This window comes from Paroedura picta, unplaced genomic scaffold, assembly GCF_049243985.1.
Source record: "Paroedura picta isolate Pp20150507F unplaced genomic scaffold, Ppicta_v3.0 Ppicta_v3_sca21, whole genome shotgun sequence".
NCBI classification, from domain to species: domain Eukaryota; kingdom Metazoa; phylum Chordata; class Lepidosauria; order Squamata; family Gekkonidae; genus Paroedura; species Paroedura picta.
In genome coordinates this window covers 4,420,935-4,490,799 of record NW_027518618.1, presented here as the reverse complement: position 1 = coordinate 4,490,799, position 69,865 = coordinate 4,420,935, and the positions used below count along the sequence as shown (strand labels likewise).

At 54.6% G+C, this 69,865-nt stretch overlaps 1 protein-coding gene across 3 annotated transcripts; it reads left to right on the top strand.

The window, feature by feature from the left end:
* The first annotated feature begins 23,003 nt into the window (after positions 1–23,003).
* Positions 23,004–69,541, top strand: LOC143828288 (leucine-rich repeat and fibronectin type III domain-containing protein 1-like protein). Of its 3 annotated transcripts, none has more exons than XM_077318604.1 (4): positions 23,004–23,123; positions 53,185–53,340; positions 58,504–59,901; positions 68,832–69,541. In XM_077318604.1, the coding sequence occupies exons 1-4, from the start codon at positions 23,119–23,121 to the stop codon at positions 69,331–69,333; spliced, it is 2,061 nt and encodes a 686-aa protein (XP_077174719.1). In that variant the 5' UTR covers positions 23,004–23,118; the 3' UTR covers positions 69,334–69,541. The 3 variants fall into 3 exon arrangements, with proteins under 3 accessions (XP_077174719.1, XP_077174720.1, XP_077174721.1); XM_077318605.1 differs by lacking the exon at positions 23,004–23,123 and adding an exon at positions 24,412–24,577; XM_077318606.1 differs by lacking the exon at positions 23,004–23,123 and adding an exon at positions 27,720–27,940.
* The last annotated feature ends 324 nt before the right edge of the window (positions 69,542–69,865 follow it).

Below are 69,865 nucleotides of genomic sequence, written 5' to 3'. Positions count from 1 at the left end.
TTGTTGTTATGGAAAACTTACTTCCATCTACTCTTTTCTGTGTTTCATGTGCCCTGCCCTGAGCCTCAGGGGAGGGCGGTATATAAATATAACAAACAAGCAAATAAATACAATAAATAAATAAAACATAGTAAACAAAAAAACAAGCCCCAGCTAGGGCCCCAGGCGCCATGCAGGGGGTGGTGATGGGGCGGGATGGATGCTGGCACAGGACAGGGATATATTTCGGCCCAAGGAACTATTGGGTTCCAACCGTTCTGATACTGGGAGAGTAAGGAATGGGGGGATGGTTCTTCAAGGGGAAGGAATAGGCCATGCAATTGGCAAAGGGTGAGTCCTATAAGGAGGGATGCCCGGGACGGTCAGCTTTCTAGCCTCACTCTAAAGCGCCAGTCCCAATGAAGCGGAGGTCTAATGCTCCAGCGGACTCCCCCCATGTTGTTGACCCAGAGGAGAATGCTTTTATTTCTGATCCACAGGCATAGGCTCCCGTGGAGGAGGAGGAGGAGGAGGCTCCGCAGAGAGAGGAAGAACTTCCAGAACTAAATAGGAGTGAAACTGAAGACGTGGTACCTCCAGAATCAAGTTCGTTACCTGTAGAAAAATCATGGCCAGGTGTGCCTCCAGACGCAATAGATGAAGATGTCCCTTACCCACCTCACAAGCTTTATGTCCTCGCAGGATGGTCTGGTGGGATCCCATCGAGGGTAATGCTACTTGGCAAGAAGGCCAGGAAGGGGAGGAATGCAAGGTACAGCGAGGGTTAATTGGGCCGAGGTCTACCTTGAGAGGAGGTGGGTGGCATCCTGAGTTTCAGACATTGGCCACGTTTTGCATACCGTGCCCATCACTGGGGTTCAGCATGTGCTGCTGATGTGGTAACTCCAGACTGTTGCTTGCTCTATTATTTTGGGAAGAAGAAGAAAACAAGGAAATGGATTGCTAAATACGTTTGCATTCAAGAGGAAATCAGCTGTGCAGTTTTGAAACTTAATGCTCTTGCATACATCCCGGCAGGAAACATACCTGTGTTTACGCTCGTGGGTTTCAGTGCAAGTTTTCTGGCTGATGAATGGGAAGCTCAGAATGGCACACTATGAACACCCTCTGGTCTTGGGTTTGGGAGAGGGAGGCCTGGATGCTGGAAGCTGATCAAATTGTGGGATTCAGCCCATCTGAATGGATCATGCAGCTGGACGGTAGTTGGTGTGCTCTTCAGTTACATGATGTGCTTTTTCCAGGGCCAAGGTCATCGTGAATTCCCACTGGTGCCTTCCGAAGAGGGGTGGTATCAGACTCACCAGCCCAGGACCTCATTCCAGTTTGTGGTGCTGGCCGGAGAAAATGTCTTGCTGAAGCCTCGGAAGCACCCTTTGGTTGGTCCGCAGGTGGTGAAGCCCGACCAGAGAGAACAAGCGATGTTGACTCCCATTAAATCCTTGAAAGAAGTGAGGCTGGACTTAGCCGGTCTGAACATCTCTCAAGGGTTCCTGGAGTGTGCTTCCTATGAGACTGCTAGCCATGAGGGATTGTGGTAGGAAACACAGCTGGTAAAAGTGCGCACAACTAGGAGTTGGGAGGCAATCCCGGGAGCATCAGGTTTGGTTACTGGATTTTATGAGGCAGTTTCTGAAGAAACTAACACAAACAAGGATATTTGGAAAATGGGAGCTCCACTTACCTCATCCTTAGCTCAGTTGGGGGGAGAAAGAAACTGGTTGCACAGATTTTGCTCTGTTGGCAAAAACTGGAAAAGGAAAGTGACTCATCCTTATTGGAGGGGTTAGGCATGCTCCAGAGAAACACCTCATTGGCTCTAGCTCAGTGGTTCTCAGCCTGGGGGTCGGGACCCCTTTGGGGGTCGAATGACCCTTTGATAGGAGTCACGGCAGGGCGAGCAGCCCTTCTCCCCAAGGGGGTCCCGAAGTGGCTGATATCGCTCCTCTTCCATCTCATCCACACAACAGCCTTGCGGGGTAGACCGAGAGAGACCGTTTGTCTGTCTGGAGCAGCGGAAAAGAGCGAGATTGGCATAGTGGGACAAGAAGCAGAACTGAACTGAGAAACCCCAGGAGAAAAAAAACAATTTATATACAATCATGAACCCTGGGCCTTCACGCCACTGGTCAGTTTCTGTGAAATTGGTTAATTTCTGTGAAAGAGCACTGGCATAGTGGGGGTCACCACAACATGAGGAACTGGATTAAAGGGTCGGGGCATTCGGAAGGTTGCGAACCACTGATCTTGTTCGTATTCAAACTCAGGACCTCAGTCAACAAATTGTGATGCAAAAACAAATTGTGATTCTAGAGGGATTGTTGGGAAATTTGCCTCTGGAGATCAAGCATTTGATTTGGGAAAGGGTGACATCGGAGGAAAGTGAATTTATGGATTTGTGGAAGGTGGTGATTTTTTCTTATAACCCGCTGGAGTCTAGAATGGCTGCTTTTGTATTGACTATGTCTCAAACGGTTAAGTTCTATATGCATTCCACTGTTTCCCTCGGGGTTGCAGCTGTCTGCAGGATTGCTATCGTACTCCAAGGATCATCATTCCTGGTCATAAAAGCCCCAGGCTAGATGGGAAAGGATTAGTGTGGCAGGATGCACATCATGCGGAGCTATGGGGTTTGTGTGCGAGGACTGCAATTTTCAGCAACAAGGTGAACGCTTCCATGAAGAGGAGAACGGTACGCAGAGATGCTCTTTTGAAATCGTGTCAGGAAAAGGAGGTTCTGTGGTTTATGCAGGGAAAGGATGCATTTGTGTGAGAACGCATTGCCCTTTGGCTCATGTGGGTGATTTAAGGATATATGACATACATACCCACACGGGTAAACAGGTGTTGTTGTCACAAACCAAGGACCAGACTGCGCCTGACTCTGACCACCAGATCAAATCCTTGAGACTCAGGAGCAGGGGTAGTCAAACTGTGGCCCTCCAGATGTCCATGGACTACAATTCCCAGGAGCCCCTGCCAGCGAATGCTGGCAGGGGCTCCTGGGAACTGTAGTCCATGGACATCTGGAGGGCCGCAGTTTGACTACCCCTGCTCAGGAGAGACTGGAGGCAGCGTATCTTTTAGCGGAGATATTCACTAGGCAGGTACAGAAAACACACAGCAAGGTATAGAACAGGAATCTTGACAGAGACGGGGGACAAAAGGGGTTGAGGCCTTATATGGGTTCGGGGAGCGTGTCACATGACCAGGTATAGCCTAACAGAGTTTCTCTACCACGGAGCTTTCTTTCCCAATGGATATTGAGCATTAAAAGCACTCTAAGATATCGCACAATAAAGGTAGGGTCAGTCCGGAGCAATCCTTCTTGCTGCAGAAGGAAAATTAAAATCGCCCCAAATCCAAACGGAAATCGCATTCTGTGTAGAGGGCAGGGACTGAATCGATCTGGGGTTGGAATAAAAGCTCCGTGCAGTTTACACCAAAGGCCCAGCTTCTCTCCCAGTCTGAAGAGGAAGTGGGCCGTCCTACTTGGCACAAAGGCCCCGCTCAGAGGCTTGTTGTTAGGTTGTTGCTAGGTGTGAAGTTGTGTCCGACCCATCGCGACCCCATGGACAATGATCCTCCAGGCCTTCCTGTCCTCTCCCATTCCCCGGAGTCCTTTTAAATTTGCACCGACTGCTTCAGTGACTCCATCCAGCCACCTCATTCTCTGTCGTCCCCTTCTTCTTTGGCCCTCGATCACTCCTAGCATTAGGCTCTTCTCCAGGGAGTCCTTCCTTCTCATGAGGCTACACCGGTGTAAACTGGCTTTTTGGTAGGGCCTGCAATTCCTGAGCTGCAGCCAGGCCTCTCTCTTGAGCATATGACCAGGATCTTGCAGTGAAGAAAGACCAGCCCTTCCGGGTAGGCCTGGACCCAACAACTTGCTCATTGCATTCCAGCCCTGAGGTTCTTTAACCACAGCCCTCTCTGGCTCCGTGGAACGTCCGCATGGCTGTAGACTCCCAGCAAGGGAGGGAAGCTGTGTGTGGTGTCTACATGAGGGGGGAACCCTCATGGTTATGGAGCGCCACCATGACCCTGCTTGATGGTCCCCAAGGAATCCTGCAGGCCCTCCTGTTCTTCCTTCGGCATTCTGGTTTCTTGAGACTCTGACCGGTGCCAGATGCAGACGGTGGCTTCGCCTCTTGCAGAAAAGCCCCCCAGATCCAGAATCAGACCCCCTCATCTTGCTTCGGGAATCCCAATCCTTACCCCACCTGGGAGAGGTGCAGGGGAGCCTCTGGCCCCCTCTCCCACAGGACCTTGGCACAGCTGAGCTGAAACGCTGGCTCAATTCCTTGCCAGGAGAGAGAGAGAGAGAGAGAGAGAGAGAGATTTCCTGACCAGCAGTGAATATGCCCCCCCCCACTCCAGCTGAGAGAAGGAATGTTGCAGTGATAGCTTTTGGCTGGTCCCAGGAGGTGACGGGGACCAGAATCTATCTGCACCTCTTCCAGGTGCCCAGAGGTGGTTGTTTAAACACCGTGGAGTTCTGCAGGCAGAGGGGCTTGGGGTCCAAGACCTGCCTTTCACCCCAGTCTGACCGGAGCCCCTCGCCTGCCCTCCCTGTGGCTCTGTGCTTGTTCCCTGCATGCAGAAGAGCTGGGAGAGGCCCTCCAGCTGCTCCCCAGATTCTGCACCTGCCTGCAGTGGAGGGCAAGGAGGCGGCATGTGACAGGCTCAGACTGATCAAGCAGGAGAGGCCAGCAGGAGAGACAGGCAAAGAGGGAGCGGCAGAACGCTGCACTTGTGCTCTCCTCCTTTCATCTGAGATCTGTCAAGTCGTGTCTCTCTTTATGGCAGAGCAGAGAGTCTCCCATTCATCTCCTGACAGGCTCAGAATCGGCTGGGGCGGCCGGGGCTGGGGAGGAGGCGCTGGGTGGGGGAGGGAAGCCGGCTCTGCAGGGAAGGAGCACCTGCCTTATGGAAAGGGCTCTTCACTCAGCTCTTGTGGATGCAGCAGACTAGCACACACACACACACACACACACTCACACACATGCAGACTTAGCTTGGCTGCAGGGAGGTGCCTACAACTCTGAACAGTCAACCCCCCCCCCCCAGGCTGTGTCGCTGGGACCCTTCTGGGTTGCCCTCCCAGCTTCCTTGGGGGGGGGGTAGAGGGCAGCCTGGACAGAAAGTGGCAGATGCCCTGTGGGTTGGAGCTTTTTGAAGGCGGTCCTGCACACTGCAGCAGACGCGGGGGGGGGGGGGGGCTCCCCACCCCCATCATCACCAGTGCTGGCCCAAATGACTAGCCGTTCCATAAGGAGTGCGGGACTAGCCGAGTCCAGGAGGGAGCGGGAGAAGCCAAAGGGTTTCCTCCCCACACATGCAGACAATGGGGTGGGGGACAAGTGGGACTTGGTAGCTCCCCAGAGCCCCCCAAGTGATGCTATTCAAGCAGTGGTGTGTGCTGGGGGGGGGGAGGAAGGCAAGGAGACCACCTGCCAAAGTCTCCATGGATTGGATCCGCTTTACCCGTCTGGAAGGAGATGGTGTGTGTGTGTGTGTGTGTGTGTGTGTGTGTGTGTGTGTGTGTGCGCGCGTGCCTCAGCTGCTGGGAGGCCCTGGGCCCGGATCCCGCCCTGCCCCCTTGAAATGCACAAGTCTGTGTGGGGTTCTAGAGGAGGAAGATGCAAGCTGTGGTCCCCCCCCCCCAAAGAGCAGGGGCCCAGTTTCTTCCAAGGCCGCGTGGCAGATCGTGCAGCCTGGCGGCATCTGGTTTATTTCTCAACACGCCCCAGACCGACGTTTGGCTTTGCTGCCGTCACCTTGGACTGCCAAGTGTCAGGAAGGAGCGAGGACGGACGGACGGAATGTTCACACCCGCAGGGAGGTCTGGAGCGGGGGGGGGGGGCAAAGGCGGCCCATTTACAGCAGACGGCACCCGGGGGGGGGGGTAATGCAGAGGGTCTCTGAGGCGCTTTGCTGGCAGCTTAGAAACATCACACCTGCCTCAGCTGCGACTGCCCTTCTGAGAAACAGCAAAGAAGGAGCAGGAATTGGGGACCGGGGGCCCACCTTGCAAAAGGGCAGACGTGCAGGGCAGCCCGGTGGGTCTCCCTGTGAAGAGGGCGGTGGGGGAGCCCCAAGGATTGTTGCAGCCGCTGGAGGTCCCAACTGTGCCATGAATTCTATCACGGACCTGCCTCCCAGCCATGGGAAGACTGCAACATGGGTGGGGGAGGATTTGTTCCCCAAACAGGCACATCTTGCCCCACGTCCGGCATCTCCCTCCAGACCCAAAATCCAGCACTTTTATCGGTCCCTTGGACTGTGGGGGTTCCTGACCCAAAAGCAATACGGGGCCTGAGCTGAGGGCCCCTCCTCAGTTCAAGCAAAGACTTCAATGCTTCCTAATAAAGAAGTCTGATTTTACAATCAGGAGGCTTGTTAGAAGAAGAGGAGTTGGTTCTTATATGCCGCTTTTCCCTACCCAAAGGAGGCTCAAAGCGGCTTCCAATAGCTTCCCTTTCCTTTCCCCACAACAGACACCCTGTGAGGTGGGTAAGGCTGAGAGAGCCCTGATATCACTGCTCGGTCAGAACAGTTTTATCAGTGCTGTGATGAGCCCAAGGTCACCCAGCTGGCTGCATGTGGGGGAGTGCAGAATAGAACCCGGCTCACCAGATTAGAAGTCCACACTCCTAACCACCACACCAAACTGGCTCTCCATGGGGGGCATGGAGCACCCATGGGACATGGAGCACCCCTGGGGGGCAATCCTCACAGGCCGGAAGGTGCCTGGGGAGAGCGGCTGGCCCACGTCTGGCCACCAGCTCTCTGGAGGAGGGAGGGAGGCAGGGAGGGTGCTGCTCCTGCTGGCGCTCCTGTAGGCTGGATGCCGGAGGAGACCCTGCAGAAGCTGCAAGCAGCCCCTTCCTGCTCATGCGTTCGGCCCTGGGGACGAGGGCCCGCCTGCCCTGCACGTTGTTGTGCCGCTCCTGAATGGCACTGCTGAAGGTCAGAGGAGCGGGAGATATGGGAGGAATGGAAGCCACGTCCACCCCCTCAATAGCCTTGAGGAAAGTGGGCTGTCTTCTCTGAATAAATAAACCTGGCTCAGGAATTGTCCCTGTCACAAAGAGCCTCTTTTCTAAGGCATTTCTCTCAGTCGCTCTCCTGTGGCAGCTGCTGAGCGGAGGGAGGGAGGGAGGAGGGAGGGAGGAGAGGCAGCCGTATTCCGATCCAGACGGGGAAGCCGGAAATCCTCTACACTCAGCATCACGGGGGCAGAGGGATGGTGGCACAGCACTGGGCAGCAGCGGGGGTGGGGGTGGGGGCGGAGCACTTGGGTGCCCCCCAGCCTGGGATCAACGAGGGTGCAACTTCCAGGAAGGACCATTTGGCTGCAGGGCCAGGGAGGGACTGGGCTTCTGCTGGAGGGAGAGTCCACACAGTGGCCTGCAGGGCTCCTGGTGCCTACAAGGCAGGGATGTGCCCACAAACGGAAGCTGCTGAAGCCAGACATTGCTCTCCTCAAGCAACCCCTGCCTGTGGGCAAGGCACGGAGGCACTGAGCTCTGAGCGGTGCATCGTCGGTTGGATCCGTCCACCGAGTCCCCAGGCGGCGGAAGCAAAGATGCCCCGGAGAGCCAGAATCCCCTGGGATGTGGCCAATGCACAAACCACCTTCACAGCCCTCTGCTTTCGCCCTCATGCTGAGGGGCCCTTGGCAAGGAGCATGATGCGGCTGAGTGACGGTGGAGCCAGCCACAAGCCTTCCTGTCGCCAGGGACTCTGTGGCTCCACAACTCTATCCACTGGGAGAACATGAGAGAAGCCGTGCTGGATCAGGCCGGCGGCCCGCCAGGTCCAACCTTCAGTGTCGCAGAGTGGTCTAAGTGGCCCAGGGACCCTCCGGACTCCAGGAGCCCCCCCCTGTGGCTCCCCAGAGGGGCTGCAGGATCGGGGGTCATTGGCTGCCCCTCTCTCTCCGGACAATGCTGTGTTTGTGGCGGAGAATGGGCATTTTGTTTTCATTTCCGGCGTTCCCTCCACCCCCTTCTTCTAAAAAATGCACCTAATTCTCCCAGGAGTGTCAGAGATCAGTGACGGGAAGACACCTTCTGTCACCAGGCTGTGGGTTGGATTTTGGTTGGATTTTGGGCTGGGGGTGGGGCACCAACTGTGACACAAGGTGGCAAAGGGGAGAAATTCCAGGCCGGCCAGGACCAGAATTTGCCTTAATGGTCTTCCTTGGGGTGGAAGAGAGCTTCCATCTTGCTGGGCCATGTGTGTGAGAGAGAGACGGGAGGGGCGGGGGTGGGTGGGTCAGGCTCCACTCTCCCTTACAAGGACCCCCCCCCCAGCTCTTGTGCAGACAACGGCCTTAACTGGTGCAGGGCTGGACGCAGGTGGGGGGCAGACCCAGGCCCCTCCCTGGCAGCTCCCTCTGCTGCTGGGTTGGGCTAAAAGGTGGGCACAGGGCCAACCAGCCTAGCTGTCTCCAGTCCCTCCTGAACACGGACGTGCCAAGCCAGGGCAGAGCCCAGCGGCCTGCCAGCTCTGTAAGTGTTCCAGGTGGAGGCAGACAGCACATCTTCTGTTTTCGGTGACCTTCATGAAATATTCAGGGGCACGAGTGGTGACACGATTTCTTAGCAACGCAATTACTCCATAGATTATTCCTCGCCAAAAGGCCAGGCAGAGACAGGGGCTGGGAGCAGAGGAGGCTGGGCGGGAGCAGAGCTGGAGGCCTAGAAGGGCAAGTGAGGCTGCCCACTCTCCTGCCCCCTCCGCCGTGGCCTGCCTGCACTCCTCTCGGCTGGGACATTTGGCCCCACATGGGAAAGGCTGGGAGAAAACAGACTGTTTTGATAAACATGGAAGAGCATCTGATAGTTACCTCCTTTGAGGCTTACCTGGTTTGGGCCCAAGGGAGCCAATGGGAGATGTTCTTCCAGATTTCTCTTTCGAGGCTTGGGGAGTGATCATAGAATCATAGAATCCTAGAGTTGGAAGGGCCCTCCTGGGTCATCTAGTCCAGCCCCCTGCTCTATGCAGGACACTCACGTCCCAATTGCTCATCTACTGTCACCCGCCACCCCCTTGAGCCTTCACAGCAAGCATACCTGGCGGAAGAACCTGCTGAGCACTTTCCTTCCCAGTTTTTTATGCCAATAAAGGTCACCTGACTCTGACTCTTCTCATTTAAGTTCTGGCTGCTCTTGCTGACCCCGCCCACCAGGGGTGGAGAGCAAAGCTACCCTGGCCCCAGCCTGGCCCAGTCAAGGGACCTCACATAAGCCTCATGCGTCACAGAAACCACTCGCCCCCTACACAGGAGGGGCAAATACGATTTGTGGAAGGCACAGCCAACAATGAGGCCGGCCGGGACCGGGAGACCCAGGATCAATTCCCCACTACTCTGTGCAGGCATGCTGGGAAACCTAGACACAGGGTTGTTGTGTTGATAAAATGAAAAAGGGAAGAACGAAGCAGCCAAGGGCCCAGTATAAAATGTGGACGCTGCTAACAAAGAATGGCAGAGACACCTTTAAAAGTTCAATTCATAGAGAAGAGAGAGATTTATCAGTGGCTAATATCCATGGTGTCTTAAAGAGAACCTCCACATCCAAAGGCAGTCAACCTCTTAATCCCAGAGCCAGGAGGCAATATCAGGGAAAGGCCTCAGCTTCTCTGTCCTGTTGTTTGCTCTGCAGAGAACTGTCTGGCCCCTGGGTGAGACAGGAGGCTGGACTGGATGGGCCCTCCCTGGCCTGACCCAGCAGGGCTCCCCTGATGTCCTTAGGAAGGCCTCGGCCTCCCTGTCCTGTGGCTGGCCCTGCAGAGGAACTGGCTGGCCCCTGGGTGAGACGGGAGGCTGGACTGGATGGGCCCTCCCTGGTCTCACCCAGCAGGGATCCCCTGATGTCCTTAGGAAGACCTTGGCCTCCCTGCCCTGTGGCTGGCCCTGCAGAGGAACTGGCTGCCCCCTGGGTGAGACAGGAGGCTGGACTGGATGGGCCCTCCCTGGTCTGACCCAGCAGGGCTCCCCTGATGTCCTTAGGAAGGCCTCGGCCTCCCTGCCCTGTGGCTGGCCCTCCAGAGGAACTGGCTGCCCCCTGGGTGAGACGGGAGGCTGGACTGGATGGGCCCTCCCTGGTCTGACCCAGCAGGGCTCCCCTGATGTCCTTAGGAAGGCCTTGGCCTCTCTGCCCTGTGGCTGGCCCTGCAGAGGAACTGGCTGGCCCCTGGGTGAGACAGGAGGCTGGACTGGATGGGCCCTCCCTGGTCTCACCCAGCAGGGCTCCCCTGATGTCCTTAAGAAGGCCTCGGCCTCCCTGCCCTGTGGCTGGCCCTCCAGAGGAACTGGCTGCCCCCTGGGTGAGACGAGAGGCTGGACTGGATGGGCCCTCCCTGGCCTGACCCAGCAGGGCTCCCCTGATGTCCTTAGGAGGGCCTCGGCCTCCCTGTCCTGTGGCTGGCCCTGCAGAGGAACTGGCTGGCCCCTGGGTGAGACAGGAGGCTGGACTGGATGGGCCCTCCCTGGTCTCACCCAGCAGGGCTCCCCTGATGTCCTTAGGAAGACCTTGGCCTCCCTGCCCTGTGGCTGGCCCTGCAGAGGAACTGGCTGCCCCCTGGGTGAGACAGGAGGCTGGACTGGATGGGCCCTCCCTGGTCTGACCCAGCAGGGCTCCCCTGATGTCCTTAGGAAGGCCTCGGCCTCCCTGCCCTGTGGCTGGCCCTGCAGAGGAACTGGCTGGCCCCTGGGTGAGACAGGAGGATGGACTGGATGGGCCCTCCCTGGTCTGACCCAGCAGGGCTCTTCTGAGGGTCTTCTCAGGGGAAGGCCTCGGCCTCTCTGCCCTGTGGCTGGCTCTGCAGAGGAACCGGCTGGCCCCTGGGTGAGACAGGAGGCTGGACTGGATGGGCCCTCCCTGGTCTGACCCAGCAGGGCTCCCCTGATGTCCTTAAGAAGGCCTCGGCCTCCCTGCCCTGTGGCTGGCCCTCCAGAGGAACTGGCTGCCCCCTGGGTGAGACGGGAGGCTGGACTGGATGGGCCCTCCCTGGTCTGACCCAGCAGGGCTCCCCTGATGTCCTTAGGAAGGCCTTGGCCTCTCTGCCCTGTGGCTGGCCCTGCAGAGGAACTGGCTGCCCCCTGGGTGAGACGGGAGGCTGGACTGGATGGGCCCTCCCTGGTCTGACCCAGCACGGCTCCCCTGATGTCCTTAGGAAGGCCTTGGCCTCTCTGCCCTGTGGCTGGCCCTGCAGAGGAACTGGCTGGCCCCTGGGTGAGACAGGAGGCTGGACTGGATGGGCCCTCCCTGGTCTCACCCAGCAGGGCTCTCCTGATGTCCTTAGGAAGGCCTCAGCCTCTCTGCCCTGTGGCTGTCCCTCCAGAGGAACTGGCTGGCCCTTGGGTGAGACAGGAGGCTGGACTGGAGGGACCCTCCCTGGTCTGACCCAGCAGGCCTCCCCCGATGTCCTTAGGATGGCCTCGGCCACTTTGCCCTGTGGCTGGCCCCCCAGAGCAACTGGCTGGCCCCTGGGTGAGACGGGAGGCTGGATTGGATGGGCCCTCCCTGGTCTGACCCAGCAGGGCTCTCCTGATGTCCTTATGAAGGCCTCGGCCTCCCTGCCCTGTGGCTGGCCCTGCAGAGGAACTGGCTGGCCCCTGGGTGAGACGAGAGGCTGGACTGGATGGGCCCTCCCTGGTCTGACCCAGCAGGGCTCTCCTGATGTCCTTAGGAAGGCCTCAGCCTCCCTGCCCTGTGGCTGGCCCTGCAGAGGAACTGGCTGGCCCCTGGGTGAGACGGGAGGCTGGACTGGATGGACCCTCCCTGGTCTTACCCAGCAGGGCTCTTCTAAGGGTCTTCTCAGGGGAAGGCCTCGGCCTCTCTGCCCTGTGGCTGGCCCTGCAGAGGAACTGGCTGGCCCCTGGGTGAGACGGGAGGCTTGACTGGATGGACCCTCCCTGGTCTGACCCAGCAGGGCTCTTCTAAGGGTCTTCTCAGGGGAAGGCCTTGGCCTCTCTGCCCTGTGGCTGGCCCTGCAGAGGAACTGGCTGGCCCCTGGGTGAGACGGGAGGCTGGACTGGATGGGCCCTCCCAGCAGGGCTCTCCTGATGTCCTTAGGAAGGCCTCGGCCTCCCTGCCCTGTGGCTGGCCCTGCAGAGAAACTGGCTGGCCCCTGGGTGAGACGGGAGGCTGGACTGGATGGACCCTCCCTGGTTTGACCCAGCAGGGCTCTTCTAAGGGTCTTCTCAGGGGAAGGCCTCGGCCTCCCTGCCCTGTGGCTGGCCCTGCAGAGGAACTGGCTGGCCCCTGGGTGAGACAGGAGGCTTGACTGGATGGACCCTCCCTGGTCTGACCCAGCAGGACTCTCCTGATGTCCTTAGGAAGGCCTCGGCCTCTCTGCCCTGTGGCTGGCCCTCCAGAGGAACTGGCTGGCCCCTGGGTGAGACAGGAGGCTGGACTGGATGAGCCCTCGCTGGTCTGACCCAGCAGGGCTCCCCTGATGTCCTTAGGAAGGCCTCGGCCTCCCTGCACTGTGGCTGGCCCTGCAGAGGAACTGGCTGGCCCCTGGGTGAGACGGGAGGCTGGACTGGATGGGCCCTCGCTGGTCTGACCCAGCAGGGCTCCCCTGATGTCCTTAGGAAGGCCTCGGCCTCCCTGCCCTGTGGCTGGCCCTGCAGAGGAACTGGCTGGCCCCTGGGTGAGACGGGAGGCTGGACTGGATGGGCCCTCGCTGGTCTGACCCAGCAGGGCTCCCCTGATGTCCTTAGGAAGGCCTCGGCCTCCCTGCCCTGTGGCTGGCCCTCCAGGGGAACTGGCTGGCCCCTGGGTGAGACAGGAGGCTGGACTGGATGGGCCCTCCCTGGTCTGACCCAGCAGGGCTCTTCTAAGGGTCTTCTCAGGGGAAGGCCTCGGCCTCTCTGCCCTGTGGCTGCCCCTCCAGAAGAACTGGCTGGCCCCTGGGTGAGACGGGAGGCTGGACTGGATGGGCCCTCCCTGGCCTGACCCAGCAGGGCTCCCCTGATGTCCTTAGGAAGGCCTCGGCCTCTCTGCCCTCTGGCTGGCCCTGCAGAGGAACTGGCTGGCCCCTGGGGGAGACGGGAGGCTGGACTGGAGGGACCCTCCCTGGCCTGACTCAGCAGGGCTCTTCTAAGGGTCTTCTCAGGGGAAGGCCTCGGCCTCCCTGCCCTGTGGCTGCCCCTCCAGAAGAACTGGCTGGCCCCTGGGTGACATAAGAGGCTCGACTAGATGGGTCCTCAGTGGTCTGAATCTGACTGGGTTCTTCTTAGGTTCCCATGTAAAGAGCACAAAAGTCTAGACTGGCTCTGAGACAGAATGACCATTTAGGAAGAATGACTGAAATACGCTGGGAACTCAGGAGTTACTTGGAGCAGAGAGCACTGCCTTCTCCACAAGCAGGGAGTTGGCCAGGACTTCGCCAAGGGCTGACTCCTGGGTGTGTAAGTGCTGGTTGGAACCCATCTGCTTCACCCACTGCGTCATTTCTGCCAGAGAGCTTGTTGTGTCACACTCGTGCCTGCACAGATCCATTGACATGGCTTCCTGCCAGACTGGACCAGGTTATGCTGTGTCCTTCACCTGGACTGGTGTCTCAAAGAGCCAGAAAGACCATCAATCAGGCCAATGGTATTAATCCTACAGACAGCAGCTCCAGGGCTGTTGGCAAGCATCAGGCAGAACCCGGTGCCTAGAAGGACATCTCATAACAGAGAGCAGAGAGAGTTTAAATGCTATTTTTGCGATCAGGTTGGGGACTAAGCATTTCTATGTAAACAGAAAAGGAAAGCCAATAATATTAATCTGAAGCCAGAACTTCACAGAGTTTACTGTGTCAGTTTGAATCAGACAAATAATAAATATATTATTGACTCTAGATCTCCAACACTGAATAATTTTGTGATGAACTGTGTGATGAACTGAATAATTTTGTGATGAGACATATGTGTTTATTCGAAATGGACTTTGTCTTAAAGCATCAAAGAAAGAGAATATTATTTTGCCTTGTTTGTTACCAGATGGGCGTACATATGACCTGTACTGAAGAAGTATGCTGCTAATTTGAGAATTTACATCTTGTCTTCTGTCAATATCTCAACTGTACAAAAAGGGATATCAAGTCACCTTTGAAAATGGTGAATATTGTGTGTATAGAAATAATCAGCTCTGTCTCACCGGATTTGAATGCAAAGCTCTGTTCCAAGTATATGAAGTGAACCAAGGCTCTGATGAAAGTGATGGGAAAGCAAATGCTGTAATAAACAATCAAAACAAGGTGAATTGAGCATAAATCTGTGCTCATACTATGTGTAATCAGGTGTGGCACTAAAGATTGGCACATTGCTGTTTTGAATCTATTCAGATTTTTTTTAAATCAACTTCCAACTCTGTTATTCTGTAATTCTATGATTCTATGGTTGAAGGTTTTGATTTCGTGACATGTATTGATTACACTAACACTGAATCTTGCTGAATTCCCAAAGCAAAGAGAGCTTGCTTACCAAAGAGAAGTGAAGGGAGAGGAGCCAAACTGTTTCAGCTCATCCACACGGATATATATCCAGTCAATTACCAAACACTATAGGCAAAAATCATAAAATACAATTGATGATTTATCTAGCTATTGTGTTGTGTATCTATTAAGGCACAAATCACAGCTGCTTCTGATCCTTAAAGACTTTGTGGTCATGGGGAAGAACAAATTTTCCAAGACATCACAAGTGTTGCTCTCAAACAATTGAGGAGAGATGATGTCCAAAATATGAGGATCTTCAGTTACCCAGAAAATCAAACTCTTGATTTGAAGCAAAAGATTTCATTTATTGAGTAAGAAAGCACTCTCAACAAGGGATTGTCAAAACTGAAGCAAGAAATATGGGTCATCACATAGAACCCTGATCCCACTCTGATCCCACTCCCCTCCCCCAGAGAAATTGGGAGAACATCAACATGAATTGGGCAGGTGTGAGGAGGACCAGGGAGGGGAAGAACGCAGGAAGGAGCATCGGGGAAATGAAGAGAACGTAAGGCAATAAAACATGAAGAAGATAAACTCCAGTCCTTACAGGGCTAACACTTTACATGGCTAGCTACATAAAGTTATGTAGAATCCCATGGTCAGAAAAACTAAGGGAGGTGGAAGTACAAAAAGGTTGGGAGTTTCTCAAAACTGAAATACGAGCCCTGAGATTCCTGCTCAGTCAGAACCGCTTTATCAGTGCTGTGGTGAGCGCAAGGTCACCCAGCTGGCCACATGTCAGGGAGTGGGGAATCAAACTCGGCTCACCAGATTAGAAGTCTGTGCTCCTAACCACTACACCAGGCTGGATGTCTTATGTGCAGCATCCGGCAAAAACATGCAAGTTGACCACCTAGAGTCAAGACTGCTTTCTTGCATTGTAACCTGAAAGAAGAAATTTACATGCAGCAACAAAGTCGATGTTGTTTGTAAACTGCAGAAGAATATTTATGGGCTCAAAAAATCAGCCAGAGCCTGGAACATGAAACTCAATGACATCTTGCTCCAAGCAGACGTCAAAAGAAGTGAAGCTGACCCATGTCTCTACTCCAAGAACACTAATGGCAAATGGAGCTATATGCTAATTTATGATAACTATTTGATTTTGGCTTATCAAAATGCAGATGACAGACAGCAGATTGTGCATCATCTAAGCAAGAAGGCTGGGAGATAAAGAATCTTGGATCAGTAAGCCACTACTTAGGAATTCAAGTACAAAGAGACGAAAATGGAAGTTTCCTCATCCACCAAGAACAGAAAATTAAAGACTTAGTGAGCAGACCTGATGACGAAGCCAATTCCACAATCCAGATGCAGACAACTTAGAAGTCAAATGAACCTTTGGAGTCATTGAGAGGGGATGTTGGAAATAGCTCTGTTTAAACCAGGGGTAGTCAAACTGCGGCCCTCCAGATGTCCATGGACTACAATTCCCAGGAGCCCCTGCCAGCGAATGCTGGCAGGGGCTCCTGGGAATTGTAGTCCATGGACATCTGGAGGGCCACAGTTTGACTACCCCTGGTTTAAACTCTCTTCACCATATATTGAAATAGATAGGAACATTGACGACTCACTTTGGATCTCACTGACCTGTCCCGAGAGGGCAATTCCCTGTTTTCTGAGTCTTCTCTCTTCGCCTCCCTGCAACATGATGGACACAGAGATGCCTCACGCCCCTCTCTCCATCCAGCAATTTAGATAAGAATAGGATCCTTCTCTTTACCTCTAAGTATGTAGAATTAAGTTCACTAATAAATAGTTACTGTATTAGTTTGCACCCTTGGAGAATGTGCTTTTCTTTGTTTGTCGTTTTCTCACCGTGCGCACTCAGTCTGCTGCGCTGACCAGCCATACCAGGCCCTCTGCTAATTTTCAGGATATTAAGGCTTTGCCACAAGTCAACCAATATTTAATATCCTTCACATGACCTGGCTTCCTGGTGGACTGTACCAGCTCGTGCTGTGTCCTCTGCCTGGACTGGCGTCTCAGAGGGCCAGAAAGACGATCAATCAGGCCAATGGCATTAATCCTGCCTGCTCAGCAGCCCTAGAGACGTGTCCCTGGGAGGAGGCCCCTTCATGCCACACAGAGCAGGCAGCTGGGAGGGAAGGCACCCAAGGGGCTAGCCTCGGCTGGGGGGTGGGGGGATGTGAAGGGGAGAAGGAGGGGGGAAGACTCCCAGGCTGAGGTGGGTGGGCCTCCCTCCTGCCCCCTGTCCATCCTTCAGTGTGTGCCTCCATGGATGGTGCAGCTGTACAGATTGTGCTAGGGGCACAGCAAGCAGATCCGCTCTCCGCCTTTGTGAGGCTGAGTGCCACCCTCGGGTGTATTTCCTGAAGCCAGGCACTCTCATTGTGTGTGAGAGAGGCTGCAGGCAGAGCCCCATGCCTCATCCTCTGAGTAAGGGGGCATCCTGGATGGGGTTTCTGCAGCGGGCTGTGGTTGGCGGCCACTGTAGTTGACAGTACTCTGCTGGGGCTGGGGCTGGGGAGTGGGGACACAGCTCTGGAGTGGGGGCTATACCTGGTTTTTAGCTCCCCACCAGTCCTGGGGCACATTCCCAGGCTGGAGGAGGCTAGGGAGGGATGCCTCTTCCGGCACTGGGGCAACGGGGCCAACTTCTCCATTAGGCACAAGAGACGCATGGTGCGCAAGGCCCACAATACCTTCAGGGGCCCACACACCAATGTGTTTCCCCCCCTCACATGAAAAGAAAAGAGGGGCCATGAAAAGCTATTCTATTTTGCCTAAAACAAAAAGAAAGTTGGAAGTATTTAAAGTTACATCATAAATAATTTTTAATATTGATATTATTGTGGGAGGGGCCCACAAAGGGTTAAGTACTTTGTGCTCACAATACTTTGGGAGGCCACAAAAAAGTTTTATTTTCTCTTAAATACAAACAAAATTAAAATGTAGTAGTAATAATTCGTTTTCATGCCTTTGATATCTGGGCTATTGTTTTGTCCTACTTGTGACTGGGAACTGCCTCAACCCCACAGGCCAACTGAGCAGGGGCAGAAGGGGGGCCACGCGGCCACAGCCCGGTCTAACTCATATGCTGGTATTTGGGCAAAAGCTCTGGGAGGAGGAGGAGGAGGAGGAGGAGGAGGAGGAGGGTTGTTCTATGCCCCTCTTCTCTACCCGAAGGAGTCTCAAAGTGGCTTACAATTCCCCTCCCTTTCCTTTCCTCTCCCCACCACAGACACCCTGTGAGGGAGGGGAGGCTGAGAGAGCCCTGAGATTACTGAAGAAGAAGAAGAGTTGGTTCTTAGATGCCGCTTTTCTCTACCCGAAGGAGGCTCAAAGCGGCTTACAGTCGCCTTCCCTTTCCTCTCCCCACCACAGACACCCTGTGAGGGAGGGGAGGCTGAGAGAGCCCTGAGATTACTGAAGAAGAAGAAGAGTTGGTTCTTATATGCCGCTTTTCTCTACCCGAAGGAGTCTCAAAGCGGCTTCCATTCGCCTTCCCTTTCCTCTCCCCACCACAGACACCCTGTGGGGTGGGTGAGGCTGAGAGAGCCCTGAGATTACGGAAGAAGAAGAAGAAGAAGAAGAAGAGTTGGTTCTTACATGCCGCTTTTCTCTACCCGAAGGAGTCTCAAAGTGGCTTACAGTCGCCTTCCCTTTCCTCTCCCCACAACAGACGCCCTGTGAGGGAGGGGAGGGGGGGCAAGGAGCCCCTTACTGGCCAGCTGATTGGCAGCAGGGTGGTGCCATGGGGGGACCCCCACTCTCTCCTGGGATCTGGCAGCCTAATACAGAGTTTGACTACAGATTCGGGTGGCTTGATGAGTTGGTGTAAACAAACAAAGTGTGAGTCCAGGGGCTCTTTAAAGCCCAACCAAATTTAATCTGAAGTTTTATGTTATAACGTGTATGTGCAGATGAAAATGTATACCATTTATAAATTTTTGGCCTTAAAGGTGCCCCTGGTCTCAGTCTAGATTATATTCAACTTTCTGCTAACACAACTCAAAATTGGATTTAAAATATTTTTTATGGATGAAGGGGGCAGGGCCACCAGGGCAAAAGTGCCTAGGGCCCACGAATGTCACCCTGTGGCCCTGCGGTGTAGGCCGGTCTGCCACCATGTCTACAGAGGCTAGTAGCTGCCCCTTTGGGGTTGGCTGGAATAACTCTGGGACCCAGCAGCATCCACCATAGGCCTGTCTGCCCCCGAGGGCTCTCTGCTCCTGCCCCCCAGATTGGGCTGAAAGAGGTGTTTAACGGCAGCCGGATTCTGCTGGCCCCGGGAACAAGGGCTGGACAAGGACACTCCCTTTCTGCCACCTGGCCTCCAACATCTGTTCAAGGGCAAATCCCATCTAAGAAGAGTGCAGGATTTCACCCTGTGACTGGATCAGAAGGGCTTCAGACCATCTGTCTTGGCTGCTTGCCCCTCTTTGTACCTTACAGCAGTGGTCCCCAACCCCCGGTCTGGGGACAAGGACCGGTCTGTGGATCATTTGGTACCAGGCCACAGCTCCTCCTCCTCCTCCTCCTCCCCCCCGGCTGCTGCCTCGGGGGCTGCCCTGCCACTCTGCCGCTGGCTCACCTTGGGTGCTCTCCAGCAGCCACCATGGCTGGGGCTCCCCCTCGGCATGGCACTGCGCAGTTACTGTTGGCAGTGTCCCCCAGTGGGCAGTGGGAAGTCAGGGGTGCCGGCGGGAAAGCAAGCGGAGCAGGGGCTCAGGCAGCGGCAGCAACGTCTCTCGGCAAGACTACCCCCCCCCGGGCCTCAGTAAAATTGGCAAGCATTGACCAGTCCCCGGTGATAAAAAGATTGGGGACCGCTGCCCTCCAGAATGTGCCCCATACCAGCCTTGTGGAGGGGAGCTCAGCCCTCACACCCTGAACAGGCAGAGCAGGAAGCTGCCAAGGAGAAGCTGCCACTTCTCCCTCATCTTCCGCCCGGTCTTCTCCCAGGGGACCAGCCCCCTTCTTCGCCACTAGCAGCCAGGCGGCCTGTCCTCGTAGAGCCCCGGAACTCCCTGGGCATGGCTGCTTTCCTCCAGTTGGGCAGTGCTGCAGTGCCAGGCTAGGCTCCCTTTGCCCCCCCCCCCCCGCCAAGCCTTGGCCCAGATGGCTGCTGCAAAGCTTCTGACGGGAAACAAGTGTGACCAGCACCGTTCGTGTGACTAACAGCAAGCCTCTCTGATCCACGAGGGGCTGGCGGCAGATGGTGTGTTGCTGGCTCCGACGGGAGCAGAAGGGGATTCGCAGTTCCCGTCCACGGAGCATCAAGCAAACATCGCTGGCAGGGTGGCCTGCCTGCCTGCCTGCCTCTCGCCTGGACTGGTTCTGTCCTTTGGGATCAAAACATGGAGGAGCCTCTTGGACCAGCCAGCGGCCGGCCTCCTTGGAGCGCGCTGAGCCCCGGTCTGTTCCAGCTTTGGAAACCAGACAACACAACCTGGTGCTTGGGGGGGGGGGGGGCTGGCAGGTGCCACAAAGCAGCAACCTGATGTGACTGTGGGCCCCCCCGGCTCAAATCACTTTGTCAGGGAAGGTGTGGAGCAGCATTTGAGCCCATCTGAAACTGGCATTCTGCATGCGGGAGGACACCAGCACCGACAGCAGAAGCAGAGCCAGCCTGATCGGTATGCTGAGCAGCCCTTTCAGGACCCCTCCCGGTGGCCTGTGGGGAATTCAGGCAGACCTTGGAGAAAGGCTGGACACTGGAACTGCAAATCTGGATTAGGGCCTGCTTTAGAAACAGAAGAGGCCTCAAAGAATTTTGTCTGGCCTTCTGGTCCTCAGGATCCATTAAGGTCTTTAGCGTCGTACATAGTTAACATATTTAATCACCGTACGTAAAGGAACCAACTTTGCATAGTTATTTTTGTATTTTGCGTCTGCTGCTTTATTTATTTACGCCTGACCACTGATCAAGGCAGAGATTCCAAAACACGGCTGGTCAGTGGAGACATGGGCCTGAATGGATATTTGGATTTTAACGAGGCCTTGGGTTTTTAATTTAATTTAATAAATATTAATAGTTAATGTTACATGTTGTACCCTACAGAGGCTTGAACATACTTTCCCTGTTTTGAACCTCTTTTTTTGGGGGGGGGGAGTTCAGGCATGGCCAGGGATCCCCACAATAAGATCAGAGTCCAGGAGCACCTTTAAGACCAACAAAGATTTATTCAAGGTTTATTTATTCACCTTGAATAAATCTTTGTTGGTCTTCAAGGTGCTCCTGGACTCTGATTTTATTGTGCTACAACATGGCGAGCCCTTTGAATCATTCCCACAGCAAAGGGAGCTGCAGCCAAAAGGCTTCCAGCCGAGCGTGGAAACCAGGAGATTTCCCACACGTGTGCAGCAGATACGTGTGCCCTGCCCTGCCCTGGCAGAACTGAAGCGGCTGGCAGAGAGAGGCAGCAGGCTCTGACCAAATGTCATAGGAGCTCAGAGGGATTGGGGTTCCTCTGGAGTCCTCATTTCCGCCGCTGTTTGAGTGACTCACTCACTCTCTGCCTCCAGCCCTTTGGGGGCCCCACAGGGGTGTTGCGTATGCAGGGCCTGGATGAATCCTGAGTTGTCTCCTGGGCCAGACCCCACAGGAGTCTGCGGGTTGTCCCAGCTGCTGGAGCCACAGACGCAGTCAAGAAAATATACAGTGAAAGTGAGGCAATGGAAAAGCTGCAACCCAGCTAATGTCTTCTGTGGGTACTTCTGAATACCCCGATTTGCTAAGAAGCATCAGCTCGTGAAACATGAAAGTTTTGGGAGGCACGTCTATGCAAAAAAGGATGGACATATTCCTCTGCCTTCATTAAGAAATTGCATTGCATGAGATTTAAAGGAGAATCGTTTGATGCATGTGTGCTAGCCATAAAAGGATTGTTTCACGAATTAGAGCTCTCGGTGAGCTAAAGGGGATGCAACAAAGCTAACAATATTGTTATCATTAATACCGTATTCATTTCTTCCCACAGATAGTCATATCTGCAAGGAAAATGATGCTGGTTTTGATAAAGCTGTGGAAATGCTGTCGGATGAAATTGCAGTCAAAAATATGCTGAAAGCAAGTAATGCAGCATTTGTTAATTTGCGAGGTCCTGGGTGAGCTCTGAAACGCTCCACGGGAAAAACATACCAGGCGTTCCAAAGAACCGTCATTTGCATGCCAGTGTTGATAGCTCTGTTCCAGGGAGAGCCAATGGCAAGGTCACATGACAACTGGCAGTGGCCGGGAATCAAATGTCAATGCAGGTGGCTGCACTGGCCACTAGGGGAAGCAGGGAGCAGCTCCAGGCCAGCCGGCCAGGGCCCAGCCGCCAGAGAGAGCTTAAATGCTGCTTTTGCTACCAGGTTGGGCACGAGGCATTTCAATGTGAACAGAGAAGGGAAGCCAACAATATTAATCAGAAGCCAGAACCTCACAGAGTTTACTGTGTCAGTTTGCATCAGACAGTAAATATATTATTGGCTCTGGATGCACAAAACACTGCAGAATTTTTGATTAACAGTTTAATATCCCTGAGACACCTGTGTTTATCCGACATGGACTTTGCCTTGAAGAATCAAAGGAAGGGAATGCCATTTTGCCTTGCTTGTCATCAGCTGGGTGCACGTATGATCTGAATGGCTAAGTGTGCTGCTAATTCCAGAATAGACGCCTTGTCTTCTGTCAATATCTCAACTGCACAAAGAGGGATACAAAGTCATCTTCAAAAACGGTGAATGTTATGTATGTAGAAATGATCAGCAAAAACCTATCCCTAGTATATGTAGTGAACTAAGACTCTGATGAAAATGATGGGAAACCAAGTGCTGTAATGAACAATCAAAACAAGTTGAATTGAGCAGAAACCTCGTTGTTCACACTATGTGTGATCAGGTGTGGCACTAAAGACTGCCACACTTCTGAATACGTTCCGGTTATGAAGAGAAACCAATGGGTTGAAGATTTTGATTTCGTGACTTGAACTGATGATAAAATTGTGAATCTTGCTTAATTTCCAAAGCAGTGAGAGCATCCTTGCCAAAGAAAAGTGAAGGGGAAACAACTGAACCGCATCAAGCTGATCCTCACTGACATATGCACGCCATTGCCAGAGATTATAGGTAAAGATAGGTTAAAAATAAAATAAAATAAATTATTACTGTAATTGATGATTTCTAATGCTATTATGTTGTGTATCTGGTAAGGCACAAGTCAGAGATGCTCATGCATGTAAAGGACGTTGTTGTTGTTGTTGTTATTATTATTATTATTATTATTATTATTTAGATTTATTACTTGCCTCTTCTTGGAGGCTCGAGGTGAGTTACAATATATAACCCCCCCCAATAAAACCGTACAATAAAACCATAAAACAAAATATATCAAAGTATACAGTAAAACAGGTGCGGCCAGAAGCTCCAGCCTTATCTAAATTACCCCACGATAACCCATTCTGGAGGGGGTGGGAGACAGAAGGTTGCAGCCAAGGGAAAGAACAAATTCTCTGGGGCACCACAAGTACTGCTCTCAGATAACGTGGGAGAGATGCTGTCCAAAGAAGCACAACTGCACCTGAGAAGTGAAGGGATCAAGCATCAGACTATGTTTTCCTGCAATCCAGAATAGAGTGGCTGAAAGAAAGGACAGAACACTGCTAGATGTGGTAAGATCTGTGCTAACATAAGCCATAGTAGGGTGGTGGTGGCCATTCTTGTCCGGGAGGCTTCCTCCTACAGGGTTCTCCCGGCAGAGGTGATTTTGAGTGGGGTGTGTCGGAACTGGGTGGGATGCAGTGGAAGGCTTGGCCATCTGGTTGGTGTACCACCCTCCCAAGACCCCACCGGATGCCCTGTTGAGCCTCATGGAGGCAGTGGCCACCTGGACGCTGCAGTTTCCCGGCCTTATACTCCTGGGGGACTTCCATGTCAATGAGGACACACCATCCCCAGGTCATGGCTCAGACCTGGTGTTGACCCTGGGGACCCCGGGGCTCTCACAGTTTGTTAAGGGCCCTCCCCATCAGGCTGGCCACACCCTTGATTTGGCCTTCAGTGCTGGGATCTGATAGCGACGTTTGTTGTCCCATGGTCAGGCCACTTTGCCCTGTGGGCCTGGCTCAAGATTCCACCCCTTCCCTGTTTGGGTGACGGGCGCATTTAACCCACCCATGGAGACTTAAGGATCCAGTTGGATTCCGGAATGCTGTGTGGGACCCAGGGCCTCCTGGTGACTCCTTGACGGCCTTGGTGGGGGACTGGCAGCCCCACCTGAGACGAAATGTTTAAGGTTCTTTGATCTTATTCCTCGGGGAGGGGCACCTGTCCCCGGAGCACTTGGCCAGGGTGATCCATGTGATGGTGACCTCCGGAATTAGAAATTTCTGTAACTCGCTCTACGCTGGCCTGCCCTTGTCTCTGACCCGGAAATTGCAGCTGGTGCAGAATGCAGGAACACCTTGGAGGGCCCACATCCAGCCTGTGCTCAGGCAGCTGGTTGCCAGTTGCAGCCCGGATCAGGTTCAGGGTTCAGGTTTTGACCTTTTAGGCCCCCCACTGCCTGTGACCCACATATGTGAGGGACCTCAGATGCCCCTGGGCAGGGTCTTACATTCTGCGGGCACTCACTGGCTGGTGGTGGCCTTCCCCACAGAGCACCCAAAGACACTCCCAGCAACCTGCCCCGGGAGCGGCTGGCACCCATCTCCAGGCCTCGGCTGCAGGTCGGCAGTCCTAACCGCGGCGGCAGGAGAGGCGCTGGGCCCTCGGCGCTGGTGCTGGAGGCCGGGTCGATCCGGGGCGGCGGGGGCGGGGGGGTCTGTTGGGAGGGGGTCGCTTGTCTTCCGGAGCGAGGCGGCGGCGGCTCCGGCCAGAGCGCCAGGCGGGCTCCCCCAGTGGGCGAGTGCGGGGCCGGCGGGTGGGCGGATCGGCGGGGGGGGGGGGGCGTCGGCGGCATCTACGGCGCCTGCTCGGCTGTGGCAGCCACGGGAAGGGCAGGGAGGCGCCGTCGCGGCCGCCGCCGCCGCGCTCCGCCCGTGGCCGCATGGAGAAGCCGGCTGGCCCGGCACCTGCCGCCCGCCTCAGCAGCCGCCGGGAGAGCCGCGTCCCGGAGCGCGACCAGGTGAGCCGCCGTCGCCGCCGCCATCCCGCAGCATCAGCAGCCGCAGCAGCCGCCGCAGCAGCGGGCGCCTGCCTGCCTTCCTGCCTGCCTTCCCTGGCCCGCTGCGGCTCCGGCTCAGCACCTCCTGCACAGACAGAGGCCGCCTGGAGGGAGGGGGCGAGCGGGGGCGGCTCCCCGGGGCGCTGACTCGCTGGCGGGCCCGGCAGGTAGGAGGCTCGGGGGAAGGCGGGGGGAGGGGGCCGGTGCCGCAGGGAACCTCCCGGTCCAGAGCCAGGCCAGCTCTGCCCGGCAGCCGCCACCGGCGCCGCAGGGGAGGCCCTGCCGGGCTCCCGAGGGGAGGAGCGAGGAGCGCGCCCGGCCGCCCCGTCCAGGGTCCCCGGGCCGATGGCGGCGCTTCCCTCGGCGCCCGTCCGGCCGCTCCTTGCCCGGGAGGCCTCCCTGGAGTCCGGCCGGGCCAGGAGGGGCCTCGGGGGCGGCCGCTGGGCTCCGGACCTCCTGGCTGAGCCGCGGGGGTTGGGGCGGGAGGGGGGAGCCCTTTCAGTAAGGCTCAGCAAGCCTTTCGGGGCCGGGAGGGAGCGGGCGGCGGCGGGGAAGGTGGTGGTGGGGGGGGGGGGAGCCCTCGAGGAAGTCACGCGTGCGCCGGAGCCTCTTCTGCCTGTCGGACCCGCCGCGGAAGGGGATGCGAGAGGCCGGGCTTTGCGCCGATGCGCTTTGCTGACCTGCCACCGGGGGGCGGCAGCGAGCCGGATGAGGCGCGCCTTGAGGAGGGCGCTGAACAGCCCCTCGACGGGCCGGCCCCTCCCCTCGAAGGCAGCCCTGGGGTGGCTGGACCGGTGTGGCTTGGCCGGGCCTGTCCACTGCGGGCCTGTGCGCGGTTTGGCCTGAGCCCCGGGAGGCTCGGACGATGGCGGGCCAAGGGCTGGGGGGCCAAGGACAGAGCCGGTGGAGAACTGTTATTCAGGGCTGCGTTTGAACTTCCGCCTGGCCGCTGGCCGCAGTGCCCCTCGTCCCGGCACAAGATTCCTGCGGGTGCTTCCTTCTCGGGGCCAGCTGGCTTTTCAGAAGGCGAGGGAGGGCCTTGCGGCCTACAAGAATGTTCCAGAAGAGCTTTCCCGGCTCTCTCTAGCTTTAAGGAAAGGCGTTGGGGGCTTTTTACTGCAAGGAAGAGCGTCTGAGTTGCCTGCCCAAGAATCCCTACCAGTTCCCTGCCCACCCTTGTCCCGTGTCCGATGCGGTTCCCCCTGGAGCAGGCTGACTCCAAGGGGCCTCCTCTCACCCGCTGTAGACCTATTGCCAGAGCAGGGGCTGGCAAAAGCAGCAGAGGCCCAAGGGGCGCTTGGGGCTGCAGGAGGGGTCTGGAGGTGGAGGGGAAATGGCCAGCCGGCTCCCTTCCCAAAAGGAATTGATATTTTCATGCCCCTGTCTGGCCCTAGGGTGTATTGCCCATTTATTCAATAGCTGAAAACATAGTTAAATGGTACTAAAAATGCAAAGAAGAGAAATCTTCAATGGAACAAAAACAATATCAACTCACAAATGCCAGTTGTTTATCACCTTCAAAACCTCCAAGAGACTATGGCCACATCGACCCCAAATGCCCAATAGGTGACTGCCGTCCAGGGCTGCCGGGAGCCGGAAGGGACCTGCCCCCTTCGAAAGGACTTGGGCACAGATTGGGCCCATTCCGCTGGCCGAAGACCACAGAAGCTGTCCAGGTGAGGAGGAAGGCACCGGACACACGGATGGGAACCTTGGCTCCTCACGTGTCTGAAGAAACTTCTCTGGTTCTCGGGGGCTTCCCTGGCCACTCTCCGCTCCGGAGTCCTTGATGAGGAGCTTTAGCACAGGGTCTCCACGCAGGAGCAGGAAATGGCAAACGGTCCCTGCTGCTTCTCACTGGCCTGGCAAGCCCAGCAAGGGAGCTGGGACAGGAGAGCAAGCAGGAGCTCACAGGGCTGTCCAGCAGGGCGGGGGACGACCCAGGACGGCAGAGCTCCCTTGCTTGGCCCTGCTGTTCCTGCAGCTCCCCCTCCATGGAAACTCCCTCCAATTCCCCTCCAGGCTGGCTCAAGAGGAAGCCATTCCCTGGACATGGTCTGCCCTGCAGGGCTGGTGGTCTTTGTTTTGTACCAAGCACCACAAGAACTCTGGCTGAGGGGATCAACGGGATCTACATAAGGGAAGTTTCCCCAAAACAGATGGGATTGCAGGGGCTCATCCCCACAGCCTCAGAATTAAAGCAGAGCACCCAAAGACAGTGAGGGTCACTCACTCCAGCCCCGCCCTGTGCAGAACACCCCAAGGGCAACCAAAGCAGTGGGTGGGGGTGGCACATCGGGGTGCCCCCTGCAGCCTTCTGTGACCCCCCTCCCCGTGGGAAGGGAGGGGTGGCCTGTGAAATGGTGTGCAAAATGCAGGCGGTGCGGTTCTCCCACTCCCAGAGGGACCTTTGGAAAGAGGCTGCAAAGCTGTGTGTTTCCTTTTCTCCCCCCCCCAACGCCATGGTTGGGGGTTCAGTCCCCCCACTGAACAATGGAACCTTGGAGCCCTGGCAAGGCCAGACCAGAGGAAGCCCCATGGGGCAGGGCAGTCTTCCCTAGCAAGGAAGGCCAGGGGTTCCGCTGTCCACATGCCACAGAGAAATCCCGAGGCTCTGGGGACACCCCTGCTCGCCCCCCCCCCATCCACGTCTCCCCCCATTGCCCGGGTAAGGCCTCTCTCTTGCCCACACTGCTGTGTTACCTCCCGGCTCCAAAGAGAAACCCGCCCTGTTCTCCGGCCCCTGCCAGCAACCTGCCCCGGGAGCGGCTGGCACCCATCGCGGCTGGGGGTGGGTGGGCAGAAGGTGATCGCCCGCCCGCCCGCCAGGGGACTGGAGAGGCGCTCCCGGGTGATCTCCAGGCCTCGGCTGGAGGTCGGCAGTCCTAACCGCGGCGGCAGGAGAGGCGCTGGGCCCTCGGCGCTGGTGCTGGAGGCCGGCTGGATCCGGGGCGGTGATCGGTTGGGAGGGGGTCGCTTGTCTTCCGGAGCGAGGCGGCGGCGGCTCCGGCCAGAGCGCCAGGCGGGCTCCCCCAGTGGGCGAGTGCGGGGCCGGCGGGTGGGCGGACCGGCGGGGGGGGGGGGCGTCGGCGGCATCTACGGCGCCTGCTCGGCTGTGGCAGCCGCGGGAAGGGCAGGGAGGCGCCGTCGCGGCCGCCGCCGCGCTCCGGCTGCAGGAGGGAGCCGCCCGTGGCCGCATGGAGAAGCCGCCATCCCGCAGCATCAGCAGGCGCAGCAGCAACCGGGCGGGCGGGCGAGCGCCTGCCTGCCTGCCTTCCCCGGCCCGCTGCGGCTCCGCCTCGGAGCCTCCTGCACAGACAGCGGGTAGGGGCGGCGTTCACGCCAAAGTGGGGCGGGGGCGCGACGGAGGCCGCCTGGAGGGAGGGGGCGAGCGGGGGCGGCTCCCCGGGGCCCTGACTCGCTGGCGGGCCCGGCAGGTAGGAGGCTCGGGCGGAGGCGGGGGGAGGGGGCCGGTGCCGCCGGGAACCTCCCGGTCCAGAGCCAGGCCAGCTCCGCCGCCACCGCCGCAGGGGAGGCCCGGGTCCCGCAGCCGCGTCCAGGGTCCCCAGGCCGATGGTGGCGCTTCCCTCGGCGCCTCTCCGGCTGCACCTTGCCCGGGAGGCCAGGAGGGGCCTCGGGGGCGGCCGCTGGGCTCCGGACCTCCTGGCTGAGCCGCGGGGGTTGGGGCGGGAGGGGGGAGCCCTTTCAGTAAGGCTCAGCAAGCCTTTCGGGGCCGGGAGGGAGCGGGCGGCGGCGGGGAAGGTGGGGCGGGGGAGCCCTCGAGGAAGTCACGCGTGCGCCGGAGCCTCGTCTGCCCATCGGACCCGCCGCGGAAGGGGATGCGAGAGGCCGGGCTTTGCGCCCCTGCGCTTTGCTGACCTGCCACCGGGGGGCGGCAGCGAGCCGGATCATGCGCGCCTTGAGGAGAGCGCTGAACAGCCCCTCGACGGGCGGCCTTGCCTGTGGGATGCAGGCCCCTTCCCTCGAGGGCAGCCCTGGGGCGGTTGGGCCGGCGTTGCTTGGCTCGGACGATGGCGGGCCAAGGGGGGGGAGTGCGGGGGGCGCACGGAGGAGGGCTCTGCATGCGGGTCTTGCTGGGCACGACCTTGGGGGCCTCTGCTGAGCATGCGGAAGGTCCCGGGTTCAACCGTGAGTGGCATCTCCCGTTAAGGTTCAGGACCCTGGACAGCGGCTTCCGCCTGGCTTTGATGGACCCACCGAGGGTCACTCCTAGCCTCCCAAGAGCTCCTCCTCTCACCCGCTGTAGACCTATTGCCAGAGCAGGGGCTGGCAAAACCAGCAGAGGCCCAAGGGGCGCTTGGAGGTGGAGGGGAAATGGCCCTTTCCAAAAGGAATTGATATTTTCACACCCCTGTCTGGCTCTAAGGTGTATTGCCCATTTGGAGTGTGTGGTGCCATTTTGGTCACCCCGTGTCAGAAAGAATTTTGCACAGCTTGAAAAAGTACCGAAGAGGGCAACCAAAGTGAAGAAGGGGTTGGACCACCTTTCCCGTTGGGAGTCTGGGACTTTTCCGCTCGGGAAGAAGGGTGGTGGCAGAGCAAGGTCAATAAAATTATGTGCAGGGTAAAGGGATAGTGGCTTGTGCAGACCTCTTCCTCTTCCTTCATTCCTGAAGCCAGGGGCGCCCTGCAGGGCTCTTCTTATCCCTGCACTCTGAAAGCAGGGCCCTGGTTTCAGCCGGTGTTAGCTCCCTCAAGCCCAGCCCAGCCCAGCTAGGGGTGTTCTGAGCGCCCAACCAGGGCTTACTCCTTCCTGCTTGACTCCTTTCCCCCACCTTTGCCTGGATGTCTCCCTGACAGGCCGCCCAAGACAAGGAGCTGACCCTCGGTGGGTCCATCAAAGCCAGTCCTCCTATCCGTTCAGGCGGAAGCCGCTGTCCAGGGTCCTGAACCTTAACGGGCGGTGCCACCAAGGGCTGAACCCGGGACCTTCCGTCTGCCGAGCAGAGGCTTTCAGCGGGGCCATGGCATCACTGTGGAGGAGGGGAACCAGGCCTGACCATGGCTTTCTTAGGGAGCTGCTGGTTCCGTTCTTGCTTCTGTGATCTAAGACACCCTCCCCTGCTCCAAAAAGATCAGTCTGCTGAACGGAGTCAGGTAGCCACAGGGTTTGCCTGTGCTTGGTCTGTGCCTGGTCTGTGTGTGTGTGTGTGTCTGTGTGTGTGCGTATGTTGAGAGGGAGAGAGAGAGTTTTTGGTTCTCTCCATGGGCTGGACCGGCACTCTGAAAAGGGCAGGCAGCGTATCTGGTGGCTGGCTGCCATTGTGTTGGGGGGTTTCTGCGTTTGGACTTGCCTGGCAAAACCTGGCCCCTCTCCCACCCTTCTTTGGAGTGGGGTGCAGTGGGGGTGGGTGGGGAGGGGGAGTGTAGGTCTCTCACCTCACAGCAGGCTGTGCAGATGCTGCTTCCTCTCCAGCAGCCCCCTCGTCTTGGGAGACTCGGGCGCCCTCCCCCCTTTGCTCCGGGGAGAGTGCCCTGAAGGGGTGGGTGGGGAAAGGCTGGGGACGGGAGCAGGCTGAGCTGGGAGAAGCTCAGAAGTGGGGTGTGTTTAGGGGGGGATGCTGGGGAATTGCGACGCTGGGGAATGGTTTCAGATATGTTTCAGAATGTGCCAAGCCCAGCCCTGTCCTCCTCTGGGCTGCTTGTCTATGGCCTCTCGTGCACAGTGGCCTGGCAGGGCACTCAGAGAGCACTCCCTGTGGTGCCTTTTGGCTCTCTCTGCCAGCGGAGTGGTGCCTCAAGCATGTTCCTCTCATGTGACTCGGCCCCTGTCCCCTGTGAGGGCCTGGTGAGCGGGGGGGGGGGTTGGCGGGAGGGCAGGGTCATTGCTTTAGTTGGCTCCAAAGGGGAGGCTGGGCTCCCCAAGTGCAGCACATGCACTGAGGCCAGGATGCTGCAGGGGGGCGGGGGGTGGAGGGAGGCTCTCTGGCAGCAGCTTTCTCTTGAGGGGGAGACCCTGCCCCCTACATCCAGGAGCTAAGAACCTGCAGGCTGGCCTGGTTGGGGCGGGGAGGGGGAGCTACAAAGAAGATGCTCGTCCTCTCCCACCCTAAGAGGGCTTAGCTTCCCCTCTGGACTAGGCTTGTGGCTTCTTGCTGGAGGTGGGAGGCCGAGGGGCCTTTTGTCTCCCTGGCTGGAGCCCCCCCCCCATGTGCTTGCCGTGTGCTGGGGCACCTGGGCCTGCTGCTGCCTGTGGCCAGTCGCCCGGGAGCACCAGGAGGCGGATTCCAGGTTGCAGAGAGCAGCTTCGGCTACCGCAGTTTGTCCTCGCTCCTGACTCCGCGGGTGACACGGCAGCCCTGCATTTGCGGTGGGGTGGGAGGGAGGGAATGTGCCTCTTTATTTTTTTGGGGGGGGAAGAATCACAAACAGTGCTTTTGGGGAGTGGAGACCAGTGGATGTGCTGTGCCTTGGGTCCGGGAAGGTGAGGGCAGCAGCATCCGAGGGCCGGCTGTGCTTTGGGAAGGCTTCGGACTTTCTTTTCTGCTCCTGTCCTTGGCACCAGGACCTTCCGTCGTCAGTGAGGGTTGGCCCCAGTTGCAAGGTACTCAGGGAGGCCTTGGCAGCTCCACCAGGGTGTGTGTGTGTGTGACTCATGTCTCTTCATCTGTCAAGTTGGCAATTCTGCCATTTTGGGCATAGGATTTATCCCTGGAGGGAGGGAGGGGAGAGCTGGAATTGGGTCTTGAAGAGCACTTCTACCATGCGTGGTCTGGGCAGGTATGCTCAGGCCCCCCTTCCCCCCACCCCCTGGCACAGACGCACGTGCCGTGAGAGGGGCAGTTGGCCCTTGGGCCGGCCCGGAAAGGGTTAGGTCCTGTCTAGACTGAGCTCTGACAGGGCGGCTGGGGGCTGGCTCTGCGTTCATTGGCAGCGGAAGGGAGGGCTTCCGGGTGTTCGAGGAGGGTTTCTGCGTGGCATGAAAAAGAAATGGCCGTCCCATATCAAGAAGTGGTTGAAGGAGAAGATGCAGGCGTGCCTACCTGATTGGGTTGTTGTGGTGGTAAAAGGGAGGCAAGGAGAAAGAGGTTTGGCCCCCATGAGGGGAAAAGGCAAGGGGGAAATGCAGTGCTAAATACCTGACTCTTCTGTGTGATACAGGTGGGGGCTCCGGGTCGCCGACTCCTGTCCTGCAGCTTAGTAGGCCTGCGATTGCGTTGGTTGGCCCTGCATAGCCCAACTCCTGTCTCTGTGAGGGAGGCCAACGATAAATAATGTAAAAATAAAACACGCCGACTCCCTGAAGAAGCAGCACTCTGTCCCTGTCACGGGGACTTCTTTCCCTGAGAGGAGACGCAGGGTCAGCAGTGTGGTTATTTGAAGCACTTATTGGCTACCTTCCTTCCTCGGAGGCATTAAAATACATTAAAAACATAAAACCAAGACTTGCAATCACTCGGGACTCCTAGTGGATCTCGTCAAACGGGGTCCTAATTAAGGCAGTTGAAAGGGGAGGGGGAGGGGGAAACAGGCCCATCTGCTCCCCGGGAAGGTTGGTCCTTCATTGTGGGGCTGCCACTGAAAAGGCCCTCCCCTTGCAGGGCCCACCAGGTGAGTTTCTGGCATGGGTGGAACAGTTGGGGGAGGGGGGGCTCTCCTTCCCTTTTGAGGGGGGGCTTTCAGTGAAAGCCACCCACGCCTGATAGCCCAGCTGTCCTTCTTCTCTGTGTCACCCGCTGGGTTGCCTCGTGGCCAGGAATGCTAGAGGGGCCTTGCTTAAGAGAGTCGGACCAGCCTGCCTGGTTTCATTCCTTTTCGTTTTGCTTTGCCCTCACAGAGAAGGGCCACTCCGCCTTGGTCCTCGGGTGACTGTGGGGCTCCTGCAGCTGCCATTCTTCCCCTCCCCTCCCCTCCCCTTTCGCACTGTGCTTGCCGGCCGTGTGGGTGTTCTGGCTGCTGCCAGGTTGGGCAGAGCAGGTCTTCCCAGGAGCCGGTTCTGGAGCTCCTGGCCAGCTTGCCTCTGCTGTGTGTGTGTGTGTGTGTGTGTGTGTGTGCATCCTCTTGGCAACTCTGGTGGAGAAAATGATCCTTTTTTTATTTAGAACGGTGTTTTCAGCCCTGCCTGCACCCACTATAATTAGGAGCTGCTTCAGTGTTAGAAAATTGCAGGCCTCTCTTCTCGGCTGTGGTGTCCCTGCTGCTGTGTCATCATTACTTTTCAGGAAACCCTCGCTTGCTATTTTGGGGAGCCCGAGGGCATGTGGGCCTCTGCAGGGCTTTCCACGGCATGCCCCCTTCTGGAGAAGCTCATCCCAAGAGGGGCTTGTTTTGCTGAGCAGAAGGGAACAGTGCCCTCTTTGAAGAGAAGAGGAGCTGGTTTTTTACCCTCTGCTTTTCACTGTTTGAAGGAGTCTGAAAGCCGCTTCCAATCGCCCTCCCTTTCTCTCCCCACAGCAGACATCCTGTGAGGTAGGTGGGGCTAAGAGAGCTCTGAGAGAACTGGGACTGGCCCAAGGTCACATGGCCAGGAGGAGGAGGTTAGAGGCTGCCAGTCCTGACCACAACATTACGTTGAAACATGCAGAGTCTCCCTCCGCTCCCCTTGTCACGCGGCTGCGGGCACCTGCCATGCACAGGTGCTACACTTGGCCACAAGGTGAACTGGGAGTGGGGAAGAGCTCCTTCTGGTTTCCCAGTCCATCCCAGTCCTTTCTGGGCCTGCTGTTTGGCTCCTCTGTGTGTTTTCAGTTGGCTGAGGTGGGCCTCCTTTCCCACGCATGCGCATTCCCAGAGTGAGGCCTTGATCCTGAGAGATCTCTACATGCCCAGCGATGCCTTCCTTGTGTGTGGGTGGTGCGGTGTGGAGGTCAAGCAGCACTGCAGAGGGGTGTGTTTGTGTGTGTGTGTGTATACTGCGTGACCATTGCCGATGTAAAGCAGGGAACTCTGGAGCTGCAGGCCGGCCATCCTTCTCACAGCCCTAGCTGGGGTCCTTCAGAGCGCATTCTCCCCTAGAAATCAGGGCTTGTGTCCTCAAATTCGTTGTCTTAATGCTGTCATTAAGGTAGCACACGGCAGCACTAGGAGCCAGACATGCTGGATGCTCCAAATATGCACGGGGGGAGGGGGTAGTTGTTGGCTGATTCCTGGAGCTAAACCGAATGATGTTCATGCAAGGTGTGCACACCGGAGAAAGAGGCCTGGGGCGGCAGTTGGCGAATGTCTGTGCTTTCCTTGTGTCCGAGGCATGGCTCTCTCCCTTCAGCAGTCCCTCTGTCACCTTCTGGAGTTTGTTCCACTGCTTCAGAGTTTGACCCTCCCCTCTGCCAAGCAGGGCTAGTCAACGTGTAAGAGCAGAGGTAGTCATGGGACGTTTGCTGGCAGGGGTTCATGGGAACTGTAGTCCATGGACATCTGGAGGACCACAGGTTGACTACCCCTGGCTAAGAGGATGCAAAAGCAACAGTGCTGAACAGAACCCCACCCCCACCCCTTTCTCTGCCTTTTCTCTGAAGAGTGGGGCCTGCCCTCTGCACGGGCAAGGCCCTCTCTCCTGGCTGGCGTTAGAAGCAGCCTCCCCTGCAGTGCTGCTCCCCCTGGACGGGGCGTGACCTGCATCAGGCCCAATGGATCTGCTGGCAAAGGCCTCTGCTTCAGTGCCTGCCAATTTGAAGAAGACATGGAGGGCCATCTGCAGTACTGGAGGGGGAGGGGGGGAGGAGGAATCGTTTTCATGGGGGGGGCATTTGGAGGTCAAGGGAGGCCTACATGGGGGGGATAACAGAAGAAGCCCCCTCCCATTCTCCAGGAGGCATCAATGGTGCTGGGCTCCCCCCCCCCACGCACACACACACACCAGGCTTTTGGATCTCTTATTTCTCCCGGGCGGGGGGGGGGGGCTGTTCCTTGGCAGTTCCCAGCTGTCAGAACAGATCGAGCCGAGCGTTTCAGGGCTGGGGCTGTTCAGTGCCACCTGCTTGTCGCCGGGGCTCTTGTCAATCAAGTACTGGAGCAGATTGATCACCTGCCAATTAACGAGGGATTTGAAATATGGGAGTGCCGGAGCCTGGCAGGGGGGATTGTGAATGCTGTGCTGTGCGCAGGCAGAAAGGGAGGCCCCGGGTCCCTCTCAGCCCTCCCCCCCCACCCGCTGGTGGGCGTTTCAGGGTCCAGCTGCCTCTGGACGGGCCGCTTGCCTGTTGCTCTGAGGCAGTCTGAAAGTTTTGGCTTCATGTTGCCGTGACTGGGGGGGGGGCTTTCAAAGGGGCTTCTGCACAGTGGGTGTGCCCCAGGTCTGGCTTTCACCCCACAGCCTCCTCTGGTGTGCTCCTGCCTTGCTTCAGTCGCACGAGGTGGGTTGTGGTTCCACTAGATGGTCATGCTTGTAATAATGTGTTTCACTGTGGTTTTATAGATGATGTACAAGTAACGCGTGTTGTCGACTGCACACAGCCTGTGTGCGGGGGGGGGGGGGATATTCAAATGAATTCAATATATAAATGGGCTTCTCGGACACCCGTCTGCTCTGCTTCTGCCCTGGACAGTCCAAGGGGCGGGGGGGGGGGTTGCTTGCAGCCGGGGGCTGGTGAAGACGGGGCTCAGTTTCCTGTCGGCAGAGCAGGGCTCCGCTTCCTCCCTCTCCCAGGGTAGCCTGTCGGTCTCCCTGCAGGGCTGCTCCCGGGGAGCTGAGAACGAGGGCCTGGCAGGGACCGGCAGCAGGAAGAGGGTAGGGAGGGCACCTCTTAGAATCATAGAGTCATAGAATCATAGAATACTAGAGTTGGAAGGGACCTCATGAGTCATCTAGTCCAACCCCCTGCACTATGCAGGACACTCACAACCCTCTCGCTCATCCACTGTCACTTGCCTCCCCCTTGAGCCTTCACAGAATCAGCCTCTCCGTCAGATGGCTATCCAGCCTCTGCTTAAAAACCTCCAAAGATGGAGAACCCACCACCTCCCGAGGAAGCCTGTTCCACAGAGAAACTGCTCTGTCAGGAACTTCTTCCTGGTGTTTAGACAGAATTTCTTTTGAATTAATTTCATCCCATTGGTTCTGGTCTGTCCCTCTGGGGCAAGAGAGAACAATTCTGCTCCATCCTCCATATGGCAGCCTTTTAAATACTTGAAGATGGTTATCAGATCCCCTCTCAGTCGTCTCCTCTCCAGGCTAAACAGACCAAGCTCCCCCAACCTTTCTTCATATGTCTTGGTCTCCAAACCCCTCACCATCTTTGTTGCCCTCCTCTGGACACGTTCCAGTTTGTCAAAATCTTCAACTGGGGTGCCCAAAACTGAACACAGAACTCCAAGTGAGGCCGAACCAGAGCAGAGTAAAGCGGTCCCATCCCCTCCCGTGATCTGGACACGATACTCCATTTGATACAGCCCCAATTCCCATTTGCCTTTTTAGCCACTGAGTCACACTGCTGACTCATGTTCAGTGTCTGGTCTACTCGTCTTCCCTTAGGGGAAAATGTCATCTGCATCCTGCCCATTGATCCCCCCCCCCCTGCTCTGAATGAGGTTGAGATCGTAGCAGGCCCTTCCTCTGCTGGGGGGAGGGGAGCAAAAGGGAGCAGTTCCCCTCCCCCAGCCTTTCCAAGCACCTGGGACCCGCCTGCCTTGCTTCCCCTTGAGGGCTGGAGACCAATCCGTGGCAGGATTTGCAGGGGCTGCTGGGGAGGATTTCTCTTCTTTCCTTTCCTTTCCTCTGCAGACATTTGGTGGGGCACACTGGTGCGCTGCACTGTGCTTGAGGCATTCAGCACTTCTTCCCCGGGATCCCAGGCGGGGCTGGGGGGCTGGGGGGGGCTGGCTTGCCTCGGCTTCCTTGCCGGCTGGCTGAGTCAGCGGGGCCCTGGGGGTGGCGGTCGTGGTGGCAGGAGCCTGTGGTGACTGGGAGCTCCTTCCCCCTCCACAGCGTCCCTGCTCGAGGGACAGACATAATGCTCAGCCGGGAACAGGCAGAGCCCCGCCTCCTGCTGGCCTGGCCTTTCCGAGGAAAGGGCCCTTCAGCCAATTAGGATATTCTGCAGGCAGCCTCCTTCCCACACGGCAGCCGAGCGTGCACGGCTGGGCGATCCCGACATGGTGCTTTTTGGCTCTGCTTGTTTTTTGGAGGGGGCATCAGTGGGCCCGCCAGTTGCCTTGGCTTCCTCAAGAAGGCAGCCAGAATCCTTCCCAGTCCCTCCCTGCTCAGCTGAGCACCCCCTCCTGTGCTGTGCTTCCTCCTTTCCACCCTCTTCAGAGGTGCAGTCTGAGCTTCCGGGATTGTGCTTGAAGGATGCAGATCCTGTCCTGAGCCGTTCCCTGACAGGGAGGCGTTGTGGCCACCGGCCTGCAGAAGAAAGCCGACTGGGGGCTGGGCTAGATGCCCGGGGATGCTTTGGCCCAGAGTGGCCCACTGCCAAACCGACTTGGTGTTGTGGTCGAGAGTAGAGGCCTCTACTCTGGAGAGCTGCGTTCAATTCCACACTCCTCTTCCTCCATCTGAAGCCTGCTGCACGAACTTGGGACAGCCACAGTCTCAGGGCTCTCTCAGCCTCCCCTCCCTCACAGGGTGTCTGTTGTGGGGAGAGGAAGGGAAGGCGATTGGAAGCTGCTTTGAGACTCCTTCAGGTTGAGAAAAGCAGATATGAAACCCCAACTCTCCTCCTCCTCCTCCTCCTTCCTTCTTCTTTCTCTCCATTCCCACCTGGCTTCATCGGCTTAGGCGCCCCAGGACCGCTGCGGGCAGTCACAGACAAGGGGCTACAGGCCAGTGGCTGAGAGCCCTCTCCCAGCAGCTGGGACGGGAAGTCATCCCTCGCTTCTGGCCAAGCAGAGTGCCAAGGAGAGCTGGGACTCTTAGGGGCCCAGGGGACCCCACTAGGAGAAGGCAGGCAGCCGGCAGCCAGAAGTCTCAGCAAGGGGCCTGTCTTGTAGGGGAAATGCAGCCGCCTGCTGAGCCCCAGGTATTGATCTGCCTTCCCCCAAGCCACTGAGTGTTTGCTTCCCAAAATAACTTCTGCTCTGTTGCAGCAGGAGAGAGACGTTCCATGCAAATTCCCTGTGGTGGAGAGACGGAATCCGGAATGAGGCTGGCGGATCGTCCTCCTCGGGTGGGGCGGGTGGGGGGGGGTGGCAGCCGAGAAGAACTGAAGACAGAAGGAAGCCTCGGATCCAGCCTTGGTTCGAGACCAGACTGTGACCGGCAAGCGGACCTCTTGTCCACCTCGGAGGTGCTGCTGGGCTCGGACATGGCTGTCCTGCCGCGGGTCAGCTGTGGTTGCCCTCTGGCGCTCTTCCAGGCTCGGCAGGGTGGCTGGCTGGAGACTGGCTGCTGCCCCACTGGCTATTGTAATTGGGCTAGTTTTCTGAGCCGGGGGGCAGGAGGGGGCCTCATTCGGCCTGACTCTGTCACCCGAGGGCCAGCACAGTGTTGTGCAGGGGTAGTCAAACTGCGGCCCTCCAGATGCTCATGGACTACAATTCCCATGAGCCCCCTGCCAGCAAATGCTGGCAGGGGGCTCATGGGAATTGTAGTCCATGGACATTTGGAGGGCCGCAGTTTGACTACCCCTGGTCTTGTGGCTTGAAGACGGGACCAGGAACCATACTGGAATCCACTCACCGCCTGAACTACCTCGCAGGGGTGTTGGTGTTGGGAAGATAATGGAGGGGGAGGGAAGAAGAATACAGACACACGTTTCTTTATAATCACCTCATGACAAAAGTGACATATGCCATGCCCCCTTTTGGGCAGCTGGCTTCGAGCTACTGGCAAGATGGTGGCCATTTTCTGACCAATAGCAGTGCGAAGGGGGCGGGACTTAGGAGTAAGTCAGGGTGGCTCTGGCAGCCAATGGGGGCACTCCAGGGGGAGCCAGCAGTGGGGGAGGGGGAGCTTGCTTAGAGAGAGCTTTATGGGGAACTGCGTGGGTGCTGGGCCTGGGAGGGCGGGGGAGGGGTGCTTTGGGGAAATTGCCATGGGGACATAATGGGCAGCGGGGATTTTGAGAGTGCTTGGGCGGAGACTGCAATGCACAGCCGGGAGGAAAAGGCAGTTGTTGGTGGAGACTGCGGCTGGTGGGGGAGGAAATAAAGTGAGTCTTCCGAGGGGCCACTGGAATTCTACACTGGCGTGTCCGGTGTGCCCTTCCTCCACGTGTTTCCCATTCCCAGAGGCCCCGTGTGCGTCCTTGCGTGCGTATGTGTGTGTTGTCAGCAGGTGCAGTCTGGTGCAAGGGGTCCCTTGTCCAGGAGATGCGCCTCTAGTGCTTCCAGGGACTTGCTGGCTTGACTGGCTTGGCCGTCTTCAAGCAAAGGTTGGATACACACTTTTCTTGGATGCTTTAGGATGCTCTGGGCTGATCCTGCGTTGAGCAGGACTAGATGGCCTGTGTGGCCCCTTCCAACTCTATGATTCTATGACCGGGAGACAAGGGGCAACCATACACTGGTTTTTCCTGCAGTTTAGCAGTGCATTCCACTTGGTTTAAAATGAAATCCTGCCTCTAACGCTGCTTTCTGCTCGGACGTTTTTCACCTTTCTTTTCCCCCATCGGCATCATTTTCATGACATTCAGGCACCACCACAGAGTCAGTTCACTTCCCCCTCAGGTTACCTGAGAGCGCATTTCCCCAGGGATTTTTGCGAAATGCACACCTGTCATGCCGTCTTCTGCAAGCGGATGCAGTTCCGCCACTGGGGAAAGCTTTAGATTATGTGTTTCTGAACTAACTTGCAGCCTTTTCGGTGGCTTAAATGAGAGGGCAGCACCCTAGAAGCACAGGGGTGGTAAGTTCAATTCTTGCTTTGGCCAGTAATTTCTTCCCATCACAAAACTGGCAAAACCTTCCCCCCCCCCTCCCATGCTGACTCCGGTTGATTCAGTTTAAAACAAACATTTTCAAAATTGATGTACACAAGGTCATGCTGCAAAAATAAGTCTGCCCTGACTTTAAAGTGAACTTTTCAAAACCCAAAAATGTGACTTGAGGGAAGGGAGGTTTTGCCAATTTTGTGTTGGAAAAAAAATTACTGGTCAAAACTAGAATTGAATAAGCAACCTTTGTTGTCCGGAGCTACTTCCCTCCCACCGCTGAAGAGTGAATTCTGAAACAACCGTCTAAAGCAGGGGTAGTCAAACTGCGGCCCTCCAGATGTCCGTGGACGACAATTCCCAGGAGCCCCTGCCAGCAAACGCTGGCAGGGGCTCCTGGGAATTGTAGTCCACGGACATCTGGAGGGCCGCAGTTTGACTACCCCTGCTCTAAAGCTTTCTCGGATTGTTTTACAAACCAGGTTAGTGAGTCGTTTGCTGCCTCTCTGAGAGTTGAGGGGGAGGGGGGAATAGAGCTGCCTGCAGTCATAGGGTAGCCTGTGACAGACTGCACAAAACCCCATGCTTTGCAGATTTGTAGAGTGTGTTGGTGGTGGTGGAGGGGTGATCAGCAAAAAATGACACTGGAGAATAAGCCCAGCAACTTGAGGAAATGCCTTCCTATGAACAGGCTAATTGCTAACTGGACCAAGATGGAAGTTTATTCAAAACACGCCTCCCAACCCGACCCCTGCACATAAACCCCGATTCATTTTTGGGAGGTGCAGAGATTATCCTGTGAGTTGTGAGTGTCCTGCATAGTGCTGGGGGTTGGACTAGATGTCCCTGGAGGCCCCTTCCAACTCTGTGAGGACCGACACAGATCGTTTCTGTGCAGAGTTGTTCACACAACTCCCAAATTAACCCCTGCCACATCCAGCACTGTGAAAAGCAGCGTCGGAAGGGCTTGGAGGCACGGCTCTGCCAAGCAGGTGCCGCATTCTGCCACGGGAAGCAGTGCAGTGGCTCTGGCTGGGCGGTGCCCATGATGCTGAAGGGGCAAGAGTGTGACCCCCATGGCAGCGCAAAATTTCCGTGCCAAGTAAGCAGCCTGCTGATCTATAGCCATGGAAACCCGAGTCCAGGAGCACCTTTGAGGCCACCAAAGATTTATTCCAGGCGTGCTCGGGGGCCGCATAACTAGTTAGCATGCCAGAGTCTTGTTCATTATTGGAATTAGGAAAGGACTGACAGATTGAGATCTCTTTCTCGATTCTGTGGGTGGTGGTGCATGGCCGTCCTTAGTTGGTGGAGCAATTTGTCTGGTTAATTCCGATAACGAACGAGACTCTGGCATGCTAACTAGTTATGCGCCCCCCCCCCCCCGAGCACGCCTTGGATAAATCCTTGTTGGTCTTAAAGGTGCTCCTGGGCTCTGATTTTATTGTGCTACTACGGCTACCAATTTGAATATAGCCGTTGAGTTCTCTTGCCCTCCCCTCTGCCGGTCTGGTGTTCTCTCTCTGCTCCCTTTGCTCCCCCTTGGTCTTTCCAGCGCAATTCTCCCCCTCTGCTGGTTGGAACTGAAATCTGTGACACGAAGAAGGGCGGCTTTTAAATTCTAAATCTTTAATTCTGGTGTTCCGCTTCGTGCAAAGCTTATCTTAAGCTGCAGGCTGCAATCTTGTGGGGGCACAACCAAAAGCAGAGAACCGAGGAAAGTCCTGGGATGCTATCAGAACATCAGAGCTGCTTTGCTCCCTTTGCTGACTCCAAAGACCTAAATTGGTTCGTTTTAATCAGAGCTAACTTGTTTCCTCGGCCGGGCCTGTGTCGACTGGCACATCAGTATGGAGGGGCTTTCATCTTGTGGACTTGTGTGCGCCTCATGCTGCTGGGGGGGCCTGCCCTTCTGCCTCCCTGCCAGCTTGGTGTCTTCCATCTGCCCACTCTGATTCCCCCCTCAGCCCTTGACTGCTAACTCCTGCTCCTCTCTTCCATCAAGATGGAGGGATTTAGCCATGCAGCCTCTGGATGTAAGCTAGCGTGTTAAGGAGAAATACCTTGTTACCTGCGGGTTTGGGCTTGGTGTACCCCCCCCCACACTCCTTTAGTTAATTTGGCAGAAGACAGGCAGGAAGAGGGAAGCCAATCGTGGCCAAGTTCCGACTGTCCTGGCTTTGAAAATCCCAATGGGCAACCTGGCCAAAGACGATGCAGTGGACAGTTCACACCAGAGCGGGAATCTGATGCCTGGAAGGTCCTTCTCCTCTTAAACGGAGGGTGCTTTTGGAATTGGCCTTGGGGAGAATCTTCTTTTTGAAGTGGAGCCCCAGCGTATCAGGATGCTCCAAACTGAGGGCTTTTTTCGGTGGCTCTCTCCTTCTTTCTGCTCATTCATGCCCCTCCCTTCCTTAAGGGCTAATTGCTTAAAACAATCTTCATAGGTGTGTTCATTGAGTCTGCAGTTGTGCCGTGCCGGCATGTTTTCACCACATCCCATTCTGAATGTAGACTCCAAAAGGCCTGGCCTCCTGCCTCTGTGGTTGTCTCTCATCACTCACTGCTCAGGACTCCCATCGTGGCAGCCGTGCTGCATCTTCCTTGGGAGAGTGGGCAGTCCTGCCTCCCTTCATGCCTCCCCTTTTCTTGGGGAAGGGGGGTCTGAGCATGCGCAACAATGCACTCATGCCATAACACAATGATTCTTTTTAATTGCACCCCCATCACTCAATTCAAATAACCCAAGCTGGGGGGGGGAGCGGTTCTTGTGTTGATGCGCACTCAGTCACCACGCATGCATGAAGACGAAGCACGTTGGCCACCATTACACAACTGTTTATCACACTGAAACATGATCATGTTCAAAATTTAAAAATATATATATGGGGGGAGGGGGTGGAGGAGAGGCAGAGAGTAGGCGGAGTTGATACATCATCAGTTAGAATCATAGAATAATAGAGTTGGAAGGGACCTCCTGGGTCATCTAGTCCAACCCCCTGCACTATGCAGGTCACTCACATCCCAATCGCTCATCCCCTTTAACCTGCCACCCCCTTGAGCCTTCCCAGAATCAGCCTCTCCACCAGATGGCTATCTAGCCTCTGGTTAAAAACCTCCAAAGATGGAGAACCCACCACCTACCGGGGAAGCCTGTTCCACTGAGAAACCGCTCTGTCAGAAACTTCTTCCAGAGGATTAGAGAGAATTTCTTTTGCATTAGAATCAAAGAATAATGGAGTTGGAAGGGACCTCAAGGGTCATCTAGTCCAACCCCCTGCACTATGCAGGTCACTCACATCCCAATCGCTCATCCCCTTTAACCTGCCACCCCCTTGAGCCTTCCCAGAATCAGCCTCTCCACCAGATGGCTATCTAGCCTCTGTTTAAAAATCTCCAAAGATGGAGAACCCACCACCTCCCGAGGAAGCCTGTTCCACTGAGAAACCGCTCTGTCAGAAACTTCTTCCAGAGGATTAGAGAGAATTTCTTTTGCATTAGAATCAAAGAATAATGGAGTTGGAAGGGACCTCAAGGGTCATCTAGTCCAACCCCCTGCACTATGCAGGTCACTCACATCCCAATCGCTCATCCCCTTTAACCTGCCACCCCCTTGAGCCTTCCCAGAATCAGCCTCTCCACCAGATGGCTATCTAGCCTCTGGTTAAAAACCTCCAAAGATGGAGAACCCACCACCTACCGAGGAAGCCTGTTCCACTGAGAAACCGCTCTGTCAGAAACTTCTTCCAGAGGATTAGAGAGAATTTCTTTTGCATTAGAATCAAAGAATAATGGAGTTGGAAGGGACCTCAAGGGTCATCTAGTCCAACCCCCTGCACTATGCAGGTCACTCACATCCCAATCGCTCATCCCCTTTAACCTGCCACCCCCTTGAGCCTTCCCAGAATCAGCCTCTCCACCAGATGGCTATCTAGCCTCTGTTTAAAAATCTCCAAAGATGGAGAACCCACCACCTCCCGAGGAAGCCTGTTCCACTGAGAAACCGCTCTGTCAGAAACTTCTTCCAGAGGATTAGAGAGAATTTCTTTTGCATTAGAATCAAAGAATAATGGAGTTGGAAGGGACCTCAAGGGTCATCTAGTCCAACCCCCTGCACTATGCAGGTCACTCACATCCCAATCGCTCATCCCCTTTAACCTGCCACCCCCTTGAGCCTTCCCAGAATCAGCCTCTCCACCAGATGGCTATCTAGCCTCTGGTTAAAAACCTCCAAAGATGGAGAACCCACCACCTCCCGAGGAAGCCTGTTCCACTGAGAAACCGCTCTGTCAGAAACTTCTTCCAGAGGATTAGAGAGAATTTCTTTTGCATTAGAATCAAAGAATAATGGAGTTGGAAGGGACCTCAAGGGTCATCTAGTCCAACCCCCTGCACTATGCAGGTCACTCACATCCCAATCGCTCATCCCCTTTAACCTGCCACTCCCTTGAGCCTTCCCAGAATCAGCCTCTCCACCAGATGGCTATCTAGCCTCTGTTTAAAAACCTCCAAAGAGGGAGAACCCACCACCTCCCGAGGAAGCCTGTTCCACTGAGGGACCGCTCTGACTGTCAGGAACTTCTTCCGGAGGTTTGAGCTGGGAAAGGAGGAGGAGGCAGACTCAAATCCGAAGCTTCCTCTTTGGATAGCCGCAAACTGCCTTCCAAGGGGACGTGGAGAAATCGCGGTTTCTGAGGATTCTCAAACTGCACGACAAACAGGGATTGAATTCAGATTTGTTCCTTAAGACCTGATTTTTGTGTTCAAGGTTTGTTCCTGCGTGGGACATTCGGAAGGCCGCTGCAGCAGTTTTTGTGACTGTGAACCAGTCTGTGTTTTGTGGGTGTGAAGGAGCTCTTGTGTGCATCACCAAAAGGCAGTGCCAAGAAGCGTTGTGATACGATCCTCACACGTGTCTCCAGACGGCCTTTCTGCAGTGTTTTCTCAGTGCACATGCCTGTGTCAGATGGTTCAAATCATGAGGGAGGGAGGGAGAAAGGAATCGCTGGAGCTGGAAGTATGGCCAGAAGTCACTCTGTTAGTGGGCTGGCTCTGGACATCTTTGCCATTCTTTTTTCTTGCCCATGCGCTCCAGGTATGTGGTGCTTCACAGAAATGAATCATGTTGAGGGCCAAAACCTGGGAAGGGAATTTTGGGATCTGCTGAACTTTGCTCAGCAAGGACAGGAGAGACCGGAATTGCTTCTCTTTTTTTTTTTAGAAAGATACTCCCTTGCTAAATCAGGAGAATGCTTTGGACACAGTCTTTTGATAAGCTTCCCCATGATATTCTTATTGGCAAGTTGGTAAAATGCAGTGTGGATCCTATGACTATTAGGTGGATCATGAACTGGTGGACAGATGGCACCCACAGGTTGCTCGTAAAGGGCTCGTCATCTTGGAGAGGAGGGACGAGTGGAGAGCTTCCGGGATCTGTCCTGGGCCCTGCGTTGTTCAACATATTAATAAATTATTTGGATAAGGAAATAGAGGAGCTGTTTGTTAAATCTGGAGATGACATTAAACTCGGAGGGGTAGCAAACAAAGCAGAAGACAGAATCAGAATAGAAGATGACCTTGACAGGCTAGAAAACTAAGGCTAAAATGAATAAAATGAATTTCAATAGTAATAAATGTAAAGTTCTTCATTTAGTTGGGAAAAATCAAATGCATCACTATAGGATGGGTGTGACTTGTCTTGGCAGAAGTATGTATAAAAAGGATCTGGGGGTCTTAGTAGACCAGACACTGAACCTGAGTCGGCTGTGTCATTTGGTGGCTAAAAAGGCAAACGGGATTTTGGGCTGCATCAAATGGAGTATCCTGTCCAGATCACACAAGGAGATGTTAATGCTTTACTCTGCTCTGGTTAGACCTCACTTGGAGTGCTGTTTTCAGGTTTTGGGCTCCACAACTGAAGCAAGATGTAGACAAACTGGAGCATGTCCAGAGGAGAGCTATGAAGATGGTGAAATGTTTGTAGGCCAAGTCATGCAAGGAAAGGTTGAGGGAGCTTGGTATGTTTAGCTTGGAGAGGAGATGACTGAGAGGGGGTCTGATAACCATCTTCAAATACTTGAGGGGCTGTCCTAGAGAAGATGGGATAGAGTTGTTTTCTGTTGCCCCAGAGGGTTGGACCAGAACCAATGGGATGAAATTAATTCAAAAGAATTTTTGGCTAAACATCCGGAAGAAGTTCCTGACAGTTATAGTTGTTCCTCAGTGGAACAGGCTTCCTCGGGAGGTGGTGGGTTCTCCACCGTTGGAAGTTTTTAAGCAGAGCCTCGATAGTCATCTGACAGAAATGCTGATTTTATGGACAGGCAGGTGGTGAGGGGGTGGGCAGGAAGGGATATGCCACTGTTTGTGTCTTGTGTCCTTTCCTTGCATAGCCATAGAATTGCTGATCGCCACTATGGAATGATATGTGAATTTTCTCCAGGCCAGGCTGAATTCTGGAGATTGGGGGGGGGGGGGAATCACTTGGACATGAAATGGGGGTTACTGTGGTTAGGCAGGTAGTTGTGAGTTCCTGCATTGTTCAAGGGTTAGACTAGATGACCCTGGAGGTCCCTTCCAACTCTTTCTATATTATATGAAATTGTTACTCCCAAGACTCCAGTTTAGATAAGGGCTGTGATTGGTGGGGTAGCCTTCTGGGTCCTCCCAGACTGCTCTGGGACTGCTCTGGTGGTGGTGGTGTTGGTGTCAGCCTTGTTGCTCTTTGTGGCACTGTGCTTGGACACGGATTTCCCCAAATTATGTTAAGAAACAAATGCCAGCTGGCAAGGCTCCAGTTCAGATAGGGGCTGTGGCTAGGAGGTCAGCTTTCTCTCTCTTCCCCTACCCCACCCCTGCTCCCCATGGCTGCACCGTCTGGCTTGGATTGTGCCAGGGAAAGTAAGGGGACTCCATGGGTAGGTGAGGCCATCGGCTGGAAACAGATTGTTGCCTGTGAAGCAACAAGAACAGCAGCGTTTAGTGTTTGTAAAAATAATTTGATGGGATAATTGAAAATGACCCTGCATTGCGATTCCTGCAGGCCCAAATTGACCCACCCATAATGTCCCCACTCAGCGGACTACACCTTTAATTGGATAATGCTGCTGTCAGGCCAGACACATTTCATGCAGCAGAACTGAGGTGAAAACTGCTGAGGGAGAAATCTAAAGACCATATTAAGAAAACCTTCCCATCCGACTTCATGATGTGGGAAGGGTGTAGGGAGAGATCTGACCTCTGAAATGCTGATCTGCATTTTACCTTCCCTCTGTGGAATCCTTCTGTCCAGGGGAATTATTTAGTGCCCCAAACAATCTGGCTTGGATAACAAAAGGCTCCGGAAAGGGCCGTGATATTGCCCCAAACCCGGGCACCAGCAGAGGCAATGGGGGGGGGGACACCTGACAGCCGGCTGACCCACCCAATGACCCACCCAAGGGCCAAGCCACTGCAAGCATGCCACCCTGGCCCAGCTGCCACTTGCCCCGCCCACCCACGTGCCCAGCAGGCTGCGCAGATGCAGAGCCGTCGCAAGGGGCCCACCCACTGCGCAACCCACCTGCCATGAGCATGCCCCATCTGCCGGCACACCCAGAAGGCCGGGGGGCTGTGGAGGCGTGGGGGGGGGGAGTTGTCCTGTCAGCAAGTACACTGTTGTAGGTGCAGCTGGATTTCTTGCCTTATTTACAATATATGTTTCCACTCTTGGTGACTGGTGACTGGCAGCAGTTTTGGCCATGTGGATGGCCGGTCGCTGGTTTCTTCCTCGATCTGCTTCAGCCATGTTTTCTTTGGCGCTGGTCATTGGATCTTCCATTCTGTTGGTTGTTCTCCCCAGAGGGGGTTATGGGGCAGCCTGCTGGTGTTCATTCTGCAGCCGTGGCCAAACCAGGGCACTCTGCACGTTTGGATTTGTTCTTTAATTTGCGGTTGGTTGTCACATTTTGTCCAAATTGTCTCATTTCGATTTATGATCAAATAGAGAGGCACCCAGAATCTGCCACAGGCATTGCACTTGGAAGATCTTGAGTTTGTTTATGTCAGGTTTTAGTAAAGTCCATGTTCCAGATCCGTGTCAGAGGATTGGCAGGATTAGTGTCCAGAAGAGACGAACTTTGGTCTTGAGAGAGACGTTTGACTCCTCCCAGAGGCACCAGTTGACTGTGGCAAATGCTGATGTTGCTTGGCCATTCCCGTTGTGGGCTTCAGTGGTAGGTGACGCTTTATTTTCTTGCATCAATGAGCCTAAGTATTTAAATTCTTTCACTTGCTCAATTTGGGCTCCAATGAGGTATACATTTGTCGGTGACCCATCCGTGGTTATGGTTTTGTCCACATTTATTTTTAAGCCATGAGATTGGGCAATGCAGGCAGTGTCATAGAGGATTTTAGAAGCCCCTGAATCTGTATCTGCAAATATGGCACAATCATCTTCAAACATTAGATACGTCAGGAGATTGTTTTGGCCATATTGAACTCCACGTCGTTTCTTGAATGCTGTTCTCATAACGGCATCAACTGTGATGTTAAAAATTAGGGGAGAGGCCACATCTCCATGGTGTCAAGAGCAGACAAAACTCACAACCAGGCTTCTATAGAAAGAAAGCTTTAATTGGAAGTAGATCTGAACACTATAACATTTGAAGTCAAGACAGTTCGATATTCAAAGAGCCAACAGTTACCAATACAATTCTCCCGCCTAAACCCAGCGTTCCCCAGGAGAGGGGGTTGCTCTCCCACCCAGGTGCCATCCCAGGTTTCTTGCCAAGGTGCCAAAGTTAGCACGGCCTTGGTCAGACCGGTGCCCCAGGCTAGCAGATAAGATGTTTACAGGAACACAGGGAACAATGTTTCACAGCAGGGAGAATATGCAGTGTGAAAACTAAGAGATCAGAAAGAGGGGAGAGATCAAAGGAAGACTACAGGCATAAGCATTCGGGTTACATGGGAAAGTTTAGCAAGGACATAATACAACAAGGTGGAGTCTCTTAGGTTCACTGAAACATGGCAGAGAGCAGGGACTGATCCTGACACATGCAACACACCAGTCTGGATGGTGATCTCCTCTGACCGCTCATTTCGAATTTGCACTTGGCTTGTTGAACCATCATATGCTGTTTGGAGGAGTGTGGTTATTTTGGAGGGCACATTTTCAGTTTAACTTGCATAGAGGCCAGGGGACACAGTCAAATGTTGATTTGCAGTCAATAAAGGCGATGACAGTTCTCTTTCCGCACCCAATGCTCTCCCCTGCTACTTGACTGATGGTGAACATTTGATCAATACAGCCCCGGTGATGTCTAAATCCTGCTGGCTCTTCTCAACTCGTCTGTTTGAGATGTTCCCATAGCCTTGATTGTACGGTCTTCATTAATAGTTTCTTAATAACTGACAGGAGGCTGATGCCACGGTAATTCTTGCATTCTTGGTTAAAGAATTCTGCCATCGCTGCAGGCATTTGATAGTAGATTTCACAAAAGTACCGTCTTCTTCCTTAATATTATCATTTGTTGACTTAGTTTTACCACTTAGTCATTTGAGGGTCTGATATAGCAGCGGTCCGCAACCTTTTGGCTGCCACGGACCGCTGCTCCGGAGACTGGGGAGAGAGAGGCCCGGGGGCCCGCGCACGCGCGGCAGCCCCAGCGCAAACGCGCGTGCACGGACTGCTGTGCACGTGCGTTTGCACCCGGCAGGGGCGCAAACACGCGTGTGCGGCAGTCCGTGCATGCGCATTTGCGCCACTGCCATGCCAGGGCTGCGGCTTCACCTCCCGGCCCCTCCGGGCCGCCAGCAAATCGGCCGCTTCTCTGGCGAGCTTCTCGCTTCGGGCGGGGGAGGGAAGAAGCCGCTGCCTGGCGCCAAGGCCTTTGCGGCCCGGCATCGGGCCGCGGACCACAGGTTGGGGACCACTGTGATATAGGGTTCTGTTGTATGAGCCACGGTACAGCTGCAACAAGCAAAGTTCAGCAAGGCACATGCCCCTGCCAAAATGAATTGGGCATGCCTAACAGAAGACAAAAATTTCAGACAAAAGTTTCAGACAAAAATTTCAAATTGCTTTATCAAATAAATTTGCACTTCTTTAACTATCAGACGATGTGGACACAGACGAAAAGAAGCTCTCAGAAACTATCCTAGCATGTGCCACCTCTTTATGTCCACCCGTCCAACACCGAAAACAACCATGGATTTGAGACGAATGTATAGACCTCGTAGAAAAATGTAAATGAGGCAAACATGTTGACTTTGAGCAGTCCTGAAGACTGGACAAAGAGGTTAGACAGAAGATAAAAGAGGAGCAAGAAGCTTACTGGAACAATATTGCAGCAGACCCAGAAGAAGCCGCATCCAAGCATGCCTGGATTCAGCAGCATGAAAAAGGGGTCCAGGTTTTCCTCCCTGTTTTCACAAGGCTCTGAGGCACTGCCTGGATCCTGAACAGGGACTGTGCTCCTCAGTCCAGGGTAGAGGCTTGTTCATGTTCAACTATGTATCTCTCCCAATTAGAGATTTTTTAGTCACAGGAAGGCTTCCCCAAAAGTCTAGATGCCAAGAATTTCCTTCTGCGGTGCTGGAAGAGGCAATTCAAAAAAGTCCCCAAGGTGGACAGGCTATGTCCCTGTGGATCAGGGGAGATAGAGACTATGGATCATTTTCTTCTTGTTCAGTGGGGCTGAAGTCATCCACATGGTTAGGTCACACCTCTGCTTGCTCAGGCCGGGCAAACTGAAATGAAAATTTTTGCCAAGGCTCCAGTCTGATTTGCCCTACTGCTCAGGTAGGATGACTTCAGCCCTGCTCTCAGTCTGCTCAGACTGTGGAAATCCAATGAGTTTTTACCTATAGAAAATCCACAAATGGAAGAACTGTATAAAAACCTTCTCATGGACATCTCGGCTCCCAGCACAGGACATAGAGGACATAGAAGGGGATGTTTTGGCAGTATGCACCCAAGGAGCGGTCTGGAGCCCTGGGATTGGGTTTTTGGTGACTGGGGCCCATGGAGACACCACAGGGTGATTGCTTGTGCACCAGGACATGGGAGAGACACAAAGGATTTCGGAGGTTTCCACGTCTCAAAGTACAAACCAAGGTTTCCAGCCATACACATCCAAATCTCCAAGCACAATAGGGGCCAACAGACCAGAAAGCAATCTGCCTGACTACATAGAGAGCCAGTTTGGTGTAGTGGTTAGGAGTGCGGACTTCTAATCTGGCATGCCGGGTTCAATTCTGCGCTCCCCCACATGCAGCCAGCTGGGTGACCTTGGGCTCGCCACGGCACTGATAAAACTGTTCTGACCGGGCAGTGATATCAGGGCTCTCTCAGCCTCACCCACCCCACAGGGTGTCTGTTGTGGGGAGAGGAATGGGACTGTAAGCCGCTTTGAGCCTCCTTCGGGTAGGGAAAAGCGGCATATAAGAACCAACTCTTCTTCTTCTTCTTCTAATTGATGGCTGGACAAAGTTCTTCTCAGGATGGGCACGGATTTTCTTCCACCATGGCAGATGATGGTGACCACTGATGGAAGCCAGAGAGGCTGGGGCACTAATTGCCAAAACCAGACAGCTACTCTGACGAGGCAGCAGAGGGCAAGGACATGCTCTCCACAGGTGGCCAAAGGGACTCCAGCACACCTTTCCTCCTCTGCCACTGATCAGCAGGGTGCTGAACAAGATATGCAGGGTAGGGGCCAGAGTCATCTTCATTGCCCCCCACTGGCCCAGATGCCCATGGTTCTCCGAGCTGATTCAGATGTCTGAGGTGAAACTGTGGTGTTTGCCACTTCTGAGACCCATCCAACTCCCCGACCCGGCATGGCTCCAGCTGTCTGCCTGGAAGTTGAATGGAACAACCTACACAAGCTAGGCTTCTATCCACAGGTTGTGGACATTATGCTACCTACCAGACAACCGTTCACCAGGTGCACCTACAACCACACCTGGAAAACCTTCCATGGCTGGGCCAGTAAGGCTGGCATCAACCCATTTTGACCAACCGCCAAGGATGAGATAGCAATCCTGTTCGATGGCTGGAAGCACAGACTGCGAACCAACCCTTTGAGACCGCGAGTGGCGGCACTCAATGCAGTACTGGGCTCAGACATAATGTGCTCCCTGTCAAGGGATGTTCATATACGGTGCTTCCTTAGGTGGGATCCCCCCATGCACCTCCCTTAGGCAGGCAAAACTCAAATTCCTGTCCTGGAAGGTTCCATTCCTGATTGCCATCACTTCGGCCAGATGCATATTGGAGCTGGCAGCATTATCCTCTAGAAAGGATCTGCGTATCTTCCAGAAGGAGGCAGTCACCTTGCGGATGGACCCCATTTCACCCCCAAGGTATACTCATGTTTCCACCTGGAGCAACCAGTGGTCCTACCATTGCACCGCCTCAAGCCACAAAATCGAGATGAGAAATCACACCACACACTGGACGTTCACAGGGTGCTCCAAATATACCTCAGCAGGATAGAACCCTTCAGGTGTTCGGATGCCCTGTTCATCTCACCTGGGACAGAAAGGTCTCTTGCACAACCATTGCTTTCAGGGTCAAGGAATGCACCGTCAAGGCTTCCGCGTCTCAAGGAAAATGTCCACCTGGAAAGATCACAGTACATTCCACAAGAGCTGCTGCGTCATTGGTGGCCTTCTCTATCAGGGCTCCGGTGACAGAAACTTCCAGAGCAGCTACATGGTCCTCCTTCTCCTTCTTTGTCAGGCGTTATCTCATCGACCACACAGCCTCAGCTGCAGCTTCCTTCGGGCGATGGGTGCTACAACAGGTGGAACATGATTGATGAAGGCCCAACCTACTCCGGTGTAAACTTGGGTGCAGCTAACCCCTTGGATGACTTCGGCCCACTGAAGGAAAACGAAATCTTGGGCCTTATCTGACGGTTTCCTCTCTTCAGTGAGCCAAAGTCATCCACTTCCCACCCAAGCGAACAGGATCGCAGAAGGGGATGTGGGACACCAGATGAGGCTATCATACGAGGAAGCAGGGACCACAACTGCGCAACAAGGCTTGGACAAGGCTAGAGAGGTCACCCAATGGTCACTCAAGGTGGCTTGGCAAAAATCTGCACTCCAGTTTGCGGCAAACTGTTTGCCCCACCTGAGCGAGCAGAGGTGTGGCCTAACCATCTGGATGACTTTGCCCCACTGCAAAGGAGGGAAGGAACCTTCAGGTGAGGTCTGATGGGTTGTCCCCCCTTTTACCAAGAGCAGGGGTAGTCAAACTGCAGCCCTCCAGATGTCCACGGACTACAATTCCCAGGAGCCCCTGCCAGCGAATGCTGGCAGGGGCTCCTGGGAATTGTAGTCCGTGGACATCTGGAGGGCCGCAGTTTGACTACCCCTGACCAAGAACCTCGTTCCAAGTTTATTCTCCCCGCTCTGAGTAGGCGCTCTGCACAACCAGATTCAGCATATGCAGAGTTGCTGCTTAGAGAAGGGATGAGCATTTACAGCAGATCTCCCCGGCAGCTTTAAGAATCCACCCCTTTCTGGTGACTTCAGCTTATTCACACACCAGGCAGTTTTTAATGTTCTTTTGTCTAAAGGCGTCATCTCTTCTGAACATGTACCTCTAAATGAACGTTACCTTTTGCAGGGCTTTAATGTCTATTTTATGATGATGATGGGATTCGGTGAGATTTGTGCTGGTCTGTGACCATAATCAAGATTGCTTGTTTGGCTCACTGGGGAGGAGTGGGCTGCCTTTGGGCGGCCTTGGTGCAGCTACGATGCAGTGTCTGTTTTCACTTAGAGGAGGATCTCTTTCCCTTCCAGGCGGGATGGCTGTTTTGGGACGCTGGCAGGACGGCTGTGTTGGATGGCAGATGACTGCTCTGCGTGGCAAGTCCTCTGCGTTTCGGACTCCGGGAGCGAGGAAGGCGCACCTGTGGTGGAGGACCGTCCGACTGCCGGCTTGAAGGTCCCTGAAAAGTAAGAGCAGACTGTCCATCCTGCGGCCGGTGGATGGCCCCTGTGTTTTGGGTCCCCAAGCTTCTCTGGCCGCTTGATGTTAGCGTAGCAGCCAGAGATCTCTAGAAATGCAGTGAAATGTCTCCTTTGCCCAACTGCAGCACAGGAATCCGCAGTCTGTGTTTCCTGAATGAAGCCTGCAGAGGAAAAGGTTGGGAAGCCACTGTAGCCCTTGCAATAGCAAATGAGAAAGAGGGCCCTGGGCGCACAGGCACCCACTCACCCATGAACTCCCCCACCCCGCCCCGCCTGCAAGTCACTCTGCATTTTGAACTGAACCGAACCCACCTCAGTGCCCCAGAGTGGTTTTGCCTGGTTGGGTGGGCAGGAGTCAGAGGGGAGAGGCAGAGCCCCACAATCCTCGCTGCTCTGAGCTCCGGCCCAGTTTGCAGGGTGGGCGTCAGTGGAGCGGTTGGCGCATTTTCCGATTCAGCACCCTGCCAAGCAGGTGGAGGTCGGTTTTCCATCCGTGAGTGAGCCGGCGCCCTTTTGCGTCTGTCCAGGAGGCACAGAAGGAAGGTGCTTTTCGTTTCCGCTGAGTTGGACCGGGTGCCGCTCTGAGGGGGTTCGTCTGCTGCAGTGCGATAGCTGGCCCGGGAAGTGGGTCAGCGGGAGTGCTGCAGGAAGCTGCATGCCAGGGCGCTGCGTGGCTCCAAGGACTCTTCCTCTGGGATGGGAGCCGGATGCGAGCAGAGAGTGCAGTCGTTTTCTCTCCATGCTGACCCGGGAACCTGCTGGGAGGCCGGGGGGGGGGCTGCTTGCTCTACCTGGGCAGCTGGCCTGGGATGGGCACTGCCCCCTGAGCCACTGGTCGCCTCTGCAGGTGGTGGCTGTTACCCTCCCTCCGGCTGAAGCCCCGAGGGTGTGGCTGCATGCCAGGCCTGCCGGGGGGTCCGAGGGCTGCCTTTGCCCCCTCTGCCTGGGGGCTCTGTTGGGCAGGCGCAGAGAAGCTGGGCTTGCAGCCTGTGCTAGGAATTCACGCAGGTTTCCAAAGAAATGGCAAATGGGTGTGCCTCATCTGTGGCAGAGGCCAATGAAATGGCTGCCAGAAGACGAGTGGGATGGTTTGCCCAGTTCGCTTCCTGGATGCCTGGAGACTCTGAGCGCCCAAAGGGGTGTGCAGCTGCTGGGTGGGTTTTGGACTTGCCAGAGCTGAAAGACATCTGCCCCTCTGCCCCTCTGCCTTTGGGGTGGGAAGGCCGTATTTGCCAGTCGCTGCCCACCATGCCGCTCTGCCTGGCATCTTGGGACGGGCCAGCTCTTCCCCCTCCGTGCCCACCCTGTCAGGCGAGAATTCTGTCGGGGGAGCAAATGCCTGACTACGTTTAAAGGCAACTGGGCTTCTTTCTAGATTTCCACTGCCTCCCTGATTGAGGACCTCTCTCGGCTCCCTGCCAGCCCACCAGGAGCATCCAGGGCATGCATAAGGGCAGGGAGCAAAGATGGATGCGCTCAGTCAAGGAAGCGGCAGCCCTCAGCCTGCAAGACCGGAGCAAGGCTATTAATGGGAGAGGCCATTTGGGAAGGAACTCCTTGGCAGGGAAGCCGGAAGCCCAGTGTGGGCTGCCGGCACTTAACACACTCAGAAAGCGAGCAAGTTCTAGTTCTAAAAGGAATCTGAGAGTAGAAATGGGTCTGTCGAATGGCGACTGTCGTGAGACTTATGGAGAGGCGCCATGCCTCTGTTCGTGTCCTTGAGCTCTGGGCAGGGACGGATTTGCTCAGGCCTCGTGTGGCCGGGGGATGCCCAAACCACCCAGGAACAATGAAGCAGGACAGTCGCTGCCTTAAAATAGCATGCAAAGGCATGGATAACACTGAGCAGGAAAGAAAATGACACGGGGGGGGGGCACCTTGGGTTGCAGCTCCAGAACAAGAATCTGCCCCAAACCTTGGCCTTAGGCAATGACGAGCACCCTCTAGAGCAGGGGTAGTCAAACAGCGGCCCTCCAGAGGTCCATGGACTACAATTCCCAGGAGCCCCTGCCAGCGAATGCATCATGGCCCCCCCAGGGCTCCCCCCACGGGATCCGTCCCTTAGCCAGCATCTTCTGGGCCGTGTTCTCTCCTGTGCACTCCTGGGTGTTTGGGCTGCCTCATCAGCAAGTATTTTCCAAGCTTTGTGCAGCGCTTGGGACCTCGTCATCCCCCTAGATTTTTGCCAGGGGAAATGTTGCCCGGAAGTTACCCCATTCGGTGCTGAGGACTGCAGTTCTTCTGTGAGGGGGGTTCTGGTGTGCCTTTGGGGAAAGACACAGGCGTCCTGAACCCCCCCCCCCTGTGTGGAATAAGACCCTTTGAAGGAAGAGGGAGGCCTGGAACATCCTATGAGGAAAGGATCCCAGATGTCAGGGGCTTCCCCAAGCACTGAAATACTGAACGCCGAAATCAGGGCGAAATTAGTTGCATGTTGAAAGGCTTGGCCCCGGGGCCGCTTCTGCCGGCTGGGCTGTCTCCTCCTTGAGGGCCTGGCCCAACTCTGCCTAGAATTGGGGATAAGCAGAATGAAGCCAAAGAGACCGCAAGATTGCCCTGCAAACTCTGGGCAGCACAGGCCCTCGATAGCTTCCCCCTCCACGCAGTCACTCTGCAAAGTGCCTTCATTTCCATGGTGTGGACCTCGTCTGCCCTCTGCTGGCCACTGCCTGGCATTCCAAGGGTCTGGGCTTTTCCCCCTCCCCAGGGTGGGTGGCTGGGTGGTGGGCAGGCATGCAGGGGCACAACCCGCACTCTCTTCAGGAGGGCTTTCTGCAAAGGAGCAGCCTCTGAGGAAGTGGCCTCGATCCTGGGAAGCTTCGGCTGTGTGCCTTTCGGGGGCCACCTAAGGCCTTTTGCTTTACGGATCATTTTTCCTCGTCTGAGTAGCCGTCTTTTTCTTTTTCTTTGAATTACATTTTTATATCCCACTCCCAGCACAGCCGGCTCGTGGCGGGTTACACTCAATAAAACATAGCATAAAACATCAATAAAACATCACAACATCATAATAACAGTCTCCCAAGAGTTACGAAATCAATGGGGGTTGTGCAACAAGGTGAGGCTGGCTGTGCGAAGGGAGGCAGGGAGGCAGGGGGCATGTAGGGAGAGGTGAAGCCATGTCCTGTCTGAGACTCTGGCCTCCCTGCCGGGCAAGCAAACATGGGGGAAGAAACAGCCAGGAGTGCATGAGCTCACACACACACTCACACACACACACACATACACTTTTTTGCGGGTGGCTGATTTGTGCTGGTGGTGGCTGGGAAAACTGCAAAAGTCCATGCATACCTCTTTAAGTCAGCTAAGCTAATTCCTGCAACACCCAGCTTGATGTAGAGGCTAGGAGTGCGGACTTCTATTCCGGCGAGCCAGGTTTGATTCCCCGCTCCTCCTCCACATGCAGCCAGCTAGGTGACCTTGGGCTCACCACGGCACTGATGAAGCTGTTCTGACCAAGCAGGAATCTCAGGGCTCTCTCAGCTTCCCCTCCCTCACAGGGTGTCTGTTGTGGGGAAAGGAATGGGAAGGCGACTGTACGCCGCTTTGAGCCTCCTACGAGTAGAGAAAAGCAGCATCTAAGAACCAACTCTTTTTCTTCTCCTCTCAGCCTCACCTGCCTCACAAGGTGTCTGTTGTGGGGAGAGGAAAGGGAAGGTGATTGGAGGGTGCTTTGAGACTCCTCCTCCTCCTCCTCCTCCTTCTTCTTCTTCTTTTGTCCTGAGCTTAATAAAGTCATGTGGGTGTGCAACCTATCCTGGTGACCCTTGATAAGGTGCTGGCTGTCAGGGGCCAGACAAAGGAGTGGGGGTACTGGCAGGCTCAGGGGCAGGGTGGAGACATTCAGACGGGGGGGGGGCATGGAAGATGTGGAAGAATCTTCCCCTTGGTGTCATCTCCAGTGTCTAGTGACAGGGCCCTGTTTGAAGCAGAATCAATACATTCTATGATTCTATGATTCTATTCTATGATTCTGTCAACTGTGTGCCGCTAATGGTTGGTCTTCGCCCCGTTATTTACCTCTTTGTGTTATACTATTTTTTTGTGTTTATTGTGGGGATCATAGAATCATAGAATAATAGAGTTGGAAGGGGCCATACAGGCCATCTAGTCCAACCCCCTGCTCAATGCAGGATCAGCCCAAAGCATCCTAAAGCACCCAAGAAAAGTGTGTATCCAACCTTTACTTGAAGACTGCCAGTGAGGGGGAGCTCACCACCTCCTTAGGCAGCCTATTCCACTGCTGAACTACTCTGACTGTGAAAATTTTTTTCCTGATATCTAGCCTATCTCATTGTACTTGAAGTTCAAACCCATTACTGCGTGTCCTCTCCTCTGCAGCCAGCGGAAACAGCATCCTGCCCTCCTCCAAGTAACAACCTTTCAAATACTTAAAGAGGGCTATCGTGTTACAAAAAATAGAGACATACAAAATACAACATTTCATAAAACTTAGTCTTAATGTTAAGTTACTTTTAAGTATAGACTGTAAAATTTAAATGCAAAAATATAACTTTACAGTAATGCCAGTTCTGCACCCAGTCTGAGGAGAGGGGAGGGGGGGATGTATAAAGATGGCAGCTCCTAACAGAGCAGTGGACTTGGTGAAATCAGGCAGGGAGGCCAGCTGAAATCAGGTGCTCCCGAAGGCCTCAGCCATAGGCCTGGCAGAACAACTCTCTCTTATAGGCCCTGAGGACCTGCCTGTCATTTTCTATATCCCTGCGTGTTGTTGGGGGGCTGCAGGTTTCTGACCCATAAAATGTGTAATAATGCCTTTCCCCCACACGTACCATTTTCTGCCAAACCTCGCAGCCACCTGGGAGAAGTATATAGCTGGTGAAGCCAACAATCATCACAGGGGAATGTGGCACAAAACCTTCCCCACGCAAGAAGGCACCTCCTGTTTTCCAGCTCTCCTTCCTACCGTTCTGCATCGACTACTTCCTCTTCAGCCTTCTGTGTGGAAGCAACCGAGATACGCTGGAGAGGAGGGCTAGAAGTCTGATTGCTGCAGGCTTGACTTGGCAGCGGCCGCTGTGGCTGACGCTGGAGCCCACAAACCCTTGGCTGGAATGGTGAGGTGTATCTGTCTTGTTCCGTACATGGGATGACCTTAAGGCAGGTTTTGTTTTTTTTCTCCTCCAGGTGGTTCCCCTTCCTGACCATGGACAGGGTGGTCCTTTGCCTCCTCCTGTTGATGAGCACAGCTGTGAAGGCCATGCTGTGTCCCACCAGGTGCATGTGCCAGAGCCTCTCCCCATCCTTCACCATCCTCTGCACCAAGACGGGCCTTCTCTTTGTCCCACCCACCATCGACCGGCGGACAGCAGAGCTCCGGCTGATGGACAACTTCATCACGACGCTCCGGCGGAAGGACTTTGCCAACATGACCAACCTGATCCACTTGACGCTGTCCCGAAACACCATTAGCCAGATCATGCCGTATGCATTTTTTGACCTTAAGGGCCTTCATGCTTTACACCTGGATAGTAACAGGCTCACCTATATCCATGAGGATCACTTCAAGGGGCTGTTCAATTTGCGGCACTTGATCCTCGGTAACAATCAGCTGAACTACATTTCTCCTGGATCCTTGGATGATTTCATCGACGTGATTGAGGATCTAGACCTGTCTTATAATAACCTGGTGAACATTCCTTGGGAGACGATCGGAAGGCTGTCCAACGCCAATACCATCAGTTTGGATCATAACCTCATAGATTTTGTCCCCGAAGGAATCTTCTCCAACCTTCACAAGTTGGCTCGGTTGGACATGACATCCAACAAGTTAAAAAAGATCCCCCCAGATCCCCTCTTTTCCCGAATCCCTGTCTATGCCAAACCCAAGGGGTCCCCTTTGTCCTCTTTGGTGCTGAGCTTCGGGGGCAACCCCCTGCACTGCAACTGTGAGCTCGTGTGGCTGAGGCGCCTGACCAGGGAGGACGACCTGGAAACTTGTGCCTCCCCCCCAGAGCTGATGGGTAAGTACTTCTGGTCCATTAAGGAGGAGGAGTTTGTCTGTGAGCCTCCCATGATAACACACAGAACACCCAAACAGGTAGTCCTGGAAGGCCAGAGCATCTCTTTGAAGTGCAAAGCTGTGGGCGACCCAGAGCCATACGTCCGTTGGATCTCACCTGGTGGGAAGCTGGTCTCCAACACTTCCCGGACAATATCCTATGAGAACGGCACCCTGGATATTTTGGAGACATCGGGAGAGGAAAAGGGCGTATTTACTTGCATAGCATCTAACGCTGCAGGAGAGTCCACCGCGCCGGTGGAACTTGTGGTTAATCCGTACCCTCACCTTGCGAACAGCACCAACTGTGATAAAGAAGCGGAACCTGGCCCCTCCGACATCCTGACCTCAGCCAAGTCGAGCTTCCCCAATGAAACCAAATCTTTCCCAGAGAGGAAAGTGGTTGTCGCCGAGCTGACCTCCTCCTCTGCTCTCATCCAGTGGCCTTCTCAGCACCACATCCCAGGAATACGGATGTTCCAGATCCAGTATAATAGCTCAGTGGATGACATCCTGGTCTACAGGTAACTGTTGCGCGTGTCTCTTGTGCTACCGCCAAGTAAGATAACAGCTCAAGGTTGAAGCAGGCGAGAGTACTCTGGAATGGATGCCCAGAGGTGGATGTGATTCCCAATGACTGCCCAAGAGGGGGTGGGGAATCTGCATGGGAGGGGGCTTTCTCCCAGGCCCCTCCTTTCTTTGGTCTGTCTGCCTCTTCTCGTCCCTGTCCACCGCTTGAGGCACAGATGTGGCTATGTGTGTGTCTTCATGCATGAACTGCTTTACGCACAGCTTCTCTGGCCAGCTGTCTGGAGCTGAGTCAGGAGTTTCTTGTGAGTGCATGGATTAAGCCATCAGGGGTAGTCCAATGACCTCACTCAAGCTATCCAAATAGATATTTGTCTTGGCTCTTCCTGCCTCTTCCTGGTAGGCAGGAGGCAGGTTACAATTTTCCCTTGTGTTCCCATAAAGGAAGTTCATCTCCTCTTAGCCTGAATTCTGAGGAGTTTATTGCTTTGTTCCCAGGAAATGATGCTTTTTTTTTTTTTAAAGATCAGGGCCTTTCTGAGGGTTCAAGTATCCTTCACATTACATTAGGGGCTGGAGAAGGCTTAGTCCCCATAGCAGGAAAGCGTCCAAAGAGGGCATTGCTGGCGCCAAAGCACAGGGCTTTTTATTGTCAAGAATTGAGGGTGTTTATTGTATAAGGAATTCCATATTGTGAAAGTTAGACACTGTTTTGTAAGTTAGAAACTTAGAAACTGTTTTGTGATCACTGTTAGAAACTGTTTTGTAATCACTGATGAAGTGATTGAAAACAAGTATTGCTTTAATCCGGGGACTTTTGGCATCTTGATCTGGTTGATACATCAGTAAAAGAGACCAAAAACAATTCAGAAAGTTGTTGTACAACAAGTGTCGGTCCTTTTTCTTCTTTTTTCATACTTTGGTCGACCGCTAGAACTTCATTTGGGACCTTTCAAAAAATAGGCAGAATGCCTCAATTTCATTTCTCATGCATGATAATTTTCACTTTGAAAACTTGGAAAGCATGCTTTTGGGGCCAAAAGTTAATGCCAGTAGATATGTGTGTTTCGGTGTTGGAGGTTGGCCAGGCTGCCTGGATGCATGTTGCCCAAACTTTCAGGTCCATATGACTGTTGGATTGAGGAACCCACATGGGCACGGCTAGCTCATTAGTTCCATAAACTACCTCTAAGGGGGCAACCCAATCATCCTGCTGGTAGTTGACAAAGCACCAGAGGTATTGTTCCAGAACCTGGTTAACTCTCAGTTTGTCCATTAGTCTCTGGGTAGTAGCCTGAACTTGCTTGACCCCCAGCAATGTCAGGAGCTTGGCAATGAACTGTGACCCGTTGTCTGAAATTAACTTGTGGGGCAAACCATGCAATTTGTACACATGCTGGACAAACATGGAAGCCATTTTCTGGGCCATGGGGAGGGAGGAACAGGACATGAAATGGGCTTGCTTGGAAAACAGGTCCACAACCACCCAGCCATGGCTGGGAAGAAGATCCATGATGAAGTCCATGGAGATGTCCCTCCAGGGGGCGACTGGGGTCTCTAAAGGATGCAGAAGCCCCTGTGGCTTACCTCCCACCATTTTGGATGTGAGACACGTTGGGCAACCCTGCACGTAAGCTTCCACATCCTTACGCAGGGAAGGCCACCAGTAATGTCACTGTGCCAGGTGGTTGTTGTTGTTGTTAGGTGCGAAGTCGTGTACGACCCATCGCGACCCCATGGACAATGATCCTCCAGGCCTTCCTGTCCTCTACCATTCCCCAGAGTCCATTTAAGTTTGCACCGACTCCTTCAGTGACTCCGTCCGGTTTTTATAAAACCAAAGTGACCTTCTGGCCATGAATCGTGGCATAATTTCAAAACTTCAGGCCGGGCCGTTGCGTGAATTTGCCTTTGCAAAAGAGCCCTTCCCATTCCTCCAAGCTTGGGCAGAGTTTGGGAAACTCATCATCCCCCCCAAATCCTTTTGGAGCCACCCACTGGGCAGGAGTTGTAGAGCTGCTCCCACTCCCGCTGCCTGGCTTTGTGTCACTGCTGCAAGCCCCAGATGGGTGGGTGTGAAGACAGAGCTAACAACGGTCTCTGCCTTGCTTTTGTGCTGTGGAAGACAGGACAAGGCATCAGCCAGAAAGTTACTTGAGAGAGAAGGAGAACCAGGAAAAGAATTCTGCCCACCTGCTCTGCTTGGCAGACAGTTTTCTTGGTTGCTGCAGAGCCTGTAAGTTCTTGTGATCAGTCCAGGGACCCCTCCAACCAGTGGCGCCAAGTTGTGAGGGCTACCTTCATGGTAGCTGCCTCCTTTTCCCAGATAGCCCAATTCCTCATATTGAACTTCTTTGACAGGTACACACAGGGGTACACCTGCCGATCCTCCCCACGTCCCCATAATCGTGCCATTTGAATCAGCTTGCACCACAAAGGGCTGGGCGGGGTTAGCATGGCAGAGGATGGGTTTGGTGGTAAAAAATACACTTGAGCTCCTCGGAAGCCCGCTAACACTCAGCAGTGCATTGGAGCCATGCCCTGGGCTGCTTCGCCCCCCACTCCTCCCCCTTTGGCCTTTAGCAGATCTGCGAGGGGGAGGGCAACCTGTGCAAACCGTGGGAGGAAATTACGATAGAAATTTATAAAGCCTAAGCCAGGTACGAGGTTGAGCCACACTTAGTAAGTCACATACTTTGGCCAGGTCCATACTTAACCTTTGTGGGGACACACAATAGCCCAGAAAGTCCAAGCTTTCTTTATGGAATTCACACTTGGAAAGTTTTGTATACAGATTGGTGGGCCTGGAGCCTTTTCAACAGCTCTCGTACCAGGCGCACATGTTCGTCCCTCATTCTTGAATAAATCAAGACATCGCCAAGATAAACCAGGACCCCCTCGTACTACAGATCATCCAAGATATCATTTATGAGATTCATGAATACTCCTGGAGCACTACAGAGTCCAAATGGCATAATGAGGTACTCAAACTGTCCCAGACGGGTGTTGAATGCCGTAAGATGCTCATGACCCCGTTTTATCCTCACTCTGTATTAAGCCTCCCTCAGGTCAAGTTTGGTAAAGATCCTACCCAACCTTAGCTGCCCCAAGAGATCTTTTATAAGTGGCAGAGGATATATATTTGAAGTGGAAATGGCACTGAGTACAAATCAGTACAAAACCTTTTTCTTTATAAACAGTGCTGGAGCCACCATGTGCGACATGGCAGGGCAGATAAAACACCAGGCTAGGTTTTTATCTAAAAACATCTGCAGCTCTCCCACCTCCTGCAGACTCATAGAATAAATCTTGACCTTTGGTAAGGGCCCCCACAGTTTCAACTCAATAGTGCAGTCTGTCTTGGGGGGGGGGGTGTCACACTCCCATCCCTCAAACACATCCCTCAAATCTCAGCACTCTTTGAGCATAGCTGCCCACTCTTTACAGCTCAGCCCTGCATGTTCAGTCCTCGGGACCGTTGCTGTGTTGGCAGTGTTCCTGGGGGCTCCCCCACGGGGTTGCTGAGCAGCAGTGCGCCTGACACTCCAGATCATTCAAAGTCAGTACTTGGGACTGCCAGAAGACACTAGGATCGTGCTGCCAGAGCCAGTCCAGCCCCAGGACAAATGGGAAGGCCACCCGCCGGTGCCACTATGGTCTGGATTCTGTTCCAGTCATCCTCAATGTCTATTTAAAGGGGAGCCATCTGATGTGCATCAGCCCCCCCCCCCCGCCTTTGAAAGACACCCCTCCATTTGGGCAAAGTGGTCTTTTCACCTCCACCATTCCCACTCCCAGCTCCTGGACCATCTCAGGACTAAGTAAAGTCTGGGTGCACTCACAGTCCAGCACTCCTTGGACCTGGACCCCGACACTCATCTCCAGGTTGGAAAGAGTCATGGGAAATAGCAAGAGAGGGATGTGACTCACCGATCTCAAACCCCCGGATGGGACCTGCCGGAGGGGCTGTCTCACAGCAGGTTGGCCCTGTTTCCTGCCAGGTTGTGAATCTCAGTTGCTACCTCCTCAGACTCCTCAGAAAATGGTGGCACCAGATGCTCTACCAGCAGTGTCAGTAGCACCTTACCGAGCCACCTTACTTTTGATCCCCAGGTGTGGTGGGTGGCTTCTTTGGGCACAGCGAGGAGCCCCGCCTTGGTCCAATCACCCAGCTCCCAGTCATAGGCTGTGGCACCTTCCAGGCTGTTCTGCAGGCATCAATTGAGTTCTGCTGCATCTGAAAGGGGCATGCACTGGGTTTCAGTTTTCCAATCTGCACCGGTGCACTTTCTTGCTGTTTCCCCAGCATGCTGAGCCTCCACCATTCCCACAATCTGGAATCGAGTCTCAGTCTCCCCTGTGAGATGCACCCATCCCAGCAGGAGGGCGGGGTTTGCCTGCCCCATACATTGCCACAGGAGGTCGGCGCGCAGTCCCTCACTGAAAAACTGGGCCTTGGTGGTCAAGCGGCAGAACTCAGTGGCATACTGGGACACTGTATTAGTCCCCTGATGCTCTTAGATGATGTCTGTTTGCAAAAGGTCTTCCAAGTGCAGCTGCAAGGCTTGCATAAACTGAACATAGTTCAGGAACTCCGGGGCATCCAGGTCATGAAGCCCCACATACCAGACTGCCGCCTCTTTCTCTGGGAATGTGCCCATGTGGTGCACTCACAATACCCTGTCAGGGAAGAGGTGGCTGCAGTCATCCATATAGGCTTGAACCTTGACGAGGAAGAATGACAGCTTCTCTGCTGAGCCATCAAAATAGGTGCGGAGTTTCCACGGCTCTTGTTATCTGCTGGGGGTGGGGACTGGGGCTGCTGGTCCAGTGGCACTTTCCCCCACTTGGGGGGCCACAATAGCAGTGGTAGCCACCTCCATGGCCACGGCCAAGGTTCTGGCTTCCTCCTCTGTTTCGTCTGCATATTGCCCCAGGACAGGTGTATACCCTTCCTTTCTCTTCCTTCCCCAGAAACAGCATTGCTATCACCCCCAACGCATTGTCCAGCTGGGCTTTTAATTGCTGTTTCGTCTCAAGGAATTCCTGACACAGCATTGTTTCCACATCAGGGTGGCTGTTTTCTATGTGGCCCCCTGAGCGTTCAGCCACGTAAAGCCCTTCTTCCAGGTCAGGGTGCTCACCACAAGGGTGGACATGTAGCGGGGCAGCTTGGGCCCCACTCCTCAGTCCTGGATGAGAGGTGTTTTCCCACCCCCTTTGCCCGGAGCTTTGGAATCTGAGTCCTTCCGTAGATATGTAGGTCGAATGGGGGGGGGGGTCAAAACCCATTAGGTGAGTTTCGACAAACTATGAGGGTCTTCAGTTATCCAGAAAAGCAAACTCTTGATTAGAAGCAAAAGATTTCATTTATTGAGTAAGAAAGCCCACTCAGCAAGGCATTGCCAAAACTGAGGGAAATATCTGGGCATTTAGCCCCGGCCCTGCTCCCCCACCCTGTGGGGATCCAGAGAAGAGGTACAGGAAATGGGGGGGAGGGAGAATGCAAGAAAGAGCATCAGGGCAATAAAGGTGTCAAAGGCAGACAGACTCACAACTAGGCTTCTGGATTATAGAAAGCTTTATTGGAAGTAGTTCTGAACACTCTAACGTCTTTAGTCGCTTCTGGTGAATAATTGGCCAGTACACAGTTATAACAGGCATTTCCCGCCCAGTTTGCAACAATTCCCTGGGGGTTACATCCCTCCACTTCCTCCAGCCCAGGTGCCCTCCCGGGCGCCCATCCAACTCCCCACCAAGCTGTCACGGCCTTGGATGGCAGACAAGCCTCCCCGCAGACAACAAAATACAGAAGAGACCTTTGGAACCATAAAACACAGCTAGCAGAAATAACACAGGATTGTGAGAACCAGGCCTAGTCCATAAAAGGTATATAAAAGGTTATACAAACAACATACTACCAGGGCAAAATGGGGTTACTTCGGTTATCAATAAATCATGGCAGAGATCAGAGGAGCTGATCCTGACATTCTGCCCCCCTGACGTCAACTCCCCCTCATATGTCTAGGTATTCTGATCTGCTACCAATAAAGCTTTCTATTAACCCAGAAGAGAATTACTAGTCTGTCTGGACCTGACAAAAGGGCAATAAAGGGCAATAAAGAGAACAATAAAGAGACAGGACAGGTCGGCCACAACCCACACAGGACTAGCACTCTTAAAATATCCAGCTAAATAAACAACCTTAAATAATGGCAGAAACAACAGGATTCTGCCATCTCCCCCCCCCCTTCCTTGCTCTTTCAAAAGGACGCAGGTCCCCCCCTCCGGTTCTGTGGAGATAAGGGAGGGGCGACTAATCACTTTCTAACCTTCATTCAAATGCTAATTAGCCTAGCCAGGGGAAAAGAGGCTTCTTCTCCCCAGATTCTCCTGGTTAAACACAGGAGCTTCCTATGGGAGGGGACAAAGAGGCCTATCTGCTGCTGACCCCAGGAAGGGGGTCTCTTTCACCTGCTGACCATCAACTGTAGGAGCTTGCTTTGACTTAAGGGAGGAGGTGAGCAGCCATCTGGCCATCAGTCGCCAGCTGGATAGGGGCGGGTCGGCAGTGTTGGTTCTTCGGGACCTGTCGTCCGCTTTTGACACCGTGAACCACGACCTGTTGGTCCACCGCCTCACCAAAACGGGGATACGGGGCACAGCTTTATGCTGGATATGCTCCTTTCTCCAGGACCGGACCCAGAGGGTAGCAGTGGGGGATGAGCTCTCGCGCTCCTACATTACTTCCTTGTGGAGTCCCACAGGGCGCGGTCCTCTCCCCCACATTGTTCAACGTCTTCATGCGCCCTCTGGCCCAACTGGTATGGAGTTTTGGGCTGGGTTGCCATCAGTACGCTGATGACACCCAGCTCTATCTCCTCATGGCCGGCCGCCCGGACTCTCCCCCGGAACCATTTGCCAGATGTTTGGAAGCGGTGACAGAATGGTTCGAGCAGAGTCGCCTGAAACTCCACCCCTCCAAGACGGAGGTCCTGTGGCTGGGATGTAGGGGGCGAGACCAGGAAGCGCACTTACCCACCCTGGGAGGGACGCACCTTACCATCGCGCCCCAGGCCAGGAATCTGGGGGTAACCATCGATACCTCCCTGACTATGGAGGCGCAGGTCAAGAGAGTAGCGGGCCAGGCATTCTTCCAGCTCCACCAGGCCCGACTACTAGCTCCCTACCTGTCCCCCGAACACCTAGCCACAGTGATCCATGCAACGGTCTCCTCCAGAATAGATTTCTGTAACTCGCTCTACGCGGGCCTTCCCTTGTCCTTGATCCGGAAACTTCAGCTAGTGCAAACCGCAGCTGCCAGGGTCCTCACCGGTACACCTTGGAGGGCCCACATCCAGCCAGTGCTGAGGCAGCTGCATTGGTTGCCAATCGCTGCCCGGATCCAGTTCAAGGTTTTGGTTCTAACCTTCAAGGCTTTATGCGAGTTGGGACCCACATACCTGAGGGACCGCCTATCGCCCTATGCCCCCCCGCAGGGCCTTACGTTCTGTGGGAGAAAATCTGCTGGTCGTTCCCAGCCCTAGGGAAGCACTCCTGGCCTCGACCAGGGCCAGGGCCTTTTTGGTCCTGGCCCCTGCCTGGTGGAATGAGCTCCCGGGAGAGCTGCGGGCCTTGCGAGATCGTCCATCGTTTCGCAGGGCCTGCAAGACGGAGCTCTTCCGCCAGGTTTATGGTTGAGGCCAAGGCTAACATCTAGGCCCCCCCGGGACCCAGGACCTGGGATTGGGATTGAGGATTGGTACCATCAGTATCCCCTCCCCACCTGCTAGTAGGAGGAGGGAGAAGTTGATTAGTTGATTAGCCGATCTTGCCAGGTTAGCTTGCTAACTAATAAGGAACTGTAGCTGTTGTTAACGGATTTTAATGGATTTTATTGGGGTTTAAAATGTTGTAACCCGCCACGAACCGCAAGGGAGTGGGGGGGAAATAAATCGAATAATAATAATAATAATAATAATAATAATAATAATAATAATAATAATAATCTTGAACCATCAGATAGGGTATGTTTTAGCAAAGGCACAGAAGGATTGCGTTTCATCCACTTTCTTTGGATTCTTGCTTAACTCTGTGCTGTTCTAAAGAGATGCTTATGAACCTTGTTCCTTATTAGTCCTTTAGACATTTGAAGCTGGCCGTGACACTTTGAGCTCCCCCATCTCAGAAATGCTAATCCAGAGGAAGGTCAGGGGAGGGAGCTTGGCAAGCAGCTCTTCCTCTGCAGGGAATTGTCAGAACTAGAGAAATTCAGGAAGGATATGTTGGCCATCAGTTGCTAAGAACCACGGGCTGTACCATGCGTACTTATGCACTGGGGAAGGGGAGAAGGCGATAGGCAGGGAATGTTGTTTCTTTGTTCGCTGCCCACTTCGGCAAGACTCTTCTGGTATTCTCCTGCTTGGGATTTCCAGCTGGTACATTCCTGTTTTTGCATGCAGGTCAGTGAATGAACTGGGGGCCCTGAGTTGCCTTGCAAGGAAGGTGGGATTCTTGGGGGCCACACCGTGTGTCCTGCCAGAGAGAGGGCAAGGCTGGTTGCTATGGAAGGTCTCACCCCATGAGAGATGTGGCTGGAGCGGCGGAGCTAGGGGGTTATTGTGTGCTGCTTCCGCCATCTTGCTGTTGCTATTGTTTTAGTAGTAGGTTGTTTTAACTGGGGCTCGGGATGTTTTATTGTTGATATTGATTCTTGTATTTATTGTTTTATTGTGAGCCGCCTCAGCCGGCAGCTGCCAGCCGAGGCAGGATATAAATATAAAAATAAATAAATACATAAATAAGTAGAGGGGTCCCCTGCTGTGTCTGCTACAGACCAGCCTGCTTGTTCCTGTCGCCCTTTCAAGGATCGTTCGCGGAAGCCCTCGTGCTTCTCTGGCATTGACGGGATCTGCTTCCCCTGCAGGATGATTCCGGCCACCAGCAAGTCCTTCTTCCTAGCTGATCTGATCGCCGGCCGTGACTATGACCTTTGCGTCCTCGCCGTTTACGAAGACAGCGTGACGTCCCTGACGGCCACCGCAGTGTTGGGGTGTGTGCAGTTCACCACGGAAGAGCAATACAGGCAGTGCAGATCTCTCCACGCCCAGTTCCTGGGCGGAACGATGATCATCATCATCGGAGGCATCATCGTGGCCTCCGTTCTGGTCTTCATCTTCATCCTCCTGATGAAGTACAAGATTTACACCAACCATCACAAACATAAGAACACTAAAGTGATCAATGTCTGTTCTCAAACCAACGGCAGCCAAAGGGGCTCCATGGCTCATTCCAGCTCCAAAGTGGTGGAGGGGCACATGAGTCTACACCATGAATGCTCAGGAATGCCTGCCAAGGGCAGGACAGGGAGGGACCGAGAGGGCGAGAGAGCAACCCCCACAGACGCTGCTGCTGCTGCTTCTTTATGAAATGGAGCATGGTTTCTGTAGTCTCCCCTGCCGGTTGTGGAGGGCAGGGTCCTGCAGAACAAGGCACGGCGGTTGTCTTTTATGCTTCACTACTATTGTCTATTTTTAAGATCAGATGGTTTAAAAATATTTTTTTAATCTGTAAATGTTCTTGCATTCTTACCTATTTTTGTTGCACTATATTAAATATAAAGTGTGTTATTTCCAAGGGTTCTCTATGGGTGTTTTCCTAGCATACCCAGGGCAAAGTCAGCATCAAAAGGGGCCTCTGCCACAAGATGGCTCAGGGGCACATCAGGAATAAATATACTGGCCAGATCCTGGGTAGAAAGAAGGACATGAGAGGAAGGGACTGCCGCCAGGTAAGGATGTGTCAAACGGTGGAGTTGGGAGAGGCTGGAGGTCTTTTTCGTCCCGTTACCTACTCGTTTTAGGAAACCCAACAGGACAGCTTTTCTGACAGGCGGGTGTCTACAGACCCTGCACTGAGACAAAGCTCTCCCTTCTTGCTGTCTTGATCTCACCACTAGAA

What these genes read in the sequence shown, in the direction of transcription:
- LOC143828288 (XM_077318604.1), top strand. An exon ending in GGCTTGAAGGTCCCTGAAAA is followed by an intron (nt 53,341 to 58,503) that starts GTAAGAGCAGAC and finishes TTTCTCCTCCAG; the next exon opens with GTGGTTCCCCTTCCTGACCA. An exon ending in GATGACATCCTGGTCTACAG is followed by an intron (nt 59,902 to 68,831) that starts GTAACTGTTGCG and finishes CTTCCCCTGCAG; the next exon opens with GATGATTCCGGCCACCAGCA.